The sequence below is a fragment of the Chaetodon trifascialis genome, chromosome 5 (genome assembly GCF_039877785.1).
Source record: "Chaetodon trifascialis isolate fChaTrf1 chromosome 5, fChaTrf1.hap1, whole genome shotgun sequence".
NCBI classification, from domain to species: domain Eukaryota; kingdom Metazoa; phylum Chordata; class Actinopteri; order Chaetodontiformes; family Chaetodontidae; genus Chaetodon; species Chaetodon trifascialis.
Window position 1 is genome coordinate 6,379,228 of NC_092060.1, and position 72,089 is coordinate 6,451,316.

Consider the following 72,089-nt stretch of genomic DNA (forward strand, 5'->3'; position numbering starts at 1 on the left):
AATATTATGCCTCTTGCGTCATTTAGCACTCTATAGTTATGGATGCCGGGATTGATCCCTGTTGATGTCATTGTGGACTTTAAGTTTTACCCAAGTTTAAAACAAATTTTAATTGATTTTCCAGAAAATCTGCAATATGTGTTTCCACCCACTGCTATTGTGTGAATATGTTGGGTGCATTGACATAAACAATTGGTGGCACTAATTCTCCTGTCAGTTGACAAACTATTTCAGGGGAAGAGGACACAACAAGATTAAAACAAAATTAAAAGAGCGGTAGTCCTCAAATGAATGAAAACTGTTCCCCTTAATATAACATGATGAGAACAATTTTGAAGACGTGACAGAATGGATGTGCTTTGTTGTTTATTGATTATTAAGGATAGCTACAGTCTCCTTATCGATGCACAGATATAAGTTGTTTTCATTTGCTTCATTACATTACATTTATTTGGCTGACGCTTTTATCCAAAGCAGCTTAGAATAAGTTGAACCATGCGGATACAACCCAAAATTGCAAGAATCATAGCTATCATAAGTACATCACCTTCATCTAATAAACTGAACTGGTTCATGTGCTACATTTAGAAACAATAGGAGATAGGGAAAGGCTTTTTTTTAAGTCTTTCATCTCTCTTATTCTTCATGTACATCATGATCAATTTGACATCTGTTTTCATCGCACTTTGTCACATTTTGCTTCTATTGATGCACCAACACTTCACTTCACTGTGAAGAAGAGCAGAATCTGGAAACCATCACTAGTGCTCTAACCACACACACAAGCTGATGGATCCAGGCCCATGCAACAAACTATTTACAAATGTACAATATTTACAAACTCTTCAGCCAGCAAAACAGTTGGGCACTGTTTTTCACTACTGTATGCTTAGACTGAAGGCACTACCTAGAGCCTCACTGGCCTTCCAAGGCACCAAGGCCCGTGACCACAAGGGTGAAGTAGCCACTCAAGGAAGCCTGTCAGATGCAAGGCCACTGTCAGCCAGGCCAACTGTCGGGGAACCACAGACAACCAACCACTGAGTAGCATACAAAAGTGACCTCTCAAAGGGACACATTCTGTCAGTAGAATCATGTGAAACTAGACAGAGTCAAATAAGTAGCCCCTGAAGATGGCTGCCGGCAAACCTCTCCAGACTCTACGCTCTATCATTTCCAACTAGTACGGCATTGAAGTATTCTGCCTCGCAACTTCTTCAACTCATCAACTATTCCACCCCGTCATGCATCACGACCAGCAAAAACTTCGGACTGCTATGACAGCCCAGATACATCAGGGTGATGCAATTTACATTTCTGTTACACGAATTTGCTGATAAACAGTTAGTTGTGATATTTTATCAAGAATCGTAGCAATGCACCAACACAGCCAAAGTTCCATACAAGAGAAGCGCTGCATGTAAACTAATTGTCTAAACTTTTTCCAACATGTCCCCCTTTCAGAGGAAAAAAAAGTTCACTCCACCATGATAGCATCAGCAAAATCATATTTATTCTCTGTGCATATATCTTATTTATTCAACTTAGTTTCACGTCATAGTTTTACCCTGTTCAACCACACCCAACGAGGAGGGCCTGACTCCCAGTTTTTGAACCACTGCACCCATGAAGCATCATCACGCCACATAGCCCTGATGTCCAAAACAGCAATAAAGTTAATTTCAGTTCATACACCTAATTATATACCACTACCCTCCTGTGTATAGCCTTATTAGAATTAACCAGAAAAGAGGACAAAACTCAGACTATTAATAGGCCGACAGATAAAGTCTATTAACACTATGGAGGGCGCAAAAGACATTATTAAGCTACATAAATTAAATAACCTGATACTTTTAATCGAAACAACAGCAGAATCTAAAATCAAATAAAAGTAGGAATAAAATAAGTCTGACTTTGTAACAGCAACCAAGTGTTGAATGTATGTGTGTCCACTCAATGACCCAGTGGTTAACTGTGGTTTTATTATTGTTATTGTTGAGGTGAGAGGCTAACACTGTTAAAGGTGAGCAGAAAACACCAGCAAGGATCTTCTGGATTCTTCTGGTGGCCATGGTAACCATAGACAATCCCGCTGAATCTAAAAACAGGCTGCAAAACACTGCAGCTGACTGCAGAGCATGAACGCAAGAGGAAGGTGACGAAAGGAAGCTGACTCATACTAAGACTCACTTGCAGTTGGAGGATGCACCATATCATACTGGCAAATAAACAGCAGAGCCCGAGGGACAATGAGCAACCACCACACAAACCAGACATAAAATTGATCTCAACCTGTCAAATACCAATGATGTGTCATGCTCCCATAGTGTCTCATAGAGACACACAGGGTACCATTCAGCATCTGTATGAGACACCTGCCAGAAGGCCTAACACATGGTTAGCATTATGTGACTGACACAGTTTGATTAGATTTAGCCATCAAAAGCACTTGCTTTACATGTGGACTTTGCTACTCTTTAAACTGCATAACCTTTCTCTGAGTGTATAATATTGCCGCAAATGGGTTTGTATTGCCGTTAGTTGAAAGACTGGTGCGTATTATACAGACACTTAGGGGTACCTTGTGTGTCTGTATGAGACAACAAGGGGTGCTACAGAACGTTGGTATCTGGTGACCTGGGAATGAGAAAAGTCTGTTAATTTTGTTACATGCTTAAACTTATAACTGTAGCTAAGAGCTGTATTGCTTTGGTGAAATTATTTTACGCTAAAGTGTCAGAATTTATTGAGACCAGAGAAACAGAAGGATATTAAGGTGTGTATTATAGAAGACTTTCTCAGGAATGTGAGAAAAGGAAGGGAGAGCAGTGTGTGTGTGTGTGTGTGTGTGTGTGTGTGTGTGTGTTAGTCAGAAGCCTTTGACTCAATTTAGCAACAGCCTAATATTCAGATTCTGCACAAAAAAACGCAAATGTAATACAGAAACAGAAATAAAGCACACCAGCATGAAACAATCAGGTTAAAAAGAAACCTCTACACAGTCATTCCCCTATACTCTGTGTCTGTAGCAAGCAGAGCTGCCTCTATCACATCTGTTATGTTTTGAAATAAATTATAGAACCTGATAATCTGATAACCAATCCGTATACACAACAAACAAATCTAAGCTGTTAGAGAACAAACCAAAGTCTTAATCAAGGCCTTTGGGCACAAAGACGGCGCAAGTGTAAATCAAAAAGGCTTCTGTTTTGTCTGCCAGACTCATACAGGCAGACCGAAGTTCTCCTGAGAGTGATTATAAGCTCGAGTGTCAAACTGGGAGACATCTACAGGCCCAACAAAACTCTCTTGTTGCAGAGTTTACACTTATCTTGCCCTCCTTCATCCATCAGTTAGGACTCTGCCGTGGGATGAAAACCTCATTTCTCCAAAACGTCAGCTGTCCCCAAATTGAAAAAGAACTCAAACTTTTGTTATTATGTCTGCTGCTGCTGCTGCTGTTAGTTCATCCCACTTCATGTTTTCAGGGTCATTTCAAAACATAGACCTGAACTACATCTGATCTGATGATCTGATTTAATTGCATTTGCCAAGCTGCTCAATATATAACCATGACATCTGAACAGTTCAGTGTACAGCTATGTTAGCTGCTCTGCAAGGCTGCATTTACACACAGTGATGCTTTAAGCTAAACGTAAAGGTCAGCATGCAAACATGCTCATAATGACATTACTAACATGCTTAGCATTGTCATAGTATAATGTCGCCATGTTTACCATCTTAGCTTAGCATACACATTTGCTGATTAGCACAAAACAAAGTATAATTTAGGGTGATGGAATACCATTATTTTTTTTAGTACAACCCTGATTGTACTGTAAAATAACAGAACGCAATCATTTGCAAACAAACAAACAAACATTTACAGACAACATTTTACCTGAGCCCATGTAATATCATGTGTTCACAAAGAGGTGATCCTCGTGAACAACTGAGCCTTTCGAGGATGCCCCTTTCATAGCCAATCATGATTCTATCACCTGTTACTAAGGAACCTGCTTAGCTGTGGAGTGTTCCACATCTTTCCCAGTCTTTAGTTGCTCCTGTCCCAACTTGTTTGAAACGTGTTGCATCAATTTCAGAATAAGCTGATATTTACAAAAATCAATGAACTTGATGAGGTGAAACCTTACATATATTGCATTAAGGGCTCAGTGAATGGCTGGACTCCAAAAGTAGGACACAGATTCAGATGGATTGGATTAAGAAAAGTGTCACAAAAGAGCAAATTGATCACTGGGGAGATGATCAGTGCAGATCTTGGAAGGAGTGTACAAGACAGGTGAGGTGAGTCAGCAGGATTACAGGTGGTGGAACAGCGCTGGACACACTTGGCAGGTAGACACACAGGGGAGATGATCCTGAGACACAAGGAGAGCACAGTTTAGTCACTTGGAAAGGCAAGGTAAAAACTTGAGCTGAGAACAAAGGCACCAGGCGAGCTCAATGGCTAAGACATGCTATCAGGCTGGTGAGTACAACAATCTGGCAAAGACTGGTGAGGAGAACCAGGTATTTATGCTGTGGCTGGTGACTGGTGACACACACGCACAAACAAGGATGAATGGAACTCACAAGACAAAGGGACGAAGGGAAGGGGAGGAGGAGGCAGAGGCATCTTAACATATTGTTTCAACTGAGTATTTTTCCTTACAGTATCATTTGTTCAAACATTTACTGGAGCCTCTTGTTAGACATACTATCTTCTCAGTATTGTCTACTAACCATGATCTTTCCCTTAGCCTAGCTGTGTCGTGTTAGCTATCTAAACGCACCTTCACCATAGAGTTGGCAGGACAGTTTTGGAAGGCAGCCACAATTAACCTATTTTTTGTTGGTATAATGACTTGATAGGGTCATACCAAAAAGGAGGCTGTGTGTTTTCATAAGGACTTGTTACCAAAGAGTAAAAAGAAGACTTCCACACTGTGGATCTGCTGTCACAAATCAGGTGACGAAAACATACCACATTCAACAGTTGCAGATGTGGTGGGTGTCTAGCTGTACTTTTAATGAAATAAAGAGAAGTTAGACGTCATGTGATGGAAATATAACATAAGGTGAGACAGGACAAACACCTGCGCAAAGAGTCAATTCATAGCAAATGCTGAACTGTATAAATTGCTCTACTGAAATATGCCAATAGAAATAATTAAATCTAAAAACCCTCTTTGTGAATTTCCAGCCATGCTGATGATAGGATGACAGGTAGTTTAAGTTATACTACTTAATTTTGATATTTTGCTTAAACTCCAAATTCATTCTGATGAAGGCATTGTGTGTTGTGTTTTTTCTCTGTAGGCTATTTGTCATTTCCCAATACTGTTCCTACTGCTGTGTGATCTAATAGAAGTAAATGGCTGCCTATAACTGTTGTCAACATGCCCTCAAACAAAGTATTTAACCCCCAGCTTGTGTGGGAAATGCTCAGGGACCAACACAGTGTGAGAGCTCCTGCTGTGAATGTGTGTATACAGTGATGCATGCTGTAGATTGTATTCTTGAAAATGACAAGTTGGACAAGAGATTTTCATTGTGTTTCTAGTATTTATATCTTCTAAATATTTGACTGCATGAGGAGACCACTTTAGAACTTTCATGAAATCAAAAACTTCAAAAGCAGAAGAAATATAAGAATTGCGTTATAGTTTAAACTTTCATAGCGACATATTTTTTATGCAGTAAGATTTTACTGCCCCGTGGGAAAAGAATGAACACGATACCAATGACTCAACAATTACTGTGCCAAGTGTTTCCAAAAGTCATTTTCTAGCCCGTACTCTGCTCAGAAACAAATCCTCCGCATCCTAAATGACCTGCGAATACATCAAAATGATGTGACAATCCTTAAATAAGGTTCCTAAATCTGGATACATTACAAAACTACTAACTCAGCCTCAAACTGTTTGCAGTGTGTTGCTGAAAAAGAGCAAGAATAATCCAAAAACATTCCCCCTGCTAAACAATTCCCCTGCTAGACCCAAGTGCCAACTGTCCCATTACAAGAGAAGAAATATTGATCCAAACTGTTTGCGCGCTTGCATTGTACCAAACAGTGGACAGCTTGTGTCCTACTTAGAAAGACACAATGTGAATGAACAATCAGGTGTAACCTTTCATTTCTTCTAAATGTCAGCCTGCTCATGATCTGAGGTCCACTGCTTACAATAAGAAACTGAGTTTGCAATGATGCAACAAGAGAGGTTAATTGTTCATTATATTTTTTTTTAAATGAATCAGTCTGTGATGATACTGAGTAAACAGAGTAAAGTGTGAAGTGATAACACAGATGGGATGAAAAGAACGGAGAGGACAAGTGATCAGAATGCACCTTTAAACCAGGGTGGCTAGGTAGTAATGAAACATGGAGGTTTTTGGAACAAACTGTTTCCAAGCCTTCACCCTCCCACATAATGAATAGCTCCCCTATGATGCACAAGGACAAAACTTCAACGCAAGTTGAGGCAAAATAAGAATAACCTGGGCTGACAATGACTCAGCCAAAGTAGTGACCAAGGGACATTGAAAAAACAAGTCCTGACCAAACCCTGCCACCTAATACACACAGAGACGACACACATATAACCACCAAACACACACACTTTGCATCTCTTAAGTCTAGCCCAGGGCTTTATCCCATATTTTAATGCTCTGAAAAGGTCAGTCCATCACAAACTTACTTGATGGAGTAATGAGACCATGTATAAATACCTGAAACACCCTCGCTGTCTGAGCTGCTTGCAGACTCTCAATGATGTTGTTTTGTTCGCCAAATGAATAACTGCTGACATTTCGAGGGATTACAATAGTCTGATTACATTTTCTGACATGAATAATAATATTAGAGATTAGGGTATTCAAATTGCATTTAGTGCAAATAGTCAGTTTAATTTCATACTTAGACAACCAAACAATCTCAAATATGTGAGGTTACGTGTGTATCTGTTCGATATGTAGTTGGCCTAAGATTGAAGAGAAAATGGTACATTTTTTGTTCTATAAACCGCTTTGATTCAAAGTTTGGCTTTGAATTTGGCTCAGCTGTGATTTAATACAGACAGCCAAATTCAACATAGTTTTATATTTTGTCTTGTTCATTCATCACAGCGGAGGTTTTTACTGCCACACTGGATCGGATATGTGTGTCCAGACATTACCAACCTATCTAAAGAGGTTGCTGCGGTAACGACAGAGGCATCAGACTGCTGTTCTTTGTGTCGCGCTCCATACCGCTCTGCTTGTAGCAGCATGGGTCCTGCCCAGCCGCTCCGATGCACTTCCATCACTTTCACATTGTCGCTGCGTGTTGTGTTGACACACTTTGAAGAGCATCTGGACTGAGACACATCTGTAGAAATCTGACTAGAATCACATTTCAAACCACCTCCACTGTGGCTTGTGCAGTTTTCTGCTGTCCAGGCTTTCTGAAATCAATCTGGACACAATCAGGATATTTTACTGTTTTCTTTGATGAAGAAATCATTTAAGCTGTAACCTTTCAATGCACATTATTTACTGTTAATATAATTACATCACTCAGATGATGTTGTCCTGCTTTGACAGCAGGCATTAGGCACTAAGAGACGTCTCTAGCATATCAGGCCACTGTTTATTACATGACTTGTCTCTTTGTGGAGATTCTTGCAGCCTTTCCCTTGTGTAAATTCAACATGTGTCATGCCCAACCTGGAGACAATATGTGTGATCTGTCGTCACTGTAGTTTGTTAGTCGCTTAACACTCCAGGTGGCACTAGTTGACATTTTCTATGTTTTTGTCATTGTCTCTTTTTGAGAGAGAGTGCATGATTTGTTATTTTGACTCACAAAAACATTTTAAAAGCTGGAGGCTAATCATTTAATAGTCACATTGTAATGTCAATGTTATGTAATCTTTTTTGACACATAATAAAGGGCTCAGTGCTGTTTTGTGTCACAGTACCTTTCAGTTTCTTACCTGCTGTCATTTCCTCTGAGCAGTCAGTACTTCTTCACCCTCAATCCCCAGCCACGCCCACCTGCCCACTCACCTGATCCTCACCTGACTGTCAGTCCAGTATTTAAGCTGCTCTCCCACACTCACTCATTGCCAGAGTGTTCTTTCCATCACGCAAGACTCTCCAGCGTTCTTCATCGGCCTGATCCCTTGCTACCGGACCTGCCTGCCCTTGACTTCACTTGATCTCCTGTTCTCTGTTAAACACCTCAGTCTTCTGTACCTGACCAGGTGTTTTGCCCTGCACTTCCTGGATCTCTGGCTGTTTGACTGTTGAATGTTTGGTTCACCAACATTTCCTGTGGCTCTCAATAGGTCTGAACAGAACACTGATCTCGCCGTATCTAGTACTTTGAGAGACAATAGTTCCGAACGGGACATTGATCTGTACTACAGCTTATCCGTCTCTGTCACACCTGAGATCGAAGTCAGTGAAAGCGACTTCTGTGTACAGGCGGTGTTGCAATTGGGTCTTAAATCAACACTTTGCATTGATGAGGGTTCAGATGTGTGACCATCCTTCACACAATATGTGAATGTTATAGTCTTCTTGCAGAGAGTAAAATAAATGAAGGGAAACAGTCCTCTGACATTCCAACATTCATTACACATGGTAGAGAGTTTTTTTTAGATTTTCTTTTCAGGAAGAGGTTGGCTGAGAGGAGATACACCAAGGCAGCGTAGCTAGCTAGTAGAAGAGATGTAAGTCAAACACAGACACATGCATGCAAACTTTAAAGTCACAGGAAGACAGAAAGTGCCAGCTGTAGCCATATTTTCCAATATGCATCAGCTAATGTTTAATCATCACTGACGGAAAGACAGAAGCAGGGAAATTCTCAGATCATGCACTAAGCCTTTCAGCCTTGCAGCATCAGTGTGTTGGAGGTGTGATTTGCTGTTCAAAAAGGATAAATTAACTGTGTGTCTTTGATTAGAGCAGGTTGAGTGGGAATGAAGCGATGGCCTGAGGGAGGAACGATGCAGAAAGACTTACAACAATACCTGATATAACCCTGACTGGCTGGGCTCATGCAACACAGGGGTGAGGGAGGGCACATGCAGACACTCTTTCTTCCCCTCTCTCCATATCTTTGCACATAAGGCTGCACAGCAGAACACAAACTTCTCTTCCTCTGTCTCTCTGCTTTTTCATCGCACACACACCAATGCACACAGTCTCTCTCGCTCACTTTCATCCTATGTCTCTCTCTCTCACCCTTCCATGTGCTCACACACCTGCAATGACTGCAGAAGCTCCTGCAGAAATGGGTTGCATGCTATTGTTTTCTTCCTCCTTTCTTATTTATTTTTTTCCTTAATTAAGAGACTGTGGGACTCATAATACGGGAAAGGCCACTGACCCAGTTTCCTGGCAGCGGGCTCGCTTCCTGCAGCACCATTACAAAAGCACACAAAGGGGAGAAAATGCTGTTTGATGATCACAGTTTAATGACAAACAAGGTGCTCGCTGTATAAGCTGATCCAATGTGGAATAAAAAAGCTCTATGTGCTCCACCAAAGCCAACGCTCACTGAGTGGTTTGTGCATTTTCTCACTCAAGTGCTGTGACATTATGTGTAAGTTTGGCTTAGAGCTGTGGGTGTGTGTGTGTGGTGGGGAGGTGTAGATGCAGGGAGGTGTGGGGGCAGCATTTACTGCTGAGCATTGTAGAGGTGTGTCTAAATGCTGCATTCATTGCACTGGGAGTAATCATCTGCGTGGCAGCGGTCAAACGCAGCTACCTGACGGCAAGCGCAGATGCATTAAAGCTCATTTCGTTCTCTACAGTCCTCCGTTGCTCCTGGGCTGCTTTTAGTATATGTTTATCTGGGATCAGTTTCGTCTGCCAAGAAATGTGAGATCACAAACCATCCAACAATGACTGTGACCCAAAATGATTAACATTGTATTTGAGATAGGGATACAATGCGGAAATTCAAAGAAATGTAATTTGTGTCCAACATCACAGCTTCATTGTGATGATATTGCCTGTCTTTTGTTTTCGACAGAACTGCCAGCAGAGCTGCCAACTCACACTTACTGTGCCTGAGATCCACAGAATGCCTTTTCCCACACTATGTTTTCGTCTTTGCTTCGTCAGATGTCCGATGTAGTTTTTCTTTCTTTTTTCCCAAGTTCAGATGGGCTGAGACACTGAGCGTAACAAGGTTATGGCAGCACTTTTGTCAGATTGTCCGTGGTCGCATCATCATCTGTTTGAACCGAAAGCAACAACAAATCATTGCAATGCACATTCTGCTGGAGCAGCCAATCACAATGATTTTGTGGGTCAGCAACTAATCCACTGAGCATGAGTAGAGCAATGCTTGGGTTTAATCATTTATTTGTGAAACATTATTACTGTGTAGATTATTGCGTGTTTACGCCATTTTGGTAAAGATTATGAACCACACTGAAGCACCGAACCAAAGACCTGAAACCAAAAGATAGGCAATATAATCATGGGAAAGCTTTGATTTTGCATGCAAATAACATTTATTGGCTTTTCACATTGTTGGTCTACTCCCAGATCTGTTCCACAAATAAGAGAACCCCCTTCAAAATCCATGTGCATCTGTAATATAAGTTCCCAGCTCTAAACCATAACACTTCTCAACAATATGTCATGTGGTTCTTGCCATTTGTCTCGAAAAATATTGTTTGTCTAGAATTTTTGGTATTTGCTGCCTTTGACAAACAACATGTTCTCCAAGCCTCAGACCATCACGGGTTAAAGTTACAAGCTCACAGAATGAGACCTGTCTAGAGAGGGGCTATTGAAAAGAGCGCAGTAAGGTAGAAACAGTTACACTGTTTTATCATATCCACACTGCTGTGCTGTTAAACTTAATGGGAGCTGCGCTCCTCTGGTGTGGCTTGGAGAAATCATCACCTCGTAATCTGAGTATGTGCCATCTTTCCTTAAAATTAATTCTTTTCCCTTTTGACATGAATGCAGCATGTCTATTGGAAGTCAGATAATAACGGAAAGGTCAGGTCTTGATTGGCTGGCCATACAGTATCTTGAGCAGCAGATAAAAACTGAACTGTGTCTCAGTCTCACGTCAGTCATAATGGACAGACATGGATCAGCTCTTTTCATAGCACTGTGAATAATGTGATCACCTAAAGGACAGGATGTGTCGGTGAAAACCTTAAATTTCAGGTGTTTCTAACTCTTGTTGAAGGATTACACAGTGTTTGACACCTGAAACTCTCCACTGGACAAATTTGAAAAGGTCAAGCTAAGACTATGGCTCTTTACTGTGTTTGAAAAGTTGACATTTGAGATGCACAAGGCTTTCACCTAATAGGTGACATTAAAAAAAGAAAAAAGAAAAAGTCAAACTGCTATAAACCTGTGCATTGATGAACAGTAACAGGATTGTGTGGCATTGTAAAAAGGTATTTTTCTGATGAAGATAGACTAGACTGAAGGGTAATCAATCAAAATAAACAGATACAGATGCAGAGGACTTTGTGTTAGCTGCAGTAAAACTGCCATAGACTTGTTATAGCTATTATAGTCCATAGCAATAACAAAAATAACAGTCTGAAGCTGCACTAACCCTTCATTTATTGTTGTCGGTAGGGATCAGTATAGAGCAAAATATGAAAACTCTGAAGTTTGTCCTGAGGCTGGTACTAAAGGCCAGGATGTCATTAAAATAGGTTTATCCTCTCGGGTATTTGAAAGTTATCTGCACATTTAATGGCATTTTGCTTACTACATAATGAAAAATCTTTTATGCAAAGCTAACATTTTAGCATGTGGGAGAAAATGCAAGAAACAAAAGCATCAGTATTAATCATCTGGGAGCCATGAAAATGCAATTTGGCCAGCAGTTGCTGAGATATCTTGTCCGTCTGCATGCAGGGCAAAAGCTCAAAACCCAGTGGATTCATTAAGACTCAGGGGAGGTAGAACAACTTGTAAACCCCATCTGTACATAAATTGGGGAAAACAATGGCAAACAATTGCCTCTTTTCACATCCAGCAGAGACTGAGCAATATTCGCATTCATTTGATGCCATTTTTGTGTCCACCTGGCCAGTGTAAGTCTAATATTCTCTCTCTCGTAGCTTTGGTCTCCACCATCTGGCTCTTTAGCTGCTTAATGTTTGCCTCTGTTCACCAGTTGTCTGAGTCACGCTGGTGATGAGCAGTTTACTGTGGGTTACTAGAGCTTTATCCTGCTGGAAAGGAATTTTTAATGACAGCAGTGAGACTTACCCAAACAGTAAATATAGAAAAGAAAGTAAAATCAGAATAATGAGCTACACGTGAGCTACAAGAACTACACAGATCTGCGGTGAAAGCAGCATTTGCTGACATTTCTCTCTGGATTTGTCAGTACGAGTGACACCTTTTACATTACACAGTCAGTCCATATGACAGTTCATGTGAAAATATTGATTGGTGCAGCTTGAAAAGAAAATGAAATCAAGTCATTTTAAATATCACCTGTAGTTTTTGAAAAAAAAAAAAAAACGTTGAAAACCTACCACAGGAAGTCTATAAATAATAAAAATCTGAATAAGAAGACTGATTTCTTCTGTCATTTGATGAGTCAGCAATTGTGACAAATGAGAAAAGTATGGGTGCAGTGGATAGTGAACAGTAGCGTGTGTGTTTCCTGCCATGCTGTGGCTGCAGGTGTAGAAACTGACTATACAGCCCGTCTCCTTTCAGCAACATCAATACACCATAACGTAAATGCTGCCACTATAAATTGTGTGTTGGTTTGATTCAATGGGCATTCCTATCTCGTAAAACTTACTGCGGTCTACTTTTCCCTTCTTATGAAGTCACAGAGTGGTTTATTGCAACACAAGCAGTCACAAAGTTTGGAATAAAATACAAGTTTTTCTATATGTTTTTTTTTTTTTTTTTTACTGAGTTGCAATAAGTAAAGCAGCACTTACAGTGCATGCTAGGAATACAAACTAGGGAGCTTAGCGCACACACGCACACGCACACGCACACACACACACACACACACACACACACACACACACACACACACACACACACACACCACTGCTTACCTGGATCACTGCCAGATCTTGGAGCAGTGAAGAAAAGTATGCTCCCTGCATAGTTTTTTTTTCACAGCAGCTGCCTTAAAATCAAGATAAACAGCAGATAGATGGATAGATTTGATTTAAGGCTTTGGGTCATGCAGGGATCTTGGAGGTATTGCGGTCTTCTTTTCAGCTCGCTGACCATTTATAGTCCAGTATGCTGGCAGGATTAAACAACCACACAACTGCCAGGACTCTCATCAGTTCTGCAACACTGGTTCCCACCCCAGTCTCAGAAAACTAAGAAGGAAAAAAAAAAAAAAAAGCTAGTTTTGTTTCATTGACTCTGATATTATGAACACCCCCAAGATAGCAATGGTGTTTTTAATGCTTTCTAATTGCCTTGATGTGCATTTTAATTGCTTAGAACTGTGCAAAACAATGTCTAGAGACCAGCTGCTTAATAATTAAAGTCCTTGATACTGCTGGCATCCACCCTGCAGGCTCCATTGTGTGGCCTTGCAGTCCACTGTTGGCCAACTTCATGATTATCATACCTAACATAATTACAATCTGCACTGTATTTCATTTATTCAGGTGAAGTTGACTGGACTGCATGCTCTTTATCAGCAATGTTCTTACCTCAGAAACATGTAGGCACACACATTTACATTTACTGGATGTTGAATAGTGCAGCTACACTCCCCAAACATGCCCTGCTACAGGGTTCACATCGAGCCAGGCTGGGTGATATAACATGAAAATAATATCCAGATTTCTTGCTTCTGAATGTTTGTTACAACAATCACAATAATGGTTCGAATTTGTTTGGATTATTTCAGTTATGCTATTTGACATACTTAGACATTGATTAGCAGAAAAACAGCTTCCCACTGAGGATCACAAATTTCTTATTTATTTATTTATTTATTTATGTTGACTTAACTGTGAGTGCTGGTCATATTGAACCACTCTCCGATCAAAATCTCCTCCTGTCTCACATCTGGGTTTGGCAGCTGTGCAGTTTGAGGACACTGTGAGATGAGATGGAGACGTGCCTCGCTGGAAATCACACCCTTGGAGATATGAAACTTGCCTAACTTGATAAAATTTTCTGCCTTTGCTCATATTTCTCCTGTCAGACTCAGAAGATACACTCTTCTTCAACATCATGATGATTCAAGCAGAAAATCACAGGTTTGATTCTTTCATGAAATATTAAATATGCTAATGCTCGATCATTGGCAAAATATAGAGATACCTCTGCATTTACAACCTACTAATCCTAATAGAACAAAGAGTTTCAATTCTAAAAACAATGCATGCTGGGAAGTCTGCAAATATGCTGATCATGTTTATTTAGAAATTTAATTGCAGCACATTCATTCAACACATCCTTTCAAGTCAGAAGACTTCTAGTCAGAAGAACTCGACTTGTGAAATGGCCTAAAAACGGAAAATTAGTCAAACGTATTTATGTTAAACTAATGAGGAATGATTTGTTGGTTCCATTAAACTCCTGTCTGATGTTTTACTGCGCAGATGTGGAGATGCCAAGAACGTCATTTGGCATGAGGATTTGAATATGACTGGTGAATATATTAATAATGCACCAAGTGATAGTTGAATCATACTGTAAGATTGCTGTTTTGCTCTGGCTTTCTAACATTTAGGTCTTGCTCAGCTTACAACCAGTTTCTGAATTCTGGGTTCAGCATATGAGCCTGTGCAGTTTCTACTGGGAGGACTTCACAGCGACTTCTGTGTAGGCTGATGAGATCAATTGGGGGGGGGGGGGGGGGGGGATTTTTATCATATACAAGCAGTTCTCCAGCGTTATTATGGCACATTGCACCACTCCCATCTGTAGCCACAACCCTGGTTGTCTCACCTGTGGCTAATGTCCCCCTGACTACACCGACTGTACGACAGCACTCCAACAATGCAATCTATCTCATTCCTCTCCCTTCATTGCTTCTCCAAATACCATAACCTGTGACAGCCTGTGGAGAGAGTGAATATGGACCTTTATACGGACACTTATGCACACTTACATCGACATTTACAGAGACAAAGACACGACTGATGACCACAGACATGGCACCTGAGTGTAGACCTTTTCTTGTAATCTGGAGAGAGCAAGGACGTGGTCCTCCTGTCTGTCATTTTCTACACACACACATACACACACACACACACACACACACACACACACACCCAGTGGCATGTCTGACAGCCTTTGACATCCCTCAGAACACATGAATATGAACCTCTTCCCTGTCAGCTTATTATTACCTTCATCCCTATTATTGCCTGCAGACTGCTCTGCCTATTCAGGAACATGGGGGATAGTGGAAACACACATCCACGCTTACGTATGCATATGGGGAAATATAATCCGCACACACAGAGACACACACAGTCATCTCCCAGGTGAATGGCTGACATTGGTGGCTAAGGCTCCCTGTGGCTTCCTGACCTTTACTGGCTGTCAGAGGCACAGACCACAGCTGTAATCAAGACCGGGACACTTCCTCCTTGTCTTTCAGTCACATGCAGGCGTTTCATGATTCAGTGTCTCCATTCACAGCTTCACAATGTCGTCTCTGTCCTTTTATCTTCATTCTTTTGTCCTCTTTTGATTCTCTGTCTTATGCACACCTCATTTATCTGTCCATCCTGTATCACTGTCACATAGACTGGACGAGATGTATTACACAAGAAAATCTATCATCTAACAGAATCAGTGCAGCTGCTGTGCAGTCTTGCTAATAGGCAGATACAAAATATCATCAAAGTAATAGTCTTTTCAATTTCCATGTTTGTGTACAGGAAGAAAAAGGGTATGATAAGATGCTTTTACTAAGATTTAATTTGTTGCAGCAACAACACTTTAAGATGAAAGCTTGACTACTCCAGAATCATTCAGCTGGAATTCATTTTAAGTCACAGCTGAATAGGTTGGACTAAAGCCAATAAAAATCGGTTGAAACTGACTGTATTAAATCTAATTAAACTTGTCTCTAGAGCTAAAGAGAGCAACACATTTGTCACACCGCAAACAAGGTATGTTAGTTTCAATCTACAAACTGCTGTTCTCAGATCACAGAATGAAAATGAAAACAAATTTAAAGATAAACTTTTACACTCTTTAATACTAAAACTTAAGATTGCTAGGTAGTTGTAAGAAGTCATGGTGGTTACATTGGGTTGCAGTGGTGGGAAGTTTTTATAGCATAAAAAAGGAAAAGTATGAAAAGCCTGATTCTGTCTTCAGTCTGGGTAATTTTGCAGAACTCTTTAATGGTATCATTAATCTTACTTGTGAGTGTTTTACTGGTGATGCCTTTGATTGATACTTTAATCATTCCTCTGTGTTTTACTGCTCCTGGTTATTTAGCTTTTTTTTTTTTTTTTTCCTAATTTTATGACGGATCAGGTCTTGTTGACACACTAGTTAGTGGGTCTCAGTGAGTCTATTTAGTCATTGGTATTCATATGTAAGTATACTATCAACGTCATACTTTGTTCCAAGATAGTGTATTTTTAAGGATACGCCAGAAATATTGTTCTTCCATTAATTGGAAGAGTCCCAAGAGAAAAGGTCAAACTGAGGAGCTGAGATGTCTTGACTTTTAGTCCTGACAACAGGTCAAGCTCCAAAACACTGGGCGCTGCACTGCACTACACCATAATGCAACTTGAAAGCAAATCTTTAAAAATGCATTTGCACAGTTTGTGGCACAACCCTCCGATTAAAAATTTGTAGTCTCCTCAGACAGAAGACGACATCAGTAGGGTTATTGTTTTCAGACTTTAGAAAGCCCCCTCTAGAGCTGCAGAGGATGTTGTACAACAGACTGAGTAGCACTCCTGACACACAGACTGACTCATACTCATTCACATGTAAAATTAGTACCCCTTTAAATGTTCTATATAAGAGATTTTTCAGCCACTAGATGAGTCTGTCCCCACTCCTTTGTGTGTAACAGCTCTGGTAACCTGGGACTCAGGTGCAGACAAACACTCAGGAGACGGAGTGAGGTTCAAATAAAAATCACTGTCTTTTCTAGTGTCCAACAAAAACAAAATTATCCTAACCCTATCCAAAAAGGCTAACAAAAACAGACAGGGAAAAGGCAAAATCCTTTCAATAAAAATGAATAGGCAAGGAGAAAGTTAGTTCATGGGGAAACAAAGACAATCGGGCAAAGACATGAGGAGCTGGTGGGTATATATACACAGGGAAGGTCATAGGGTAATCAAGGGCAGGTGAGTGAGTGGCCACAGGTGTGGTTGATGAAAGGCGGGAAAACACAGGAAACTGAAACGACACAAGAGGTTAACATACAAAATAAAACCAGAATGTTACATTGTGTTCTCAGCAAGGTGCTGTGAAACAGGGAAAGCTGAAGATCTCCTTTTATGAAGAATGTCAAGCGATGAGCTACGTACACTGCATAAGCAACAGGATGTAAATCTTGGATATTATTTTCTTGGTTGGAATGTTGATTTTTACAGCATAGAGTTATTTTTTTTAACATTTGTAACATATTCAGCTTTGCAAGTACCTGTTCCTTCAGTCTACCAAGTGACCTTAACTATGTAACTATAGGTATCCTGCTAATGCTCGAAACCTAAAACATCAAGTAAAATATGCTGAAGGTGGATAAATTTCAATGGTTTCTTCCAATGGTTTGGAACATGATTAGCAAACCACTATGACCACAAAATATTTTCGCTCCCAGTTTCACAGGGAGCGACCTCACATGTGCTAACACATACGCTCGTCCCCCCAGCTACCAAAATAAAGAACAGAGAGCCTCGTCCTTATTTTCAGTCTTTGATATTTGCATCATCTTAAGACTTTGATGAAAAGTTTGTAAATTATGTAAATCGTTCTTTGTATCCTTTTTATATTCTTCTTCAGATATGTTTCATCCTTTTGTCATCATATATGAACCTGTGCCTTTAAGAACATGGAACAACCGTTTTAGGATTAAGCATGGAGAAAATCCAACAACATGAAATAAGAACATGGAGGACTTCAAAATAATTATGCACTGAACATTATGCATAAATTACAGTAGCAGCATCCGGAGAGCTGGCTATATATGGAATAGTACAGAATATCAACTAACAGAATAATTGATATTGTCTTGGGAAGGAAAGGGAACTTCAATATGAGTTAATCCCACTGCATATGGTGCCACATTATTACCACGTGACTCCAGAGAATTGGCTCTTTATCTGGTATTCGACTGCCAAGAACTGAAGGCTTACATTTAATTCTATAAATAATTTCCACCTCCTGCACGGGGAATATGATGAAGGAAATTTACAATGAAGAGTTTAACTCCGAATTAACTCTATACATATGGATGTCTTGGAAGTTGAAATATACTGTAGGGACCTGTGAGCTTGTGCCAGTGCTAGTGACTTCAGAAACACGATAAAAGATGAGTCCAGATATATGTATATTTTATGGAAATTTCCACTGAATTTTACTGTGGTGATTACACAATTTATCCTTTAGGGCATAGGAAACCATACATCTAACACCAAGCAACTCATTGTAGAATCCCCAGATTATCATGATCTAATTGGAGATTTAACATCCTAGGCTAATGAATATTTTGGAGCCAAATCAGTTGCATACTGGGGATGTAACAGGATTTCTACAGGAAGAACTCCCAGCATTCCCTGTCCTATTCTTTTGGTTTTCAGTTGGGGATTTATTGGTAGAAAACACTGCATTCCTCTGATTCCACAATCACATCGGAGTGACAGTGCGACCGTCTTCCCAAAATGATATGTGCCCTCAAATGTAATGGAATCTGATTTTTTTCCCCCTCCACACAATAGGAAATGCCACATGGAGAATTCCCAAGCTAGAGGACCTTTTGCTTCCTGCCAAAAATACTCCCTGCCTATATTGGATAATTTCCGCGGGATGTCATGCCACTGAATTCCCAGACCTCCTCGCTATTATTGGGGGTTTGAATGCTGGACGGATCGGAAGGAAACGCTCCATCAAGTGTGACCCACTTAGCTGCTGGAGAGGCACCAAAGGACCACCATGGCAATTATTTAAACCTCCGCTTTATTATTCATAATTAGCAGAAGCTGTACAGTGTGTGTGTGTGTGTGTGTGCCTATGTCTGATAAAGCTCTCTAAATAATATGGCACTGGAAAAATAATAAAGAATGGAGAAGCAAATGTGTGTGCATATCTTTGTGTGATAATGAGGTGTGTGTGTGTGTGTGTGTGTGTGTGTGTGTGTGTGTGTGTGTGTGTGTGTGTGTGTGTGTGCGAGCGCGCACAAGCACGTGTGCATGTGTTTTTGTAAAGGTGCCTGCTGTGCTTATGATATTGTGTGTACACGTGCATGTGTGTGTGTGTGTTAGTGCGTGTGCATGCATTCATGTGTGTGAACGTATGTAGGTATGTGTGTGTGTGTCTGTGTGTGTTACTGTGCTGTGTGTGCGAATTAATGTGTGTATACGCATGTATGGTGGTGTAGGTGTAGTCACTGCGGGTTTTCATGTGTAGTGTATGTTCGTGCATGAATGTGAGCAAGCTACCACACCTCTGTGCATGATTGTGTGTGTGTCACCATGCTGCTTGTGTATGCATTAATATGTGTGTATGCATGCACAGTGGTGTTGTGCAAAATGTGTGTGTTTGTCATCTATAGCATGTGAAGTTGTGTAAATTACCATATCTCTATGCATGTTTGTGCATGTGGATGTTATGTTGCGTCCAGTATGCATGACTATGTATGTGCAGGTTGTGTGCCTTTTCACATATAATGCATGTGTATGCGTGAATATGTGGAAGCTCCCATACCTCTGCGCATGCTTTATTGTGAGTGTGCATGTTTGTCTGTGTGTGTGTTGCCGTTGTACTTGTATCCACATAAATATGTGTGTGTGTGTGCCTGCATGGTGGAATCTGTGTTATAAGTGTGTGTTTGGATCTTCAGCACCTGTGCTTTTGTGAATGTGCGTAAGCTGCCATACCTCGTTGCATGTTTGCGTGTTGGTGTGTGTGGGTAATGAGACCCTCTTCACCGGATGCCACTCCAGTGCAGAAGGCAGCAGCAGAGTCTCAGTGGAGTTAACATCCAGACTTCCTCTTATTATTTCCTCTGTTGTCTCAGGTCTCAGTAATTAGTGGTTGCTTTAATGAGGCTAATATCACAACTCCAACCCACAGTTCACCACTCTAAATGATAAGAGGCTGATAAGTGTGTATGTGTGATGGAGAACGAGTGTCAAGGCGATGAGAGGTTGTTGTACGCATATCCTTGATCATCAAGTACTGCGTAATTGAGTTTACTGTTATGAGCACGTGTGAAAAAGAGAGAACGAGAAAGGAAGTGGGAATGTGCGTGCGTGTGTTTGGGTTTGTGTGTGTGTGTGTGTGGGGGGGGGGGGGGTTGTATCTATCTGGTTGGTTGACTTCTGTTCCAGTCTGTGATTACCAAGGTTTCCCAGAATGCGTTGCAGATGAGAGTTTCATGTGTGGGTGGTGAGAGCAATAGCAACAACTACGTGTTAAGTGGCAATATTTAGAGTGAAAGCTAAAGGTTTTACAGCTGAGAAACAGTGAGAGTGGTCTCATGCACTGCAGCAGCCTCTGCTCTGTGCTCGTCTTTTTATGTGCATTTTTATTTTCATATAGATGTAGACTGAGAAGTATGAAGGCCTGAATAACTTACTAATTCCCCAGAGCAGATACACCTGATGTAAGCAAACTACCCAAAAGAAGCTGAAACATTACACTTTTTTTTTTACCTTTTTTGGTTCCTCAGAGTTGAAAACTTGCTGTCAGCCCACTGATATACTCCGGTCTTTATCTGTCACATAGGCAAGTAACTGCCCAAGCAACCCTATACACTTACCTTTTTCTGTTTCAACGCTTTATGTGTGTATTAATGATGCATACTGATATGCATTTGTGTTTTCTTGTAGAAGCCAAGAAATAATTGGGGAGTTAAGACCACAAAGAATTCAACAACTTCCTCTTCTTCTTTTTTTAAACCACTATTTAACTTCAGTTATACCTATCAAAATTAGCCAGACTGCCTACTCTTCAGGTCTTTGTAGATCTGTACCATTTCAGGAGGGGGCATTCATTTACTCTCCTACTGTGGGTTGTAAGTTAATGCTCTGGTTTGCCAGTTAACAAAAAGTGTGAGTTTGTATGACAATGAGACTTTGAGCAATAAGCTCTGTAAGGTCAGCAGTCCACAGCAGAGTTAACCCACATCAGCCCAGATCAATTCCAGCCCACTAGGATTTCTTCAGAATCTCCTTATTTCCACTCCACAACTGGTTGGAGGTATGCGGTCAAACAAAAATAAAGCAAGGGTGTATATTCACTATAAACACAGTGTTTTAAGTTTGAATCCAGTTAGGCCCTTCTTTATTACCATAGCAGCTGATAAAAACAGGTTGCTCAGAGAAGACAGATTCATTCATCTTATGAATAGGTAGGAATCAGCAATTAAATGCCATTATACATCAGTGTTACTGGGGTTTGATTAGTTATGTGATTTTCTTTTGCATAAATGCAGTTGATGATTCATATTTTGTTTTCAGAGACTTGTTTTAAAGTCTGCATAAGTGAAAAAAAAGAAAAGAAACTGCTCTAAAATTACCTCTGTGATTCCTGACTGGAAGACTGAAAGCAAACCTCTGCTCTGCTTTCTTAAAGACTGCGCTGAAATGGCATTGACTCAACATTGTGTCAAACATTTAACAACAATTATCTTTTAAAGTGACAAACCTAAATCATAAAAATAAAGCATTTTGTAGTTTTTTTTAGTCTTTTAATTGTTACAGGGTGGTGCAGGATTTGCTTTTGATTCCACAAAAACAAGAGAGAGCTTGCATGTGCAAGAGAAGGCAAGGAAGAGTGTGTGTCTTTGAGTATTTCTGAAATGATGAAAAGTGACTTCCAGATGGGTTGTAGTTGTAGCAGTCAGAATACACATGTTGGCAGCGCCTCATTGACACCCTGCTGGGAGAAGGTCAGCGCCCCACTGTTCCTAAGCACCGCAGCTGTGTCTGGAGGGAGATATGTCCTCATCAAATGCGCTTGATATTTGGGACGCAACCGTTCTGAGCCTGCCTGCTGAGACTAACCACAGTGAAACAGAACAAATGAAGTTACTTTTCAGTTTCTGTTCAGGTTTACTTTTTTAGCTTGTGGCCTCTCTCTCACTGTGGCCTCTCTACATTTGTTTCACTTATTTTTAACTGCATCTTGTGATGTGCTATATTGCTCCATAGTCTTATTTTCCATTGTTCCAGCAACAAAGACTATTAAGGATACGAGCCATGTCCTCCAGAAAAACGTCCTCTAATGGGGGCACAGTTAATAGTGGTTCTGATGGACCTGAGTTACAGCCCCTGTGGAGCACTTGAGTGTGATAACACCTTCATATGTCTGTCTGAGTTATAGTTAGGACAGTAACGTAACCAAAAGACAGTTAGTTACAATATGCCAAAAAACCTCTGTGCACACCTTTCACCTTAGATTTGATTTTTGTTCTGATAAAGTATCAGATTAAACACAATTTAACCTTTAATATTGCAGTTAAGACACAAAGCAATCCAGCAGGTCAACAATGTAATAAATCCTTGAAAACGTAAAGTTCAAATTTGGTGTTAAAGGAAAAATGACAATACCTGCTTAGCACTGTTGCTTCATGTGGAGTTTATGTGTTCTCTGCCTGTCTGTATGGTTTCTTGCCACATGCCAAAAAACATGCAGGTTTGGTGAACTGGATACTGCAGTTGACAACACATTTGTCTGTCCACAAATGTGTTGCCTTGTGGGGACCTGTCGCGAGTCTGTGTCACCTCTTGTCTGTTGGATCCTGAGATAAGATCCAGCCCCTGTGAGTCAGCAGAGGATAAACAAATCCCTGAATCTGTCCTGAGGAAGCAGTCTAGTCAAGACACTTGGCATTTGGGGTCTAAAGAGTTTTACAAACAATCATGGACACGGGGCCCTGTGACGCTGTGGGGGCTGCAGCAGAAACTATAAATGCTATCCAAGGAGATTAAAAGAGTTCTAAATTTTACACATGACGATCTGTTTACTCGAGGAGTGCAACTTCCTTCTTCTTTTGTGGCTCTCTTAAGTCTGAGAAATCCTCAGAATGTCATCAGAGGTATCTCTGCTTGGGACTGACAATTCAACATCTTAACAGAAAGTCTGGGTGATGTGGTGAAGGCACATCACCCAGGAAAAGGAAAGGTTTCACAAATTGTGCTTTCGAGTTGCATTGGAGGAAGTGTAGGATCCAATGATTTCTGGAGCTCAAACTCAACTTGCGACTACATTTCAGGATATCTCTGCCTGCCTTAATTATCACCAGTCCACCAACTTTATTGAGCTGTAAAACTAAACTTCTGGAGTAGCCCTTTTAACGTCTTAACCAAAAAATAAAATAAAAAATTCTAAATGATAACAGTGAACTCCACGCTCTTGTGGACCTAAATGATGGGGGTTGTCATCGTGAAGTTCAGCCATTTTTTTTTTTTCTGCTCCAGCTTTGTCAAGACAAAACTGCTTACTCACTGCAGTGCAGGAAAAGTTTTATATATAACTGCACTTCTGCAGCTTTCTGCTCTTGGAGAAACCATACCCATCATCTGAATTAGACCACATCACAACTGGCAATGCAAAGCATGCAAATGCAAAATAGCCAGAAATGAGGTTAAACATATGCAGGCTGTTCATTAATAAACAGGGTATGGAGCTATTTTCTTTTACATCCCAGCTTGTGATTTAGGCTAAAATGGGTGCTATTGTTTTTTCCATAGAAACCTTGCCTAGTGCAACTTTTAAAGCATAATGTCGCTGCCAGTTTTTCTCACCCGCTCCTCCCTTCTTCCCCTCCTCTTCCCTCCACCCCTCAGCACCACCGGGCTCCGCTGGCTGCTCTCAAAACAAATGCCCCTCTAACTCTCCCAAAGTTACACGGAATAAATTGGAAAAATACTTTTTGACATGTTGAGTAATGCATCAAATCGTATTCTCTTTCCCCAGCAGCCTGACTATTCTATTTCATCTGCAAGCCTTCTTCAGGCAAATGGATTGCTTCCATAATGCTCTCTTTATCAGGCTGACTGAGTAAGTGCTGCTGTTCGCTGTAAGCAGGGGAAGACCAACATGCACACTCACATATTCTCTCTTTCTCTGTCGAACACTCACAGAGACAAATGTGCAGGCTCATTCTTACACACACACAATGTGCAGGCTCATTCTTACACACACACCTACACGCACACACACACTGATAGCACAAGCTATACTCTCCATATGTCCTTGGTGAGGAGGCTCAGCTATTAGAAGTTGATCACAGGGCTGGAGGATAACATGACACACAAAGCCTTTAAGCCCATTTGAATGTTCATAGGGTCTCTGTCAGAGGAGAGATGGTGTGTGTCCATGTGGGAAGTGTGTTTTTACGGAACACGCATGAGTATGAATGACAGTACATGTGGTGTGTGCGTGCGTGTGTGTGAGAGAGGGAGAATCAGCATGCCACCCTTGTCTGAGTCAACATGAGCATGCTTTGGTGCTGAGTTTGAGGCTTAGACTTGATATGTTTTGTGTTTTGTGTGTGTGTGTGTGTGTGTGTGTGTGTGTGTGTGTGTGTGTGTGTGTGTGTGTGTGTGTGTGTGTGTGTGCGTGTGTGTTGTTTGGGTGTGTCAGAAGCACTGTGTGATATATCATTCAGCAGCTTAGCTGTCTAGTGCAGGAGCCTGTTCACCAAGGACGTCTAAGACAAATACTGTAATATGCAGTGTTTGTGGATGGATGTGTGTGGCAGTGTGCATATGTGCGTGTGTGTGTGTGTGCGTGCATGTGTGTGTATTTTGGAAACAAAAAGCGCCACTTAAGTAATGCATCTTACTTCACAGGTGAGAACAGGTCATAGCAAGGTGTGTATTCAAAATGTGTACTGAATCAATTATTATTTCTTTGATGCAACATCATGATTTTAATTAATTGTTTACAAAGATGGAGGTAATTACTGAACTTACAATTACTGTCAGTTTTTTGTGCTTCTGCAGGATTTTTATTCCTTAATTTGTATTTAATTTTGAAGAGAGGGAAATGTATTTCTGCCAACAGTGTTTTACTGTCACCACTGTTGGCTGTCTCTGTTTAATGCACTGTCCATGTTAATCTTTGGTCCTGCAACAGTTACATTTCTCCCTGGGAATAATGTGGTTTAATTGAATCTATTGAAAAGGTTCAAACAAAGATTACGAACCAAAGAGCCACGCCTTTTGTTCTGGAAAGCTTTTGCTCAACTGAGCCATATCCCAAGACAAACATCTTCATCCATGGAAATAGTCCTCAGGTATTACTTGCCAATCTCGAGTCTCATTAAAATTCTAAAGTAAGAGCTGAAGTGTTTCTCAGCACCAAGTCCCATTGTCATTAGCCAAATGTGTGAAGCATGCCCTTGAAAATGAATCTTACTATAACATTAAACAGTTAGCTTTCCTTGTCAATAGTAGAAACTGATAATGTGATGTAATAATGTAAAAGTTTGGGCAATGTAAAAACTTCACAGAAAGTAGAAAATACAGTAAGAAGACAATGGGTTCACAGCCATGTTACAGACTTACTCAGGCTGTACATACTGAAGGTGCAGTGGTGCTTTGGTGGTGCCCCTACATCCCAGCTACATTTCCTGCTCTCTTTGAAAGCAAGTGAATGAGTCGACGCAACAGAAATGCATTTCTATTCACTGGAAACAAGACTGAGAAATTCCTGAGCAGAGGAGTTGATTTGAAAGTGATGGCATCTCAAGTTCACCGCACTTTATGTCGAAGAACACAGTTGATGGAGGTGGAGTACTTACCTTTACGAGGCAGCGTGATTCTCAATATCTCACGAACTGAGAGTGGTGAGCTTGTGGTCAAACCATAGTGGATTGGACCATTCGGTGTCCAATGAGGAACTACTGGCTTCAGCTGTGTCGACAGCGAGAGAAGCGACTATTCATTTGAAACAACAATGCATGGCGGCTCCTAAAGAGGTTCGTGTAGATGCGGCCATAGCATCAGTTATCAGAACTGGATAGTATGAAGTCAGCTTCAGATTGACTGGTCCATCTAATCACATATACCATATAATCAACTCCTGCCCTCCAAAGAAATCAACAAACATTCACCATGAGTAGAGATAATGAATGTTCTCAAATTATTATGTCAGTAGATTGAATTAAAGGCATATTTATCAAAGACAACAGAGACCATTCAGTTCTACTTATTTAGCTTTTCCGCTATTGTAATTTTCCAAGCATTCCCGAGATTAGATTTCTGAGCACAGTAAACGTTCACATTGACATGCATACGTAAATACACACACTCATACCCACATGCAAACAGACACACACATTGTCATCTAATAGAACACTTTGTTCATGTTGTCTTGAATTTTATGATTATGCAGTTCCCATTTATTTCTTTTACCAGCATTACAGCATGACATTTCCTGTGCTGAATATTTTTAGACCCCTGTTGATTTCTTAATTTGGTTCTTGGGTTCACAGTCTCTGACATACTTGGTTCGCATTGTATGAAATTAATCGGCTAAAGCTCTCCTGAACAAAATGATTAGAAATGGGACTCGCTGCAAATGGGATACACGACTGCTTTATTTTCGAGGCAGAGATCCAACAGTGAACGGTCTCTTTGACATCCCATTTTTGTAATAATTCCGGTTTTGAAAGCTTATGTCTACAGGGAACGATTGTTCAGACAATGAATTATTCATCTGACAAGGTTTCCTGCATGTTTTAGGATAAATTGTATGTTTCACTTCATGTGACGCGCTTGCATAAACACTCCAATCAACTATGAAAGCGAGTTTTCTTGAGATACAGAAAAAGACTGACAACAAGATAAGGACTCAGCAGAGAGGAAAGACATCTTTATAGTGTGGCCAGGAGAAAATATTAATACTGAGCTCTAAACTTCATCAGCTGTGTTTGTGTCGTGTCATTGATCTTCGCGTTTAAACATTCTGTCCCTGGTCTTTGCAGACTCAACCAATTCTGATCTGTAATCCGCACTTCCCTCTGCTTGATCTTCCCTGTGAGCCTGTTACACCAATTCAGAGCCAGCCAGTGACTCAGTTATCAGCGCTGATTGTGTGTGTGCAAGTGACAGATAGCAGATGTTGATATACTGTTGCTGTTTTTTTTGTGTGTTGTTGTTTCTCTGTTTGGTACGATCAGTCATAATCTTTAAAATGTGAAGAATCTGAAACAGTTTCACAGTGTGACAGTGATCACTCGAAGTGATGAACCTACAGACAATTATCACTAGAATCTGAAGCTCCCTTCAGCTTTGCGGAGCTTCATAGTGAGTTTCAGCCCAGTATCAAGGCAGAGTGTGAAACAGTGAAATGGAATCTATAGGTTCATGGACATGGACAAGCTGTTTTTGTGTGTGCTTGTACGTGTGTCACTCAGCACGACTTTCAAACTGATGCAGACACATGGAGTATAAAGAATGAAAAAGAACATTGTGAGGTGGCCGAGGTGGCCGGGGTCGATGGGTCAAACGTAGAACTCTCAGCCTTGGGTTCCTTTCCCATGTGAAACTGCAACCATCACCTGAAACGTTTCTCAGTCAGCTTTATTTTGAAAGTCTAAGGGACGCTGCATATTAGCTATTGCTATCTTGACCGCAAAATGAGTACGAGGTGGACATGGTGCAGGCATGAAAGATACCTGCAACTGAAGTGCATTAGTGTGAAGATCGTGCTGTGTAGTGTCAGAGAAAAATGTCAATTTTGTGTGCATGAACATGAATCCTGCCGATTAAATTTTGTGATTATTTCACAGACTGCCATGAAACTTTTTTGTGAGTCTTCTGTTGTTCTGTGTCTCTGTGTACACTCAAGCATGAGACATTAAGGTCCACTTGCTAGTTGTTGTGCAGAGCATTCAGTCTCGTGGTAAGGCCCTCATAAGTAGCTGGTGTTTGTTAAGATTCCTTCACATGACAGAGTATGAAACTTTATGTGATGTACAAACAATTGATATCTCTCTGCTGTCTCCATCTGCCCAGAAACTTCTGGTTAATGAAGAAAATTCATGCTTCACACAATCTTTCCTTAACTTCCATCCATTGGCAAAAGCTAACAATACACAGGAAGCAGGACATCAACTTCCGCAGACACGATGTCAAAGCCCTGCTCTTGTCCACCTAGTGAGACTCATCCTAGCAGTAATTATATTTCCTTCAAATTGTACTTTCAAAGCAAATTAATAGAATATGCAGATATTTTGTAGGAGACAGGGTTGGTCTTCGCACATGCTCAGGTGTTCATGAGCTTACAGTACTGTGTGTTCAGACTAATTACTCGCATGAGTTTGACCACGGGATTGTGTTTATTCAGCCACCATACAGTAGATTAGTTATAAGATAATTAGCGTTGGCAGACACCAACTGTGTCTGAGGGTGTGTGTGTGTGTGTGTGTGTGTGTGTGTGTGTGTGTGTGTGTGTGTGTGTGTGTGTGTGTGTGTGTGTGTGTGTGTGTGCGTACAAGCTTCAGCCTCTGACTGAACCCAACTCTCACCAGAGACTCACCTCATCTTCTTTCCCTCTCTTCTCTCTGTACGTTCATGAAGTAAATTACATTTCTCCTCCACTCAGCAGTCAACATGGACAGAGAGACTAATTACAAACACCCAGCAGTGCAGGTCAGCGCCTAGGTGGCTCGCTGCTGCAGACAGGCTGAGAAGATGAATCCACTTTTTAATCCCAAAAGTTTCAAAAAAATAAACTTTGAGCTGTCCTCCCCACTGGTAGACATCTCCAGATCAGAGCGGAATCCGGTGTGACTGCTGGTGTTTATTCCTCTCCACCAGAGCTCCACGGTGCAGCAGCTCTGTCCCTCTGCTCCGCCTGGTCTTCTCCAAGCAACATTCTGCAAAGGCCCGCGACACGTGTGAAGTTTTCTTGCTCAAGCTAAATATTTTGTACTCGCGTCTACACAAATGGTGCGAATTTTGCGTATTCATGTAACGCTATTTACATTGCCCGGCACAAATAGACACAAATTCAAAGTCTTTGTATTGATTTTGTATGTAATGGCACTGTGCGAAAAATTCACTTATTTGGTCTGAACACGCCATTACACCCTTTAATCTCTTCGGTAGTGCGTGTGTGTGCTGTGTATGTGTGTGTCAGAGACTAATAAAGTCTCCTCTGACGCTTTGTTTTCTCTCAATTCATTTGTGCAACAAACAACAAGCTAAATGCCAGGCGCATTCATCTCCTAATAAGCCGACACTAACACAGGGATTTTCATGAGGGAGGAAATAATTGCCTGTTCAAGTGCTTTTTCATAAGTTCCACGTCTAATTTGGCAACTCATGAAGTGTGTCATGGAGGAAGAGAGAGGAGAGAGGATCACAGCTTTTGCCTCCAGTCTACACTTCACCCAGAAAAGCCTTCTTCTTCTTCTGCATTTCCCACATTTTTTTCTGCTTTGCTTTGTCTTTTCCGCCCTGAATCAAGTATTTCAAAACTTGCCTTCAATCAGATGTTTTTACCTCAGAGGCCCCTTTCCTCTCCTCTCCCACCCACACCCTTATTTCCTCCACTGACATCCCTTTCAACAGCAACACAAGTCTTTCTTCTTTGACTTTCCAGTTCGCCAGCACGGTGTTAGTGCCTCTTTTTTATGCTTAGTCGACAGCGGAACAAGCCTTGTATCGTAAGGAGTTGGCGCCAAGGAGCGTCAGCGCGTCGTCTAAACTGTTGCAGATAAAGTATTATACAGCTGCGGCGGATGAGAAGAAAAAAAAAGCTGCAAAGCACATCATCTTCACTTGATCATCCCTCTAAATCCCCCTGGTGCAGTGGCAGCAGGCAGGCATGCAGGGGAATTTTGAGAGGTCAGGACATAAAAAAGGCAAAGAAAAGAGAAGTGTCAGAGGGATAAGGCAGAGAGGAGAGGAGAGGAAATGAAACCAAGAGAGAGGGAGAGGAAGAACAGGGATATGAAAGAGACAAGAGCAGTGGTAGAGTGCCAGGATGATAACACCAGGAGAAAACTGATGCAGAGGGTAACAATCCGGTTTATTTGTGCTTTGTCGACGATGATAGACAGCCAGAGCAGCAATCTGAAATCACCGTGAAGGCAGGCGTGGCATGAACATGATGGCAGGGGGTTGAACACATTACAAGTGGAGGATGCTTTGTGTACATGATGAACAGAAATGCTTGGAGAAGCCTTCAACAGCCGGCTGCGATACATATTAACCCGACATTAGCACTGACGGCAAGTGCTTAAGCGCTGATGGCTTTATCACATGACATATGCTATAGCTGTAATGGTGCCATGGATTGAATGTGGTACAGGGGAAACATAGAGTTCACATACAGAACAGCATTATTTAGTGAGAGCCTGACATGGATGCATAGACAGAGGCTGTATTTAAGCTAAAGCAGAAATGTAATGCAGAGGGATCACGAGGGGAGTGTGCTAATAGAGGAAGCAGCAGATACCTACACACAGAATAGGACTCCTTACAGAAGCTTTATATTGGTATTGTTTGGGTTTTTGACAGGTGTTCAGGGTTAAACGACTACTGCTGTCAGAACAGAGTAGAAACAAATAGAAAACCTTACAGAAGTATGTATCTACAACTTCATCATTTAAAGGAAAATTGTTGTTTTTCTTTTACCATGCACTCTCCAAGGTGATTGCTAACAGCTGGACATCTAGTGACATCACAAAAAAAATTAAGTCAGGCAAGGCAAGACAAGATATCACACCATGAGACAGATTGGAAACAAAGCAACTTAGCCTTTATTTGGAGGTAAAACTGTATGAGTGAACCTTAAATGTCAGTAATAATCCCTCATTGAACCGGAAACCTGTGTCTGTACTATTCACATTATATGTCAAAGGGGAACGAAGCTGTTCTGTATACTATAATGGAGGTTTAGAACTTTACCATTTGGATTTGGGCTCACATTTAGACCACTGAATGTCAATGTCCACCGATGGATAAACATCTATATATATATATATATATATATATATATATATATTGCTGGGTAGATTGCCAACAGGAACTGTTACAAGCTAATTTAGTACTTTAAATGGTGTTAATTTCCCAAAATGAAAAACAAATACAGGCTAAAAAAACAGGGCTCAAGTGGTCGCCCACAGCTGACTCTGTGAATGCTCAGTTACATTATAATTCCTGTTTAGATCCTCCAAGGTGGGTGAGGGTGAGGTGGGTGAGTAGTTGTATCGATTTTGTTTGACTTTGAAAATCCCGAGGGTAACCAATCAAATAAAAGACATGCAGTAAATACCTTCTTTTACGAAAGTCAAGCTGATCTGATTTTGAGCATGTTTGACATTTGTGTGAATCTAGCTTGTGGGAGAGGCAGCTGGAGGGGACAGGATAAAGGTAGTATGACCAAAACCCACAAGTCAAATGTAAAAGAGAGAGAGAGAGAGAGAGAGAGACAGACAGACAGACAGACAGAGAGAGAGACAGACAGAGAGAGACAGACAGACAGACAGACAGACAGACAGACAGACAGACAGACAGACAGACAGACAGACAGACAGAGACAGACAGACAGAGAGAGAGACAGACAGACAGAGAGAGAGAGAGAGCAAACGTCTGTGTTCATCTTTGAATAGGGGGCGGGGGAACTGGATTACAACATGCTTGCTTATTTTGACAGTGTTTGCAGTACAGTGTTCCTGGATTTGCATGGTTGTCATAGATGTGTAGATGTTAAGGCTTTTCATTATTCTAACCACTTGCAGGAATTCCAGCCAACTGGACCTTGAGAACCTCAGGCTCAAAAAGCTGTAAGACAAATTTTCTTTTAAGGTTGGCTTGTTGACAGCAGTGGTTGTTCCCTCAGGGAAAAGTACTGAAAAGCCTTGAAGGCATGTTTGCGCAGCCCCTCAGCCCTTCATTGCTTGGTGTTGCCATATAGAAACATACCCTTTCTTTGCATTTTCCTGACATTTAAAAATAAACAGTGATTGGCCTTTCCATAGAAGATGGGGCATTGTTTTAACTAGTTATGTTCTTGTATGAGGTCACATTTGTGTCAATTTGAATATAACGGATGGTGCAACAGCAACAAAGCATGTGAAGAAAATTTGAGAAAAGTAATCTCTCCTTTTCCACTTTTTATTCATTGAGGAATTAGAGTCAGGTCCAATAGAGGAACAGGCTAAAAACCTAAAATGACAAAAATGGAAATCAATCCCTCCAGTTCCCACATGGAAAACCATCCTACCCAATATGGCCCATAAGCTAATCAATCAATATCTCAAAAAGCTTTTACATATGTATTTTCAAAAAATCATTTTAATATTTTCCAGTGAAAAAAAAAATATTTAAATCTATTTGAGAAACTTTGAATTTCGGTGGTTCTGGAGGCTCATCAGAACGCTCGTGTTGCACTCACGCTTAGCACGAATTGAAGAAGAAGAAACGTACTTTATTAATCACATCACACAGGTGTTAGTTGCACTACACGCCATGCTTTCCGTGAAATTAGTTTTTTTCCGCATTTGACCCATCCTCAATCTGTCGATCCTCCGCGGCAGACCAGGAGCGGTGGGCTGCCAGCTGCCAGGCAACGCTGACGCCCGCGCCCAGGGACCAGCACTTCTCCGTCACCATTGGTCAGGTGGTGATCTTCTTGCATGTTTTTAGTGGGGGTTATTACGAAGGAAACCCCGGGTGAACACGGGGAGAACATGCAAACTCCACACAGAAAGGCCCCTTTTTCCTCGAGCACAGACACTGAAGGCATGGTGGAGGACACGCCACCAGCACCCACAGCGGGATTCGAACCAGGGACCTTCTAGCTGTGAGGCGACAGTATTACCACTTGTGCCACCGTGCTACCCAAATGAATGTGGTGCAGATCAAAATCATGAAAACAACTAAAGGGTTTCCTTGGAAAGAAACATAGTTTTGTCTCACAAAATCAAATCATGGTCCAATACAATTTTTTTTTGGAACTTTGAACGGGATGTTATGGTCGTCTTAGGCAAGGCTCAGTCAGTTCTCATGTGGCATTCACTGTTCCTGATCCAAACATTTCCAGGCTTATAAAACAAATGACTGTTTTTTTGTTTTGTTTGTTTTGTTTTTTTTTAAAGTGAAAGGCCAGCCAGTGCGCCTAAGTTTTTGGGGACAAAACTTGCATTGATGAAAAAAGGCTAATCTTGAGCATCATTCCAGCTCCAATACATGTTAAACTGGATGAGCTGTAAGGACAAATGCACTTGGATAAAGTCAACGCTATCGATGGAGTTTGGGTGCCCAACAAGCAGCTTTCACAAGACCATGTTATGATATATGATAACATGTTATGACCTGTGTGTGCTACCCTAATGAAAGATTTGCATCGCCCTTGATATCGAGTAGTCAAGGAGTCCACAGTGTATCTTAAAGTCCCTTCCTGTGAGGTTTTAGCAATACTTGTCTACCCTTCTGTAAGTGCAGCATAACACACCTGATTCTCTTACCAAACTTCCTTTGATAGTTAAATAGATAGAGAAATAAATGTAACATGTAATAAATCTCACAGGAATAAACTGCTGAATTGGACAACTCAGTCAGAACTGATGGCATGCATGGATCAACACTATGCATATATTACCTCAGGGTTTTAAACACCCAAGATCTCTCCTGTGTAATCATTTTGCAGCAATTTTTCCAATTTTTATTGAGAGTGTTATAAGTTATGAATGTTATTAATGCCCACCATTACATATGGGAAGTGAACCAATGGCTTCCAAAAGTCTAATTTATGCAGGCTAAATCAGGTTATTTTTCAGAAAGGGATTAAAATGCTGGGTTTCAACTAAATAAATTTATCCAGAGACCTTGCTTTAAAGTAGATATCAAACTGGACCTTTTCCACCCTGATTAAGGTAATCTTGAGAGTCTATGTCATGCTCCCTCTGAATGTTTTTGTTTTGTTTTGGGGGAGGGGGTCAACCTGATTAAATTCATCATCTACTTTTAACAATCGAACATCAAAATGTAGTTTTCCAAAAAGTGGTTCTCATTAAAATACAACACAATTAAATGTCAGAGGTAGAAATAGATTCATCTCTTTTAATGGAAATCATAAAAATGTATATTTCTAGGTAATCCGCTGCTGGTCCATTTAACTGATCTGCTATCTGAGGCAGAGCTGCAGTCCTACATGCTTCTCTGCGCCTCCATTAGAGCAGTTACCCACCCAACACTCCATAGAGACTGTGTCTGCCCCCCGACCACGTAAACTAAGTAAACCAAAAGTACAGAGAAGAGGAGTTAAACATAAGAATCTAATTAAAATTAGAACAACCTCTGCAATAGTACAACAAGATAGGAGAATTAAATGTGGACTCCTTAACATCAGATCTCTGTCCTCTAAAGCTGTTCTAGTAAATGAGTTAATATCAGACCATAATGTTGATTTATTTTGTCTGACTGAAACCTGGCTGTGTCCTGAAGAGTATGTGAGCCTAAATGAAGCTACTCCTCCGAGCCATATTAATACCCACATTCCTCAAGGCAGCGGCAGAGGAGGTGGAGTTGCAGCCATTTTTGACTCAAGCCTTTTGATTAACCTTAAACCTAAACTCGACTATAACTCATTTGAAAGCCTTGTTCTCACTCTTTCTCATGAGAAATGGAAAACAGTGCAGCCACTTTTATTTGTTGTAGTATACCGCTCTCCTGGTCCTTACTCCGAATTTATAGCTGAGTTCTCGGAGTTTCTATCAAGTTTAGTTCTTGAAGCAGATAAAGTAATTATTGTAGGTGACTTTAATGTACATGTCGACGTTGATAATGACAGCCTTAGCACTGTGTTTATCTCAGTATTAGACTCAGTTGGCTTCCGCCAGAATGTACATGAACCGACTCACTGTTTTAACCACACCCTCGACCTTGTTCTGACATATGGCATTGAAATCGAAGACTTAATCGTCTCCTCACAGAATCCTCTTTTATCAGACCATCATTTAATAACTTTCGAATTCATATTACCAGACTACCAGCCAGTAGGCAAAAATTCTTATACCAGACTCCTGTCTGATAGTGCTGTAGCTAAATTTAAGGATATGATCCCATCAGTATTTAATTCAATGCCATGTCTCAATACAACAGAGGAGTCTTATGCTAACGTTAGTCCCTCCCAGATTGACTTCCTGGTTGATAGTGCTACAGGATCGTTGCGTATGACACTTGACTCTGTTGCTCCCCTAAAAAAGAAGAAAATTAAACAGAGGAGGTTAGCTCCATGGTATACTCCTCAAACCCGCAAATTAAAGCAAACTTCATGGAAAATAGAAAGAAAATGGCGTTCTACCAATTTGGAAGAATTTCGGTCCGCCTGGCAAGACAGTCTTAAAATATACAGGAAAGCCCTCCGCAGTGCCAGGGCAGCCTATTACTCTGCACTAATAGAGGAAAATAAGAACAATCCCAGGTTTCTCTTCAGCACTGTAGCCAGGCTGACAGAGAGCCATAATTCTGTTGAACCATGTATTCCTTTAGCTCTGAACAGTAATGACTTCATGAGCTTCTTTAATGATAAAATTCTAACTATTAGAGACAGAATTCATCGACTCCTGCTGTTAACAGGTACTGTTTTGTCTTCAAACGCAGAAATCGTAGAAACTGTTACTCAGTCTGTCGCAGTTTTAGACTGTTTTACTCCTGTTGACCTTCATCAACTAATATCAATAATTTCATCATCAAAATCATCTACCTGTATTTTAGATCCTATCCCGACTAAGCTGTTTAAAGAAGTATTACCTCTAATTGACTCTTCAGTTTTAGACATGATCAATCTCTCTTTATCAACAGGCTACGTACCACAGTCCTTTAAAGTAGCTGTGATAAAACCGCTACTGAAAAAGCCTACTCTTGATCCAGGGGTTTTAGCCAACTATAGACCGATATCCAACCTTCCCTTTCTCTCAAAAACTCTTGAGAAAGCAGTTGCCAATCAGCTGTGCGACTTTCTAAACAATAATAGTTTATTCGAGGATTTCCAGTCAGGATTTAGAGTGCATCATAGCACAGAGACAGCACTGGTTAAAGTTACAAATGACCTTCTAATTGCATCTGATAAAGGATTTGTCTCTGTACTAGTCTTACTGGATCTTAGTGCTGCATTTGACACCATTGACCATGGCATCCTATTGCAGACACTGGAACATTTCATTGGCATTAAGGGAACTGCGCTAAGCTGGTTTAAATCCTACTTGTCAGATCGCTCTCAGTTTGTACGCGTTAATGACGACTCCTCTGTGCTCACTAAAGTCAGCTATGGAGTTCCGCAGGGTTCTGTGCTTGGACCAATTCTATTCACCTTATATATGCTTCCTTTAGGTAAGATTATCAGGAAGCACTCAATAAATTTTCATTGCTATGCAGATGATACCCAGCTATATTTATCAATGAAACCGGAAGAAACCAGTCAGTTAACTAGACTACAAGCATGTCTTCATGACATAAAGACCTGGATGACCTGCAATTTTCTGATGCTAAACTCGGACAAAACTGAAGTTATAGTAGTAGGCCCTAAACATCTTAGAAAGTCACTTTCTGATGACATAGCAGTTATGGATGGCATTGCGCTGGCCTCCAGCACCACTGTAAAGAATCTGGGAGTTATCTTTGACCAAGACATGTCCTTTCACTCCCATGTAAAACAAATTTCAAGGACTGCCTTTTTTCACCTACGTAATATCGCAAAAATCAGGCATATTTTGTCTCAAAATGATGCAGAAAAATTAGTCCATGCATTCGTAACTTCCAGGCTGGATTATTGCAATTCTTTACTATCAGGCTGCCCAAATTCGTTGCTGAATATTCTCCAGTTGCTCCAGAACGCTGCAGCACGTGTTCTGACAAAAACCAGGAAGCGAGATCATATTTCTCCAATACTCGCCACTTTGCACTGGCTCCCTGTAAAGTTTAGAATAGAATTTAAAATTCTCCTCCTTACTTACAAAGCCATAAATGGCCAGGCACCTTCTTATCTTAAAGAGCTCATAGTACCTTATTGCCCTACTCGAACACTGCGTTCCCAGAATGCAGGTCTACTTATGGTTCCTAAAGTCTCAAAAAGCAGAACAGGAGTCAGAGCATTTAGCTATCAAGCTCCTCTCCTGTGGAACCATCTTCCAGTCTTTGTCCGGGAGGCAGACACTGTCTCTACATTTAAGAGTAGGCTTAAAACTTTCCTTTTTGATAAAGCTTATAGTTAGGGCTGGCTCAGGCTTGTCCTGGACCAGCCCGTAGTTATGCTGCTATAGGATTAGACTGTCGGGGGACATCCAAAGATACACCGAGCTCCTCCGTCCTTCTGTCCCTCTCCATCCGCACGCTCTCATGTCCTACCACGGCGTGTTACTAACTTAGCTCCTTCCCCGGAGTCTCTGTGCTTTGTCGTCTTGCAGGTTCCCATGGACAGTGGCTGAATCTGGATTGTGGATTTCAGCTGCATCTCCTGCCTTGGCCCTGCCTGACATCCACTGCAACTGCTACTGCTGTTATTACATCCACTGTCACTGTTACTGTGACTGCATGTCTGTCTCTCTGTCTCTGTCTCTCTCTCTCTCTCTCTCTCTCTCTCTCTCTCTGACTGCATTTCTGTCTGTCTGTCTGTCTGTCTGTCTGTCTGTCTGTCTGTCTGTCTGTCTCACTCTCCCTCTCTTGCTCTTCCTCTCTCACCCAACCGGTCGAGGCAGATGGCCGCCCACCCAGAGTCTGGTTCTGCTCGAGGTTTCTGCCTGTTAAAAGGAAGTTTTTCCTCGCCACTGTCGCCAAGTGCTTGCTCATGGGAGAATTGTTGGTTTCTTTGTAGATAAAAGAGCTTGGTCTGTACCAGCTCTATATGGAAAGTGTCCTGAGACAACTTCTGTTGTGATTTGGCGCTATACAGATAAAATTGAATTGAATTGAATTGAAATTGAATATCTGCTGTGTGTACTGTATCTAAAGTAAAACAGTGAGCATGTGTGTCTTTCTGACCAGTGCTTATTATTTGTATCTGTATCTGTTCAGCCAACAAAATGTTCTGTCTTTGTATCTGTATTCGCACAAAAACTAAGTCTTATGAATTGTCTGATTATTGTATCACAGTGACAAAAGTAACTCAAACTGTAACTCACCAATGCAAAATATCCACCAGACAAAATAAAAAAATATATATATATCATTGTCCATAGCTCATTTGTTCTTCAGTATGACAAAGCAAGGCAAGATGATATGTACAGCACCTTTTAGCAACACAATATAACAAGATGGGAAATAAACACAAGACAATGTAAAAAAAGACACAACTAGAATTTAAAAAGAGCATCACAATAAGCTAATATACAATGGCAGAATAATACAACAAAAAGCAGTGGCAAACAACAAAGAAAGAAATGCCAATGTTGTTGCCATGTTGCCCCAGTCAAAGAACATTTCTGTAAGGACAGAAATTTCACACAGCTCACTATCAGAAGTATCAAAACACCTTTCAACCATTTTCCAATGAGACTCTACACTTCACTGAGCTGATCATATGTAGCCTGCGTCATTAGGTGTTCGACGAAAGCATTTCTGCCGCCATTTACTACATCAATTCTCCAGCAAGCAACACCTTTTCTACCTCAAATAATCATCGAAATTACTTTGGGATATTGAGCAAAATGTATTGACTTTCACTTTATCTATTTCTTCTCAAATTTGACTCTTCACATTTTGAATAAAACACTTGAGAAGAAGGGCTGTTACGGAGAGCAGGAGAGCACAGGGTGGTGTGGCAGAGGTGGTGTGAGGACAGCGGATAATGCTACTTCTATACACACACAAACACGTGAGCGAGCAAACACACACACACACACACACACACACACACACACACACACACACACACACACACACACACACACACACACACACACACAGCAGATGACAGAGCTATCTATTTGGACCAGAACAAGGTCATGTACTGACCGCTGGCCCTATTCCATCTAACTCATTTTTTCACCCCCTGTTCCTTCGTGCCTCTTAAAGAAATACACAAAGCTTTTGCATAAAGGCGCTGTTTGATCTACTGCTGGGCAACAAGAGGCCAGTTTGGCATAATATAAGACATCCACAGTAATGTCATTCATGTTTGAATTTTGCCTCTAGCCATCCATTTGCAATTACAAAGTAAGTCTACTGACATGCTAAAATAGCCTGTTGTAGCTGTACTCCAACATATTGGGTGTTATGCTGCAAAATGTGGCATAAAATGTGTTGCTGAAATATCTGTTCTCTGCTCACTTTTCATTGGCGCAGCGCTGAGCTTACAGTTCAGCTGGCTGTGTGATGTGATTATGTAAGGATAAGCACACATCAGCTTCAGTTTCAGGCAGAGTGAACATTTCCTTTTCCTTACATGTAACACATACACAGTTCTTATGGGGATAGAAAGGTAAAGACAGGTTACGACAGAATATGTTTTGTTTTTTCTGTTTGTTTTTTTTTTTCACTGTAACGTTATTGACGCTTGGTATCATAGATGGAGTTGATTAAAATGAAATGACTACCAATGGAAAACATAATCTTTAAAATGGAGATGGAAAAGAAAAAAGTTTGCTATCAGAATAATGAAACATGGGCTAAGCCACAACCTTGCCTACAGCTGCCCAACTGTTCATACTGAGGTCCATGAAAAGTGCTTGAGGGTGAAATTATAACTCCTGGTGATGGATAAATATGGCTTCTTTTCTGCAACTTAAGGGTTCAAGGTCTATTCAGAGGTAGTAAATCTGTGCAATCATATGTAGAAACATTAAACTTCTTCTAGGAAAAAAGGTTGAATGGTGTCTTTATGCTGTACAAGGTGTTAATAATTCAATAACGCTGGGGTTGGCCAATAAATGAGTAAAGCCACAATTGATGTCTCACCACCACTGTTATTTAAGTAAAAAGGAGAGTGGTTATTAAAGAATTACCCTGACAATCCATACCACTGGGGCCAATTGTGGCTATTCAGTCAAGAAGACAACCCCACACTCCCCACCAAGACATAATGGCCCACTATTTCACACCATTCTGTGTGACTGAGGGATCAGTTATATAAGCATTTATACCAGTAATCAACAATATGAACTGAGGTTTTGTCAACTCCTACTTTGTTGGGGTTACACATTTTTGTGAACTTTGGTGAAGTGAGAATTTGGGCTATTGATCTTTTACCTACAGTGCTGACATGAGGGAATGGCCAGACTGTGGAAGATGCTATCATATTAGCTGGGTGGCATAAGACTCAGAATTAGCCAGTACATCACCAAGCTTCCACCACCACAAATTTTGTAAGGATGAGCAAAAAAAAAATGTCACCGTGCCACATTCTGGTGTGACCAAGCACTCAGGCCAGATCCCAAAGTTTAGGTCACACCAGCTGAACACAAGCACGACAACACCCTCACACATGAAGTCACAAGCAGTGCAAAGCTTCAAGCAAAATGTCAACAACTTCAAAGTGCAAACCATTTAAATGTCTTTGCCAAGGGCCTGTGGCAACACCTCTGCGGTTCAAACTCTTAACACTAGAATGACGATGAACATGAATGCATACAGACCTCAATTATATGTGTCCAGGTTTAATTAATATCTGGAAACCTTATCTGGACAAGGAAAAAAAAACACACAGTGAAATGCAATCAGACGATGATCAGATCAGCCACACCACATTTGGAGGTGGATCTCAATCAGGTGTAAATGATGTCTGAACTCAGTACAGTTGGGTGGGTTAGCATGCAAGACTAGGGTCACGTCATCAGTGTAGGTTATTGAGCTAGCTCTAGCACTGGCAAGCTTCTTTTTTTACTGGCTCTGATTACCTTCTTACAGTATAAGTACAGAGAGTCCATCAAAAAGTTGTCTATGAGTACCTTCAGCTGTCACCTGAGCCTTGCATTGCACATCCGAAGGGTCCCTCAAGAGTATCCTTCATCATTTGCCTGACCTGCGAAGTGCTGTGTTTCATGAAAGGTTCACCAGAGCCACTTATTTAATTTGCATATTGAGATATGAACATAATGGGAGCAGAATGGCGATAACAAAAATGCTTATTACATGCAGCGGCCACATCATCAGTCACTATCCACATACAGTAGTACCCAGATCTAAGTCATGTGTTAATGCAGGTGTGAATGGTATCAATGGTTTTGTGGTAAACTGCACAGCTCTAGCTCTCTGACTAATTAAACTAACTAAAACCTCCTCCTCAGTTTTATCTACTAGCAATACCGACCAGTGGTTTCCAGCACTCCTCCCTTCACAAGTCCCAGTGAACAGTTGTTACACACATTTTAGATGACCAGTTTTGTTTTTGTTTTCATTTTAATTTTCATTTACTGTTTTTCTGTGCAGCTACAGTCCCACCTGCGTCTAATTGGTCCAATTAAACCATCCAACAGTTTTGAACAATGCTGTGTTCGAATAAAACATTTACTGAATCACAACTGGTTTACACATTTAATGTGTGCTCATATTGACTGCAAAGTGAATTTTCACCTCACATAATTGATGCACATTTGACTGCAGGATAGGTTGTGCGTGAATAATGTTCATTGGTATGATAATGCGACTGTGGTTTAGGAGGTAGAGTGGATTGTTCACTAATCACCAGGTTTGTGGTTCGATCCCCACAGAATCCCCATGTGAAAGTATCCTTGCAACACCTGCAACACAGTCATCTAATGTTTTACTCTCATTTTTAGCATGTTTTTACCAGAAAACATGCATTGTCTCTGCATTGACTTCATTCGTATTGATTTTGCGAAATAAAATTTGCTGTGCGTTCAGTCTGCAAACACGTTGTGTCAAAATGCATTTGAGACAACATTTGAGACAATGTAGAATTCTGATATCAACTCTGCTCACATGTTTAGCATGAGGCAAAGATGACCTTGTCCATAACCTCCAACCTGTCGTAGCCATAGATCTTTCTAACAGCTGTAAAGAGCTTAAACTAGGCTACAGAGCTAGACACCACACCTGCAGACAGTTTTTAGCAACACAACACTCTCAGACGGAGCAGCTCAGGATGGGGAGCCACAGTGTGCTGTGGACATGCATTATGTTGAGTACTCTGATTACTCTGAGAATCACCAAATAACCATCTGCCTTGGAGCTTTACAGTCACTTTTTCACTTTTTACTTTTCCTCCATCCCTGTTTCTTCTGACTTATTTCTCACATCTTTCTCATATATCCTTCATCTTCTCTTTACGGACTCCTTCCTTCCTCATTTTTCTTTCTTTTCCCTTTCCATCTTGCATCACCTCTTTTTCTGTGCCTTTTCTCCTTTTTGTCTCACCCTCCCTCTCCTCCTTCTTCCTCCTCAGGTAAGCCATCAGCTTCCTGACTCTTTATTTTTTGCTGTGGGGGTACGACAGCCCTTTGAACCTTTCCTTCCCAAATCCCTCACTCGCATTCTCTCAGTCTTTTGCCATTTCTCTACCTTTCTCACTTCAGTTCTCTCTCTCTCACACACACACTTTTTTCTCTCTGACCTGGTTCTGTTGGATCCTGCTGGAAGGCCTGATGTTCACGCTAGCACAGCTCGGCACATACACGAACAGACACACACTTAAATTTGGAAAAAGAGAGAACAACAACATACAAAGCTCATCCAAAAGTCTGATAATGTAGTCATTTCCTTTTCCCCTTCCTGCTACAGCCTTTTCAGATGCACACATTTTAAGATTAAGATTAAGATACATACTTTATTAACCACCACACAACATTCCATGCATCGGTGAACACAGCAACACACACAACATGCACATGCCATGCTTTTTGGTGAAATAATTCCTCTGCGTTTGACCCATCCTGGTAAGTCCTTCCTCCACAGCAGACCAGGAGCGGTGGGCTGCCAGCTGACAGTGGCGCCCAGGGACCCAGTTTCTCTTTGTCACCATGGAGGATACCCCAGGTGAACATGGGGAGAACATGCAGACTCCACACAGAGAGGCCCCTTTCCTCAAATATGCATATCTAATCTAAAAACATATGCAAATACACATGTACCCAAACAGTCATAAGCTTATGGGATTACACTCTGTCTCTTTGGGTTTATTTTGAATGTCCACAGTGATGTTGCAGGTATTATAAATTTGTTTTGTTACAAGTCAAAGATATACTGTAGGCCTCATGCCGCTGTCATTTGAGGTTAATTGTACCACAGGCTCACAGGAACAGTGCATGGCCATGGGCCACAGTAAATCCCTGGACACAATCCTTCCAACTGGAGCAGCAATGAAATCTTTGTATTATATAAAGTTTAAGTTTGTGCCAGCCATGACCAAATGACAGATGAATCTGAATGAATGGGGCTCCATCTTCAACCATGATATTCAGTATTTATACATTCATATTGTACCCTTACTGTCATAATTTTTTATGACTGAAACAATTTAAATGTTTAATGTGTGTAAACTGTTTAATCGTACGTGCATACATAGTTGAATTTAATTAACTGCCCTGCCACAATATTGTGTATAAGTTTTATTTTACCCCTTAAGATACAGCAACAACAACAGTATAACAATAGCAAGTGGGGCAACAAGCAGAAAAAGAAAAAAGAGGATATATGATCAAATACTATCAAAAAAGAATATATATATATATATATATATATATATATATATATATAACATCAACTTCAGAGTAGCATGTAAAGATCAACAGTTTATTTTAAAATAAGAACATGAGGCTTGAGCTGAAAGTCCATTAACTGATCAGTAATCAGCAGAAAAGTCCACAACATTTTGCTTATAACAATATCAATTTGGATATCTGATCAACTGACAGCTGACAGTTATGGGAAAAAAAAACAAAAAAAAACATGCTGCCCTGCCCTATTATTTCAAATTTAGTTTCTGACTTTTGGACAGACAAACCAACCATATATATATATATATATATATATATATATATATGTGTGTGTGTGTGTGTGTGTGTGTGTGTGTACGATGCTAGCCACCTGGTTATGACACTCCATGTATACCTTCCCTGCCAGCATCTGACACCCCGCTGTTATGTGCTGGATTGTCTATATATATGTGTGTGTGTGTGTGTGTGTGTGTGTGTGTGTGTGTGTGTGTGTGTTATGTGCTGGATTGTCTATATAGGGGAGACAGGGGACAGTTGTAACACAGGGATAGTTGTAACACTCTCAGTTTGACCAATCAGGAAGGAGCTGTGGTGATGTCATCAATATAGCCCATGCCCACTTCCAAAGTGAGCTCACAGGTGAAGCCACATGTCCGTAGGGTAAAAGCTCTCTGTTTTGGAGAAGAAAAACTATTTTTCAGGTAAGAAAGTAAAAATTTTCACCATGAATATTTTTTGCATAGTGTCCATTGTGTTGCAGATACAGTTGTTTCACTTACATAAGTGTCATTAGTAGTTTCTCTAGTTTAATTTGATGTGTTACATTAGTGCTAGCTTTGAAGCTAAATGCTAAAAATGGTTAGCTCTTTAATGGCTGCCTGGGTTGGGGATGGTTGTACCAGAAAAAATGATCAACACAGCCAGCGATGCATGGATGAGGATGAATCCTGCTAAAACCATGACCATCTACAACATTCAGAGTCTGGTTAACACTGCGTTCCTACTTGCTGCGACACCAAACAACATACAAGCTGGATTTCGATGTACAGGAATATGGCCTTTTAACCCAGAAATTTTTCAAGACAGGGGCCGTTTCTCAATATGCGTTCTTCTCTGTACTTGTGTTCTTGTGTACTTGAGAAACGTCATCACTCTGAGTCCAAGTACTGTTCCAATTCTCAAGTCCGCATCTCGACAAGTACACTCAAATACCCGGATGTGTTCTTGCCCCTCCCACTTTATCGAGGATGCATTGGATGGTGACTTGTGCGGACTTGGGGCAACCTGGTATCCCAGGATGCATTTCGTCGCAACGATGCCGGAGGAGAGGACTCACAACTATAAGTTACAAGTTTGGAAATACTGCTGTTTTAGTAGTACGGAATGTGGTTTTAAGATTATTTTATGTGAGAAAGTGGATGTTAAAACTTAAAATCTGTGGTCGATTCATCACGATAGCGCGTAGTTTAAAATTTGCTCCAAAGTTTTTGGAGATGTGTCGTCCTGCTAACGTCATCAAGTATGCTGCTGTCCCAATTGCAGAATGACAGTCCTGCGTCCTCCCGTCCTGGAGAGACTGTACTCCCAAGTCGAACTTGCTAAGTCCGAACTGCCAAGTTCGTAAGTCCGAACTTGGCGTACTTGCTATTGAGAAACGGCCTGTGACTTTGCGCCTTCGCAGGTCACAGACAGGCCTGATCCATCTACCATACCCTCCACCTCAGCTCACCAACCATATATATATATAATCTTCTCGCCCCGGATCACCTTTGGAGGTGTCTTCCACCTTGATCCTGGGACCCCCCCAGACCGTACTCGGCACAGATGTTCCTGTGTACGATGCTAGCCACCTGGTTATGACGCTCCATGTATGCCTTCCCTACCAGCATCTGACACCCCACTGTTATGTGCTGGATTGTCTCAGGGGCATCTTTGCACAGCCTGCACCTGGGGTCTTGTCTGCTGTGGTAGATCCCAGCCTCTTTTGACCTTGTGTTCAAGGTTTGCTCTTGTGCGGCCATGATCAGTGCCTCTGTGCTGTCTTTCAGTCCAGCCTTTTCCAGCCACTGGTATGTTTTCGCTATGTCAGCCACTTCCTCAAGCTGTTGATGGTACATGCCATGCAGGGGCTTGTCTATCCATGCCAACCCTTCTGGCTCCTCCTTACTGGGCTTCTGCTGCCTGAAGCATTCACTCAGCAGGTCATCATTGGGGGCCATCTTCCTGATGTACTCCCAGAGGCTTGCTGTTTCCTCCTGGATAGTGGCTCTCACGCTCACTAGTCCGCAGCCTCCTGTCTTCTGCTTAGTGTATTGCCTCAGGACGCTGGACTTAGGGTGGAACCCTTCATGCATCATAAGGAGCTTCCTTGTCTTGATATCAGTGGCTTCCATTTCTTCCAGTGGCCAGGATATTATACCAGCAGGGTATCTGATTACTGGCAGGGCGTAGGTGTTTATTGCCTGGATCTTGTTCTTGCCATTCAGCTGACTCTTCAGGACCTGCCTCACCCTCTGAAGGTATTTGGCTGTGGCTAATCTCTGTGTTGCCCCCTCATGATTGCCATTTGCCTGTGGGATCCCTAAGTATTTGCAGCTGTCCTGAACATCTGCTATGTTGCCTTCAGGTAGTTCAACCCCCTCAGTAGCGATAATCTTCCCTCTTCTGCACACCATCCATCCTCACTTATCCAGTCCAAATGACACCCCAATGTCATTGCTGTATATCCTGGTGAGGTGAGTGAGGGAGTCAATGTCATGCTCACTCTTGGCATACAGCTTAATGTCATCCATGTAGAGGAGGTGGCTGATTGTTGTCCCACTTCAGAATTGGTATCCAAAGCCACTCTTGGTGATGATCTGGCTGAGGGAGTTTAGGCCTATGCAGAACAGCAGGGGGGGCAGTGCATCTCCTTGGTATATACCACATTTGATGCTCACTTCTGCAATTGGCTGTGAGTTGGCTTCAAAAGTTGTCTTCCACAACCCCATCAAGTTCTTGATGAAGGCTCTAAGTGTCCTGTTGATCTTATACATGTCTAGGCACTCATGTATCCATGAGGCAGGTTATAGGCTGGTAGTTGGATGGGCCCTTCTATGGGTCCTTCATGATGAGGACTGTACGGCCTTGGATCAGCCACTCTGGGTGGGTTCCCAATCATAGCTGCTGATTCATCTGTGCTGTCAGTCGTTCATGGAGTGTGGTTAGCTTTTTGAGCCAGGCGTGGATCATGTCAGGCCCAGGTGCTGTCCAGCTTTTCATCTTAGACACTCTTTCTTGGATGTCTTCAGTGGTAATTTCTACCGGTTCCTGTTCTGGGAGGCTACTGTGGTCTGTTCAGTTTGAGCAACCACTGGGCATTGGTGTTATGCGATGCCTCCTTCTACCAGATACTCTATCTGGGTCTTCTTACTACCCTGCCATTGAGAGTAGACCTTAGCTGGGTTGTTGGAGAACAGTTTATTTATTCTCCTGGTCTCGGCTTCTCTGCTGTATCTCTTAAGGCGGATAGCCAGAGCTGTGAGCCTCTGCTTGGCAGAGCTTCATCTATGGACAGCTTGTTGTATCTCCGTGGCACTTCCTTTCTGATCTTTACACCTTTCTGTAGCTCAGTTAGCAAGCTAACCCCCCTCCTTCTTGCTCTCCAGTCTCCTCTTCCATGGAGGGTTCCCCTGCTCCTTCCAGCTACTGCTGTTCATCTTGTAGCCTAGCATGCGCAGGATGACTGTTGCCGCTGCATACATCAGCTAATTGGTCTCGGTGATGGTTTCTGTGGATATAGTCATCAGTGCCATGTTCACGTGTTCCAGTAGAGATTCATCTGGTACTTTGTCTCTTAGCCTTGGCAGGTAGGTAGTTGTGTTTCCCCAGGATTCTGTTATCTGTTCTCTCAGGTCAGCTGCCCTTGTGTTCAGGGTGCTTCTTGGGCCTTGGTACCCAATCTCATTATTCGGGGATGCAGATGTCATCCCTGTACTGACCTGTAGCCCTGGGTCCCCCTTGCCGTATTATCTTTGTACCATGGATGAGGCACATTGTACCTCATCAATCTCTAATTGCAACAGTAGGTTGTTCTTACAGATATTAGAGCACTGGGTCACAAGTTTCTGTGCAGTCTTACCACCCAGAGATAAGGAGCTAATAACTGAAGCGTGGGTGCAGTCTTACATTTATAAGTTGAACAATGAAGGGTCACAGACAACTGCTCCTTTGGAGGCCAACACCAATCAACAATCAATAATGCTTCAATCAATAAACACCCACTGTCCAACTGCAACTACACAACAAGCAGCTCTAAGCACAAACAACCACTGTAACAAGCATAATAACAGCAAGTGTGTGGTGTCGATGACTCTCTGTGTGTGTGTGTGTGTGTGTGTGTGTGTGTGTGTGTGTGTGTGAGAGAGAGAGAGAGAGAGAGAGAGAGAGAGAGAGAGAGAGACAGAGACAGAGACCAACTTTATTGTCATTCAGTAAACAGCAGGTGTACACTGAACGAAATTTATATTGCAGCAGGCTCAGCACAGGGTAGAAAATAGTTAAAAAATATATATGTGTGTGTGTGTGTGTGTGTGTGTGTGTGTGTGTGTGTGTGTGTGTGTGTGTGTGTGTGTGTCTACAGTATATGTATATATATATATGAAGAGCATGTAGTGAAAATATTTACAATTATCAGAAAGAATGTCAAAATAAATGGCAGAATAATTTTGTATATACAGTGTATAAATTAACAGTATGTAAAATAAACAGATTGTACAATAAACAGTAGAATATAGGTTGAGTTAAAAAATAGCAGCAGGGATGTGCAGTAAGTGAAAAAAACAGTGAAAAAACAAGAGGCACAAATATACAATAAAGTAATTTTAAAGTGCATTTGAGAAGAATGACCTGAGGTGACAGCAGTGATTCAAAAGATACTCAATTAGAGATTCAGCAGTCTGATGGCCTGTGGGAAAAAGCTGTTGCAAAACCTGGTGGTCTTGCACCAAATGCTGCAGAACCTCTTTCCAGAGGCCAGCAGGGAGAACAGACCATGGCGGGGATATGAAGAGTCCCTGATGATGTCACCGGCACGGGACATGCAGCGTTTAGGTGCAATGTCCTGAGTGGAGGGAAGAGAAGTCCCAATGAGGGAGGAGAGAGAACCGACATGACCACAGGAGTGGCTATGTCATGAGTTCAAGTGCGGTACCACAAGAGTTAAACAAAGAAATAAGAAGCAAGAGGGAGGACTTGACAGGTGTGTCTCTGACTTAGATATGACATGGAGCCAAGCTGAGTTATGCTTCCATGCTATCTGTGCATTTAAGGTGTGCATGCAAAGTCACAGCAGACGTGTGCATATGTAGGTTAGTAAAAGAGAGAGAGGGCAAGCCACTCAAAGCAAAGCAGAGGAGTTCCTAATTGAAAGTTGATTTAATGGACTGGAGGATAACTTTTACATCCCAGTCTACCTTGAAGATGAATGTGTCATCCATATCTTCCGTCTGCAGGCAAGGTCAGATTGCTGGTTGAATGACAATCTTTCTCAGGATCCAAGCATGTTCAGGGAGCACGAAGCAGTCAGTTACTCATCCAGCGAGTTGGGGGAATGTTGTCTAGGCTTGTTAAAGTACAGCTTGATGTCACAGTGGAAAGGAGGACACAGTGGGAGACCTTGATTCTTGGATGCTTGGTGATGTCATGGCCATGTTGTATACTTGTGTGGGCTTCTCCTTCTTGACCCACGTGGTGACATCCCAACACAAGTATTGTGACAGATGACTCAGGAAAAAACACACAGTACATACAGGGATTGCCTTCAAAAGCTTTCTACACCAGAATAGTCCTGTTTGGGTAATGTAAACTGCAAAGAAGTTTGTTGAATAAGCAGAATTTAATAAGATATGAGGCCTCAGGATTCATTAATCAAATTGCACAGGTTTTAAGTAATGCTGTAATAATGAAACACATTTGAGCTGAACAGTAAAAACATTCAAACAAAGGGAAAAAAAACAGCTTTTTAACACAAATGCTTCAAAGCTCCATAGCTAACTACTAGTAAGTTGCCTCTCTGACCCAGATTTAGAGCCCTCTTTTAACCTGTTTAACTCTCTTTGTCCTGTCTCTCTCTCACTTCACTTGGAATGCCCCATTTAATGAATAACACCGCATAACTCCATTAGTCAACATTAATTTAATTTCTGTCCAAACCACAAAACAGGGTCACAGAGTGTGTTACATATTTTCATTACGAGTCTGTGTCTGTGGACGTCCTTGTGCGAGTGTGAAAGGGAGAAAGAGAAATTATGCATGCACAAATAATCTATCACAGGTTACAAGGGGTTAATTAAGTGTTTAATGTAACAGACTGTGGCAGGATTAGATTTCTGGTGTTATTAATGCTGAGTGTGTGTGTGAAAGAGAGCGCTGTACTGTATTGAAGACCCTCTTGACATGTGGTGACCCAACTAAATTGAAGCCATTTTAAATTGATATTTAGCCCTGAGAGAAAAGAAACTGTTGTCATGAAGAAAACCATTGCTCCACTTTACTGCTAACGTGTGTGTGTGTGTGTGTGTGTGTGTGTGTGTGTGTGTGTAATTAGTATCAACTGGCATAGGACAAAGTAAACTCTGAACAGCGCTGCCTGTAGGTTAGTTGTATAAGTAACACAGGTGTATAAATAGTGCTGCTGGAGGACTGTGCAGATTGGACGAGACATTCAGTGATAGTGAAGCAGGCAGAAGTACTGATACGCTAACAGGTGATTAAGGGAGTCTCTACATCCAATTAATACTAGTGCATGTCTGTGCAGTGATAAACATCAGCAGAACAGCAATTTTAAAGTTTAAAACCACCACCTGTGGACCAAATAGTGCTTCTTTGAATCACTACAGTGAATGTACCCGATAAATCATTTTATTTTTTCATGTTCCACTGTTCAGTGGGGTGTAAAATATCTCTAGTTTGCTAAACTGAGATGTGTGATTAAGAGTGCAGATTTCTGCAAAAACCATCTTTCTCAGAAATTCACAGGCCATATTATAATTTTGATTATCAATTCATTGTCATGGATTTTCTCTCATCACAACAGCTTGAAATGTTGTTTAATTCTTTATTCAGCATAATCTTAATATGAGAGATTGAACCAGACCTTGAGACAATCATTGAAGACATTATGAAGGACTCTAAATCATAGTGTTCCATTGCAGATGCTTGTTTTAGAGGAGTCTGAGACAAAGTTTTCAGACGATTGTCTCTGGGGAGAAAAAAGTCTTCACATTCTTATATTTTACAGCTTAAGTCCACAGAGGATTTTACTCACAAATGTTGATCCATGGCAGTCTTGTCACTAGCAATCACAGCACAGATTAAAGGAGTTTACAGGTAACAGATTTGATATTTGCACAATCTATGTGTCACTTGACCCTGTAGACCCTGAACTTCATGACCTCAGAACCACCAAAAGCTGTTTTAAACAGCTCAGAAGTGAGTTGCTTCTTGGAAATGTATTAGATGTCTATTTATGAGTTGTGGACGTGTGAATTATTTTACAGACTGTCACTTTAGTTTATTTATGTTTCTTTTTATTTCCTTGCCCTGGCTGCAGCACAGATGAAAAGGGTGGCAGCATAATGCCCAGAGCCAAAACATTCAGTGCAATGTGCATGTGGAGTCACCCGGCAATGGTTTGAGATGTGTGTGTCTAAAACGTCTTTTTTTGTAAAGATAATCAGCCCGGCTCAAAGTCTGACTTCATCATACCCCATGGCCTCTTTTGATTTGAGCCAAAAACGACAAAAAGAGAGTTCAAAGTTGACTTCAGTTGGCAACGCAGCAGAGTTCACTGTGATGAGTTACATTTCCTCAAGTGTGGGGAAGAGATATTTGTAACTTCACATCTGGACATGCCTTGATGAAGTTGTTGGGGTAAAACACAGATCTCCAGCTGCTAATGAAAATCCAGTTTACACTGAGATTAGATGCTTTGAGTCACACTGTAATATCACACTGTGAGGACTTTTGGGGGATTTTCGTTAATTTTTGGCATTTCCTGGGGACAGAATTTTTCATTTATTTATTTATTTTTTTCAACATAAATATCACTGCCTTTTTGAAATAAAGAAATGTAGTGCACTACATTGCAAAAATTTTGCAATGGGACTGGCACAGCAGTGCTGTTTCAGAACAGCTGTTGCATGATGTCTCTTCGTAGGCCCAGTCTTGGCTTGGCTCCATTTTTGAAGAAAGGATGATGAATTAAAAAGGGTCAGAATGGCAGGAATACACTCTGTCAAGGGTCCCCACCAAGAATTACACACATAATCACCAACAGAATGACACTGTGTTAGCTTTTGACATGATTTTCCAAGTGGAGACGCAACAGAGAGAGTGATGATGCCAAACTCATCACCACTCTCATTACCACCTGAAGTACACTGACTAATGGGTACAATGTGCCTGGAAAGAAACCTCAACCTCAGCCAAAATCTCTGCACAACAATCCAGACATGAGGGAGGAATTTGGGTGAACTCACCTTTTAAAATGACATTATGTCAATTTTTGCCACTCACATTTAAAAGTGCACGAATCACCTTACACCAGGTTGTGAAGATTCAAGGACACAAGGAGAAACTCCCACACAGCCGTGAAAAGGTCTAATCAGGCAAACAAAGTAAAAAGACCAGTGTGAGTGTTCCATCAGTGCATGTGGGCTCAGCTCTAATGTTCACAATGAATGCTTTTACATTTTAATAAGCCTGTACTTTAGTTTAGTTTTTTTTTTTCATTGTTGTTGTTGTTATTAGCAACATTGAGCAGAGCTCTCAGCAGTGACTCAGCAGTGAGGTCAGCTAAGAAGCTTCGAAATTGAAGTGAAAATAATCATTTTGTCTTCACCTCAGAGAGATGTGACGAAAACCGGAGTTATGTGATGCAATGCATTATCAAAATGTGTTTGGACTTTGAAAGTCGTCTGCGGTGTCCCCTGCCTGGAGGCGATAATAGATGACTTCTTCCTCCATGTGTCTCTGACTGACTGCAATGGCTCCTGTATTGATTGACAAGGTTTTTTTTTTTCTTCTACTTTTTTTTCAAGGGCCCTCTCAGTTGAATGATAGCTGCAGCTGCTTCTCTCATCGACCTGACACTGTTTCAAGGTTTTTCCACAAATCCCCAACGTGCGCTCCACACCATCCATCCTGATGACCAAAGCCGTAGGAGTTGATATATAGGAGCATTATTGTCTTCAGTAGGAGACCAGGATTGACATGAGAGGATCAGTGTGGATCACAAGCACTGTGGGTAACAATGTGCCCCATGGACAACAAAAGTTTGACACAAAGGACAGAGATGGACAAATTTCTACACCAACTGCTTGTTTAACTACCACAGTCAGTGTGTAAACATCCTTGTCTGTACAGTGACTCTACAATAATACATGACACTAACTTCACACTTATACCACAGGTTCCCCTGCAGAACAGGTGATTTGATCAGATTTCAGGGTCTCTTGCTGCATTCATTTCAATATTAATGAGGATCACGTGACAAGTGAGGAATGGCGTGCTAGTCACTGTTGCAATCACAGACCTTAATGCGCTTAAACTCTGCCTCTGCCTAAACAAACAAACACCATAAATGGTGCCAACTGTATCTAAATACTCCAGTAAGGCATACTGCTGCGTGGATGTCAGGAGAAACAACCCATCGAGAGACAAGACAAAGAAAACGTGACACTGAGTGCCCAGCCACCAAACAAATTATGGGTGAGGAAGAACCGCCGGCTTGGGCCCAACAGCTTTTGATCCAGATCAGAACAGCATTAAAACCTCATTTGAATCCAGATTTGACGAACTCAGTGACTCTATCAAAGGGCTGAAAAAAGACACCAAAGCAGTGCTGAACAGGATGAACAATGCTGAGACACGAATAGGAGAACTGCAGGATCAATGCAATACTGCTAAGAAAGTTATTACAGAACTCACCAAGGACGTGGATTATATAAAAAAAAAACAAGACGACAATGTTGGAAACCCACAGTAAAAGAAATAATCTAATCCTGATGGGCTTAGAAGAAGGTTGTTACTTCTTGTACTTCTTCTAAGAATTGTTACTATTGATGGAAACAAATACATCTTCAAAAGACCAGAGGATGCGGCCACAGAACTAAAACGGCACCTTCCAAATATTTTTGGATAATGCGAGGCACTACAGATGCGCACTGGCAGACTGATGTGAGTTATTTATGTTTCTTATCTTAATAGGCCACTGATTATTTTTGGACTATTTAGAAATTTTGAAATGGAACAGTCAATGTGACGACAAAACAAAGTGGCGCAATTAATATGTTTTATGTTATCATAGGCTATTGGCTGTCCAATATATCTATCTTGTTTCCTCAGTCGGCTGGTTACAGAATAATATTATTTAAGTTCCAGGTACAATTAGTGTAATATTAATTGCCAACGGCGCCTAAATCGGTGGGCTAGTTAAGATGCCACTTGTAGAGCCTCGGCTAAATTCAGAGCTGAATAACCTACCAGCTTAAAAAGGTCTGAGTATTGCAGATAATGGCACGCCAACTTTTTTTTCCCTCTCTCTTTTGCTCACGGATAAAGGGGCGGATATGGCAGCTGTCTCTTGTTTGTTTTGTGTTTATTTGCCTTGTGGCAACTTATATGTTATTTGTTTGTTATGTTTTATTCCCTATTCCCACTCTTTGGTACAGAAAATAAATTAGTTATAAATAAGTTTCTACAGTAGTGAATATAGTTGGTTTCAACACATGGGCCCTAGTACAATAAAACTGATATCTTGGAACATTAATGGAGTTTTAAACAAAGTCAAATGTTATAAGATCATCTTACATTTAAAATCTTCGGAATGTGATGTGGCAATGCTTCAAGAGGTGCATCTTAAAGAAGCTGAAATTCCAAAATTAAAACAGAGATGGGTTGGTCAAATATTTTCAGCCTCAGGTAATGGAGCAGCCAGGGGTGTCAGCATTTTGATAGCAAAAAGAACATCATTCAGATTAATAGAACAAATAGCTGACAAAGATGGGAGATAAATTATAATTTCAGGTTTTTTACAGAATCAAAAATGTACCCTTATTAACATTTACGCACCCAACACTGGACAAGCCATGTTTTTATCATCCTTGAACCTACTTTTATCTAAGTTTGCTGGAGAACCTAAAAAAAAGCCTAAAAGACACATTGGCGTTGACTGATATCTGGCGACTATCTAAGTCCCTTTCTCGTGAATACACATTTTATTCCAAGGTGCATAATTCATACTCGCGAATAGATTATTTGCTCATATCCAAAGGTTTAGTGGAGAATGTATTAGACTCACAGATCCATAGTATTATTATATCTGACCATGCACCTATATCAGTTACTTTTATCCCCTTGGTGAACCTACATAAAACAAAACAATGGAGATTTAATAATTCACTTTTGAAAGACGAAGAATTTATCACAGAAATAAGAGGAAAAATGTCGGAATTTTTTGACATCAATATAAATTCTGGCCCTTCAACCCCAATAGTGTGGGAAGCCTTCAAAGTCACATGCAGAGGGTGGATTATAAGCTACTCCACTGCAAAAAAGACAACAATGTTAAATAAAAAAGGACTCTAATAACTGAACTCAAGATTTTAGAGACCCAACATATGCATGACCCCAAAAATTACAGATTGAGGAATTCACTATTACTGATGAGATCCGATCTGCAAGCTATTTTACATGAAGAAACATCATTTGCTTTGTTACAGCTACGCAAGACATATTTTGAAGCTGGAGACAAGTCTGGGAAAATGCTTGCACTTCGACTTAAACAAATGGAAAATAAACACTCTATTCCTGCAGTATACAATTGTGATGGGTCTATGGTTTGTGATCAGAAACAAATTAATTCAGCCTTTCAAGAGTTTTACTCTAATTTATATAAATCTGAATATCATGCTAATGAGGAGGACATGAAGTACATAGTACATAGCACATAGCTTTGCCCACTTAAAAGATTGAAGATAGGGAGAAACTGGAGACATGTGTTCTGGAAACAGAGGTACAATCTGCTTTTAAAGTGCTCTCATCTCGAAAAACCCCAGGTGAAGATGGCTACAGTATAGAGTTTTATAAAAGTTTCCAGGACACACTAACTCCATTTCTCACTACGCTCTACAATGATGTTATCTCTAAACAGTCAATGCCAATGACTATGTGATCTGCTATAATTTCTTTAATCCCAAAACCAGGAAAAGATCATACGCAAATGAGTCATTTCCGACCATTGGGCCTCTTAAATAATGATTATAAGCTATTTGCCAAGATTCTTGCAACACACCTGGAAAAGGTTGATAGAATACAGTGGCCTTTTTTATTTCATGCATTAACCAAATTTGGTTTTGGCCCAATATGCATGCAGTGGATTAAGACAATGTATTACCAACCAACTGCTCGGGATAAAACAAATGGTGTGATATCTCATCCCTTTCAACTCTTCAGATCCACAAGACAGGGCTGCCCAGTCTCACCAGCCATTTTTATTTTAGCACTAGAGCCACTGGCCTGTGCCATATGAGCAAATAAATATATAACGGGTATTAATTTGAGTGAATATGATTTTAAATCAAACCTTTATGCTGATGACATTTTATTAACATTATCTAACCCAACATACTCAATACCACATCTGTTAAAACTTATAGAAAAATTTGGTCAACTATCAGGATATAAAATTAATTGCAATAAGAGTGAGGCTATTCCTCTTAATCACCATACCTTTGCAGTACATCTTGGCTCTGCACCCTTTGTGTGGAAACCCCAAGGTATGAAGTATCTTGGAATAAACATCAGATTCCCAATCAGTAAGATATTTGATTTAAATGGCCCTAGTATGTTGAAAGTAATTAAAGATGATATAAAGAGATGGACGGTCCTGCCTTTATCGCTGTGGGGAAGAGCAGAGGTAATAAAGATGAACCTCCTGCCCAGATTTTCCTTTCTCATATGAGCCATACCATTTAAGTTTCCCCAGCAATGGTTCAAGGAAATTGACAAATTATTTTCAAGATTTTTATGGCGTGATAAAAAGCCTAGAAAATTATAAAATTAAAAAATTATACACAGGGCGTATATTACACCATATTAAAAAAAAAAAAAAAGATCCAAATGTTTCTGAACTGTGCTGGTGTGGCTGTGGTAGGCTTGGTACTCTTGTGCACTTACTGTGGTCCTGCGGTTAAACATTTGTGGACTGAAGTAATAAATGTTCTAAAGACTATATTGAATATTATTGTTGCGTTAGCCTTCCTCTGTGTAAAGAGGACAATACTTATGAACTGGAAATCCCGTAAACCAGACTGCTATAATATACAGAACTGGTTAAAGGACTTCCTGGATTTACTTTCAATGGAGAGTGCAGCCTCAACACTCAAAGACTATGACACTGGACTAGGTGCCCCATGGACTTTTATTAGCCAATACATGAGTAACAGAATAATAATCTGACTGCCTCAGAATCTTTACCCTAAAATGTTAATCTGAGCAAAGACTCATCAGTCAATATAAGTTGTTGTTGCTTGAAGACACACAGTTCATACTAATGCAGCTCATGGGCTCATGTACATAGGGGGATATTGGACGAGAATGTTTGTTTTGAAAGTTAATGTGTTTGATTGGCTTTATTAATGATCTCATTAGCCAGACCCTTTTTGTTAAGCACATCAGGGTGACAATGTAGTGTCCAAATACATACAATACAAAAGAGGGTTGCATTTAATGTTCACTCAGTCAGCTGTCTGATAATACATGAAACGTTTTCAGCCACCTAGCCTTCATCTGTGTGGACAAATGCAGGGACACAGTCCCTTCTTAAGGGTGTCAGGTAAGATACCAGGTGGATGGAATCACTAATCACATTCTATGTATTGACAGGCGAACTTGACCATCAATCACTGCGACTCCAGCAAAATGTAAATGTATTAACCTCTAAGTGAGACATTGCAATGCTTATCAATCAGTCAGACATTTCAAATAACAAACATCAAAAACACATTAAATGTACTGTATCTCTGTGGTAACATATGTTTCAGGATCTAACGATGGATCATTACCTCTTCCAAAAGACATATAGTCCAAGACTCATATATAATATCATTTTGCAGTGACGTTCCAGGCGTTTTAGGAAAAATACATCAAACATAGTTCTTGAAAAAAGTTTTGTGTGTGTGTGTGTGTGTGTGTGTCTGTGTGTCATTTCCCAACTTGCCATACTTTCTTCCAATATATTGTTAGTTTTGTGTCAATGTTCACTGAAATGTCGTGCTACCGGTGAAGTTTTGTCTGCTCGTAATACTACCTCAGTGCTCATTAATCTGAATTTTTAACTTTCGAGTTGTTTGACCTACATAGTATTTATTGCATTGACAGACTAGGAGATAAATCACATGGGGAGTGTTGCAGGTAATTAGGGATCTGATTTTCAACTCATTTCCTGTGTGTGTGTGTGTGTGTGTGTGTGTGTGTGTGTGTGTGTGTGTGTGTGTTTTACAGGGCTACATGGCTAGTACCACAGTACCAAATGATCTGAGTTCAGTGTTTCTCACGTCCCTGCAAAACACAGATGAGATGCTCCGAGGAATCAAGACATGAACCATGCGTTCATCTTCCTCTTAAATATTCCAATTTTTCTCTAGTGCATCAGTGTCTTTATCACAGTGTCCATCCTTGGTTCACTTGCTGTTTCAGTAAAGTAAGTTGCTTTGTTTTTGTTTTTTCCTTTTTTTTTAAGACCAAATGCACATTGCCATAAGTGCATCTATTCAGCATCTGTACTGGTTCCATGGCTACTGACACAAAACAAAAATTTAGCTTTTGTTTTGTAACCATGACCATGATTTCATTAAATGATTTCATTTAATGAAATCATGTTGAAGTTATACTATTGATTCACTTAGCAACATAAAACATTGAACTTAAGCTACTCCTCAGTTTAAGACTGTTCTCATTCCAAAACATTCAACACATCGGGCCTGTTTAACTGAATTAACTTAAAATATCAGTATATTGACTTTAACCAAGTGCATTTCTTCAGTGATCTTGGTCGCCAGTCTTATAAGCACCCTATCAGCAGAAATAACCTGAAGAAAAATGTGTGTTGAGTGGTCTGACCTCAGCATTGAATAGCAGCATTTTCAATGCTCAGGTACACAAACACAAGCCTGTACACAATCATGCGAATAATTTGTTCAGGATTTCATTGAGATGTAAATGCTGCCTGTAACTCACAATGCGACAGCAGCTTTTTTCTAAGAATGCCGCAGTACACAGCTTTCCCACTTTTTAACTTGACCTGAAGGCATAGTACCTCACCTGGGCTCATTGCTTCCACTCTTCTCTTCTTTTCTGACAAACTAAGTTCAATTATTTGTGTCTCAATGTCCATACTGAAGTGTTTTGCTTGTTACACATATGGCAACCTTGAAAATAGAACAGGGTGATAATGCAGCACTTTATACTGAATTTGTTATATAAAAAGCTAAATTCCATTTAGTGCACCTTTTGTATATTTGTAATTCACCTTATGAATTGCATTTTTATTCACTGACATATATAAACAGTATATAGCCTATGTGAGCAAAGTTATGTATTGCTGTGTGTGACACTCAAAGGTACAGGCAGATACAGAACAGTCAAGGTCATTCTGTCTGGTTTGGTTAACAGAACTTGTCCATACTCAAACTCTCTCTCTCTCTCTGTCACATACACACACACACACACACACACACACACACACACACACACACACACACACACACACACACACACTCACACACACACACACACACACACACACACACACACACACACACACACACACACACACACAAAGTTACAAAGTCCACGCCAAAGGGACTTATTCTCTAAAACAGAAAACATGCTCCTGCACTGCCTGAAACAACCGTTCTCCATCTAGGTGATCGTCCCGCCCACCTTGCTGTCTGCCGTTATTATACAAAGGTTTACATTAACATTATGAGCCAGAGTCTCTGTTGTTGGATTCAAGAACCACCACAAGTCTGCATTGGAAATCACAGAAATGTCCCCATAAAGACTGGAAAACTCTTGTTCTACCTCGCACTGCTTTGAGGACCAGTACAAAGCTAAGAGAAAACCAGCTCTGTTGTTGGCTGCAAGAACCAACACAACAGTTTTCATCTACTCCCCCTATCTCACTAGGATGTCAAGACCCAGTGGATTAACTTTATTTTTAATGGAACTGGCTGTTATCAGTGCAAGTTAGAGGATGGATCGATACCGGCCGTCCATGACCTGACTTCAAACTTGGAAGCTGTAAGTTTTGCCATGTTTTATATTGTTCTACTGTTTCTTGGTTTGCTTGTTGGTGCTAGCATGTTGCACAGCTAATCTACTCCCACAGACTGGGAGCAATGTTAGACTAATGAAATACAGACTGATAGTCAAGAGGAACTATGTGAGTCTAGGCCTCACTTGAAGCCAACTAATTAACGAGAATATTTGTTTTGATGCTGGTAGCTGTTTTTTTCTGCTGTGTTTCTTTTTGTGAGGTTATACTGCAGTGCTACCACAGCCAGCATACTGTGGCTACTCCCACGGACTCAGAGCCATGTCAGACTAATAATATAATACTGAGTGACAGTCCAGAGAAACTGTGAACCTTAAACTTCCTTTGAAGCCGACAAAATAACGAGAGTCCTAGATCTGATGCCACTAACTTTTTTTTGGTGCTTTTTTGTGTTTATCCTGCAGCACTAGCTCAGCCAGTGTTAGCTCTGTTGCTTTATGTAGCTGTTCTGCATCTTGATGGTATGTGTGTTGCTGCAAGATCCTGTTCACAGAATATAGATAATCCATCTGCAGCTTCTGCAATTTGCACACCATGACTGTCATTGTCTGAGAACCTCATGATTTTGAAACACATTCTCAGTTCATAATGAAAACCCCAGCAAGTGCTGGTGCTCAGTGCTCCCGTGCTTTGGGGTCAAGAGCTTGCAATTTGTCACTCTCTGATTGAGTTTGTGCCATCCCAGAAATCATAATGTGGTGGGAGATAAAAGAAATTGCACAACAAAAATAAATTACAACTGACACGACCAAGAATCTGATATGCATGGACTTCTGTATTTGCCATAATGCAGAAAGTAAACTAAACAGAAAATTTTGCTTTTCATGTAACAAATCCACTAAGTCAGTGCAACATTATCACCCTGTTCTATCTGTAAGGTTGCCACTGCACTTTGACCAGCTGGTGCGCAATCCTAAATGTGCGTGTCCATACATAAAGAGAAGGCGCACTCAGCAATGTACCCATTAATAAGTTCACTCAGTCATCCAGCCTTCATCGGTGTGTACAAATGCAGGGACACAATCCCAATTTAAGGATGCCAGGTAGGTTAAGAGATGAATGAAATCATAACAGCACAGCTATGGTGGTGGCTTGGGTTAAGGTTAGTTTTCGGCATTGCAGATTATTCAGTATATATGGTACACTGTACCTCCTGATTAATGGAGCAACCTATTCTGTGAGCAAAAGATTAAGTGAGTTCAGTGTTAAAAAGGATGAAATATAGGGTGGAGGCATCTGTATTAAAGCTTCCTAGATCCATAAAAACCAATGCTGTTCCTGCCTTACAGTCAAAGATGGCCAGCTGACCTTTCAGTAAAGATGGCAGTGGTGAGTGCTGGATCACCGGTTATAAACTTTAGGGCTGAGTGGTGGACAGCATCCAGTGATTTCGAAGGCGACTTTCCTAGATATAAAACATCCCTATAATCCAAAACAGATACAAAAATTGATCCAACAATTCTTTTTCTCTGCTGAATAAGGAACCAATTCTTATTTCTGTACAGAAAACCAAGTATTGTTTCACAATTGATGTGCTGATTTGATGCTCATTTGAAGTTAAGATTATTGTCCAGCCAGAAGGCATTTACGCTGAGTCACTCCCTCAACAGAACAGTATAAAGCAACACAAACCAGTCAATGTTTTAAAAAAACAAAACAAAAAAAAGTACCTTCAATATCTCTCCATCTCAATCCCTCTGCTTTGTCTCTGTCTGCACACTGAGGCAGTGAGAAGCTGTTCTTAGAGATGGTAGTCTGTTTCTGTCTGGTTTTCTTTGTCAGTTTCTCTCTGTGTCTAAGTTTCAGCCGTCCCCCTACCTCTCTTTGAGATTCCCACATCTCTGCTGGGACCCTCTCCTCCTGGCGGGTGTTGATGTGCTTTTCATACTTCAGAAAAAATAAAGACATCTGATGACTGTGTTTGTTAGAAGTTTCCCTCTAGGGCCATGAGTTCTGCTGAAAACTAAAGAATGGATTGCCAACTTTAAAATGACTATTTTTGTGGCCTTAAAAAAGCATTCCCTTGAGTTTTCTGACTCATATGTGAATGTTGACTACATACATTATTTATACACATTCAATTGTCATCAACATAGGCCTCTTTCACTCATATTTCTTCAAACAGGATCATTTTAAGTATTTATTACTGTTGCTGTGGGGACTGGTGTTTAAATTGGGTTTCACTTCAATGTTAGACCACATGCTGAGTTTAATCTCTTGAGGTCCACATTTTAAATAAATAGCTTTAAGACAGTTCATGTTTTGTGGGGATCTGCAGTTTCCCCTCCTTTTTTCCATTTGTGTCTTGTGTTTCCCCTGTCCCTCTGTCTCCTGTCTGTCTCTCCTCTGTCTCTCTTGTACGTATGTTTCACTGCACAGTGTGGCTAACAGGTTGGGCTCGGCCTCCTCCTCTTCACAGCGTACAAGCACCAGCTCTCCACCCAGTATTCGTTGAAAAGCCCGTTCATCCACGACTGAGACTCCTGAAAATGGAAACTCCTCACAATATCTTCACAATCTTGTAATGATGGGATCAGCAAGAAAATGCCAACAATGCATCGGGGTTGTGACTCAGTCTTGCACAAGCTTTCCTAGTCGTAAACTTGTTCTTATGGAGGAACTGTTAATAGGCAACTTATCCAGCACCCCACAAAAGTCTGTGTTGTCGTGTGGATGATGATGGAACAAAGTAATTATTTTGGATGGATGTTAAGTACAATTTTCTACACAGTTGAATGTTTATTCTGGATGACTGGAATACTTCTTACTTCAGCCAACCTTTCCTTTTGTTCCCGCTTGCTTGTCCATTGTGTGTCATTCCCTTTCAGGATATCAACTGCAACAGATTTCACTTATTTGTGATGGAAACTTAAAGCATTGCAGTAACAGTTGCACAATCATTTTGTTGGTGTATTGATTTTTATTAGGGAGAATGATGTTCTTATTCTGCACCCTGAATGCCTCATCTTGCGCTATGTAGCTTGGGCTACACCACCATTACTGATTTTGGCGAAACTGGATCATATTTCATAGAGAGAATATTTTCTTGGATGTCCTCTAGCTGCTCTTCCTTAACTATTGGTGATTTATAGGATTTCCTGGTGGATAGATAGCTTTACTTGTTGCTAAAGTAACCACTGACTGCTTCTAAATGGAACTGCTGTTAGCTAGTTGGCTCAGTTAGCCATACAGCTAGCTAATTCTGTCAGGACCAGACTGGGAGCTCAGAGTACTGGGGAGTTGTAGTGGCTTACACTGCAAGCACAGGAGCTTTGGAACACCAGGAAGAGGAGGTTTTCAGAATGCGCTTCAGACATGAGCAAGCAAGCAATGGAAGCAGCCTCATCAGCCTTGACAGAGGTGAAGAGACAGATGAGGGTGTTAACAGACGAAACTCAGAAGAAGGTAAGAGTGACCAAACAAGCAGGCTGGAGGAGCAAATCTCAGACTGACCTCTGACATTTGCTGGCAAGAGCTTCACGTAACACTAGGCTGCAAGACAGATACTCAGCTAACACGTATTCATAACAAATACACATGTACAGCCGTCTATATTTACAACAGTTATGTTCAAGTTAATTGCACCAAGAAACTGTTGGGTGCCGAATTGCAAGAAAATGCAAATTCTTGTTTAACGTCGCTTTTAAGAAAGGATCAAAATTGATGATGGTGGGACCCTGTCTGGCACCTACATTATCCACTCTACCGATGCAGTTCACTTGATGCAGTTTATCAGACATCACACTGCTCCAAATAACTGGGGGAGTTCCCCTTTAAGGAAAAAAAAAACCAACAAATACAAGAACACATGTGCACAACAGTGAAAACAGCGAAAAAATATTGTAAGAACTGTGCATCAAATCCAAAAATGTTACAATAATGAAAAAGTGTAAAGGAGGAAAGTACACACAGAAGGGAAATGTGCTCTGAAAACAGTTGCAAATGCCAAAATGCATATGTAAGGAAAATAAATACATAAATGAAAAAGGAAATTTCATGAAGAGGAACTGGAAAATGAATGTTTTCTGTGTTCCTTCAGATGCTTCGTTTTTTTTGGGGGGGGGGGGGGGTTGACTCAAGCAGAGGTATACTCTCTCTGTTTCCTAGTTTTTGTATATGATTTTATTGGATGTGGCTGGACAATTAGGTCATTTGCTCATACATGAAACTTTTATCAACTTTATTTGTATAGCACCTTTCATACAAGAATTGAACTCAAAGTGCTTTACAACAATGAAATCACCAAAAAAGACAGAATGAACATAAAACCGGGAGAGAAAATGAATGCTGCGTTGTCATCGGACACTAAGCAAAGACGCTGATTGGGTTTTGTGGTGGATCATGCAAGCGAAACTTCCAATGTGCTGGAACAGTGACTCCATTCAGATGACTCCCTACTGAACTTTGAAAATCACTGCTATTACAATCCCCATATGCTCATTACCATGCGACTACATACAAGGTCTGAGATCATACAGTTTTTTTAATTTGGTGAAATCAAAGGAAGGTAGGCGGGAGACAGAAGAAAGACAAAGCCAGAGAGGGAAAGAATAAAGAGTGATGATGCAGTACAACAGAGTGAGTGAGTGAGGCAGATGTTAAATTATTCTCTTTTGATTTACAATAATAAAATCATTTGATCAGTGAAATACGTCCCCATTTTCTCCCCCTACGGACACTGTACCACCAGATATCCCCCTCTTCTCTGAGTTCCAAGGCTGAGAGCCCAGGCAAGGGAGGCAGAATTAAGAATAAAACAATATTTGCTCCAAAGTTAACACTTCTCAGCTCTCACGAGTGAAGTGTTTTGTTTTTTTTTATTTGGTTTGACTTTGCTTGGTTTGTCTACAAGAATATGTGTCTGTTCTTCAGAGCCACCTGGGTGAGATTAAAGTGCAGGGATTTTTCTGTATGTCATTCAAAACAAACTACACTGCCAAAGCATATTTAAGTCCATGACATTAGATAAAGATCATATCAAGAATTTGCCAGGTTTGTTTAAATCCACACTTCAAACACTTCTCCTTCTCTTTTTCCATGTAGTGTTCTTCTTACAGTTTGTTTTTACAATCCACAGTTAATCCAGCATCTCGCAGAGAAATGCCAATCTGAATCTGAATGTCGTATCATTTAGAAATGCAGTCCTAAATGTGGTTCATGCTTGATTTGTGGCAATATGATCTCAGAATTCATGTGACTTTGACATACTGTGCAACCGTGTCATGGCTGCTGCTGGGACAAAGACAGAGGGAGGGAGGCTGTGATGGAGGTGAGGCGTTTAATACAGAGACAGTTTAGACTATAAGTGTTTAGAAAGTGAATATTTTAAAATCTTGCTTCAATGCAAACAGAAAACAGAGAAACAGTACAGATCTCCACGAGATTTGCTTAAAGTATATATATATATATATATATATATATATATATATATATATATATATATATATATATATATATATATATATATATATATAAGAAATGCAGCCTCTGTATTTCAAATGCGAAATCTTTAGAGCAGCTCAGTGCATTGCCAGTTAGCTACCATTAAATCTCTATCCTGTGTTGTAAGATTTAAATAATGAGTGAAGCTATCTACACTGTACCAGCTGTGTGTAAAATACGCAGGAGTTTGGAGGCAGAAACACAAGTATACATAATCCATTAAAACATGGACTGTGCTTTTGGCTCTGAAATTTGCACATATCAGTTATTCTGGACTCATTTTTATCATTTATCTATGACCCCTGGCCGTTATTCGATCTCAGTTAGGCTCGTGTGTGTTCTGCCTCACCAGGAGGTGACTGTACGGGATCAGACCTTTTGGATCTCTTGAGGGCAAAAATCTCCAGTGCTTGATACTCTGCTCTGATACCAGCCTAGTTCAAGAACTCATCTGAGCATCAGAAATGTCAATGGTCTACCTCAGTGAAAAGGACTCTATGATGAGAGGATTAACTTTGATTATCAAAACGTGAAATAATTATATGTAAAACCCACTCAGCCGTACTGACCTCAGCATTGATCTGTTTTCATGGTTGCATGGATGTGAGCGTATGCTGCATTTAAACATTAGTTTAAAGTTGTGAGTCTCTGTGAGTTTCTGCAAATCTGCCTGAAGGTGAGCTTATTCACCTTTTGCCCTACGCGGTTACACATCTTTCTAGACTTCAGGGCAGAGTTTAAATAAATAAATGATCACTCATTCAAATTAAGAATATGTTTGATTTCTCAAGCATCTGCTGTGAAACCAAACTGTCTTTAGAAAAGCTAAAATCTTTAGCTCAGTAAAAAGTAGATTTAATGTTTTTTCGTTTTGTTTTCTTTGCTGACCAGTTTTATTTGAGGCATCAGAAAAGTCTCAAGTACAAAAGCAGGTCATTGACTAAGAAAGGGAAGAGAGGAGGGTGGCCCCTTATTCAGACAGAGAGAGTGAGGGAGCTTGGGAGAAGGCGAGCAGTTGGCTTTCTAAAAAAAGGCACAGCTGAATGAACGAACAGCAGCGGAGAAAGTGCAAGAGAAAGAAAATGGAAAGAGAGACAGAATAAGAGAAAGGGAGAAAGAGAGGCTCTTTTTAATAGAGCTTTATGAAAAGCTTTGTGAATGGCCTCTGTCTGTCTTTCCCACACAGGTCATCACAGTAAAGTCCTCTCCACTTGAAAAGAAGTGGTGCTGAATAGACTTGAGGTCCACTTCAGTCTGACGAAGAAACATTCCTGCTTTTACTGAAAGAGGGCTGGAGACTCGATTTCAAGAGAGCCAAAGAGAAGAAAGAAAGAAAGAAAAAAAGGGAAAAATGAGTGAGACAAATAGTGATTAGGGGAAAGATGAAGACAGAGGGAGGAAAAAGGAAAAACAAGTCAGAAAATCAGAAAAGTGAAGAAAAGAAAAATGAAGGACATGAAAGCTATGTAATTCCATTTCTTCGACAAGGGATTTTTGTGACTGCAGCTGGCCTAAGCCTGTTATGGGAAAGAGATTCAATAGTAAACTTTATAGTGTAGCTGCAGTTGGAAGATAGCAGAAAGGTTGAGTGGTTACACAGACCAAAGAGCAGCACTTTGAATATGAATGTGGCTGCATAAATCAGTGCCCAGTCAAATAAAAATGGTCTTTAAAGTCCCACACATACACAGCCTCACTCGCTCTTTCAAACAGTTCAAAACAGCACATTCTCCCAATCATGCAACGCCGCACACAAATGAGCGCGCGTTCGCAAACATGCAAATGTATTCATGCGTGCAGGCTCACACACATACAGTACAGCTCAGCCTAAATGCTCATACATAAAATGACTCCAATATAAAAAGCTTTTTAAAATCAATGCAGTCTGACTCTGCAGCCATCAAATGTAAAGAATTATGAATGAATCGCTCGACATGAAAGCTTTCCTAGTTCTTTAAATGTGGCGTTCGACAACACATAATGATGGGGAACATCCCGTTTTTGACATCTAGGGACACTTTTAAAGAATATGAAAGAGCGTCCTGGCTGAGAGCAGTGTGTGAAAGCCTTTTGATGAGTAAGAGCCTTGTGTTTGACCTGATGGAGAATGCTTTTGGAGCTCATTAATGATGGGAAATTGTGGTAGCATGGTGTGCAAGGCTTTTTGTGACCTCTTTTACTTTCTCCTCTAACTTCTTGGCTGTGGATGACATATCAAGAGGACCTGACAAAGATCCATTCATATTTAAATATTTCACCGCCAAACGCCCACCCTGACTTCTCTTTATCTTTTAGATGATGTGAATGGAAGCAGCCTTTTATTAAAAGGAAAAAAAAAAAATCTTTCATGATTTGAGCTTTTCATCTGGGAAGACATGTTAAAAGGGGACACAAAGTTCTCTTGAACCTTCAAAGCATGCAAAGAGAGAGAGCCAAGTATGAAATGAACACATAATGGAGGACGGGAATGAGATCTGTAATTTGGCTGGAAACATTTTCCTTTTTTTGGTCACTTCTGTGGCTTTCAGCTCTGGGAATGGCAATGATAGCTGACCCTGTGGGTGTGTCTGGTTCAACTTTTTAGAAGAAGGAGTGAAAGCATGAGCTAATCAAGGTCTCAATAAATGACACCCACTGACGGACCTAAAGTGAACTGCACTTCATCAAAATCGCTGACTCAAAGAGGCCTTTGTGGAAGAAGAGAAAGGCTCAGGTCACATGGTTAGGATGATTTTTTTTTTTTTTTCAATCCCTCCTCTAATATATAAAATGTATATTTGTTCAAAGGTTGAAGAAGTGTTTTGACAACAATAAAATAAGATGTTATTCATTTTCTAAATTGTATCTCATTATGGTCCAAGGAACTCAAATTGCAGGAATTTGAATCCTGCAGCAAATGGCTGATCCATCACAGTAAAGACTGAGCAGCGTTATGTTTGCTTGGCAAAGCTGTTCTAGTGTGAGCATGAGATTTTTGTAAAGTGTAACTGCTCCATTACCCAATATCCCTTCCTTCCATATTCCACCAAATCATCACTGAATTTTCAATGCATGAAGCTTCAGTGCAGGTGGTAACAACACCAGTGTTGCCTGTTGTACTTAATGTTTTGCGTATTATTAGATTTTCTGATTGCACACCTCATTATAGGGTAGGTTCACATTTTTTCTGTCTTAAAATAATAGTCATATGTCTACATCTGTCTTCTAAGATTAGTATTTTTATTGCTGAATCCAATATTTATCCATCATGTTTCAGTGCTGAGCTGTGGTAGAGGGATTGTAACACAAAGAGAAAATTTGGTACAAAAAATACTAACTTTGGAAGATATCCACAGGATTTGTCTAACTCCAACTGACTTCAGATTAACAACATATATTTTTGCTTATTGAGGATGATTTTCTCCCTCATCACTTACACTGGAAGCACATGAGGAAGAGCCCTCTTAACGTCTCAACAAGAGGAAGGATTGCAGCATTACATAACTGTACAAATGGTCACCTGACTGTCTCTCTTTTAAAATGTGTTTTACGATGACAGAATTACTGTCTTTGTGAATGGAGTCTGGTTGCTTTGGTGACAGCGGTATAACAGGTGTGTCTGGTTAAATAAAAGGTATCTTACTCTTTAACAAAAATGGGTCTTTTTAGGGATCCTTTCCATACTATTGTCAGACACTTACAATAACAACCTTAGGGTGTCAGTGGCAAAAACTAATACTTGTCGTGGATGAACGGTGACAGTGCGCAAACACCAGGAGGGATTATATTGCAGCCCGTTTTGCTGCAATGCGGTCACTTGATACTGGACCAGACAATCACTTGGACATAACAACAAAGGAAAATACTGTCTGTAATCAAATAATATTTGATGAGAATTTCTTTTGTTTGCCCAGGAATCTGAAATCTTCCAGGACCAGCACCAACTGGAAACTTCTATTTTGTTAAAGTAAATATACTTACATAAGTATGTTTCTTGTATTGGTTTGCCCTCTTATGGGCATAATGCACAAAAAAAGATACTCATATGGTTCAAACTTGTGTTTATTTTGTAGAAGGAAATAACGGAACATAATTTGGCGGCCCCACTATTTTTTAATGTGTGCTGTCGGGTGGCTATTGAATTCTTGTGTCTGACTGTCTTTGAATGCCTCACTTAAGAGTTTTTAAACTTACTTGTGCTTTACCAAGCAACCATGACTTAAACATTGATAATCACCTTTTACTGTGATGATTACTTTCTCAAGAAATCTGATATAGCATAAGTGACTGCAAGTTGTTTTTAAATTGTCCTCAGTTGAATGCATTAAAAACAAAACATATTCATTTCAAACTTTTGGCAAATATCAAAGCTTTGCTCTACAATCTATACTTGTGTATTTTGTGGGTTTAAAGGTTTAACCCTGGCTGGGGTCTTTCAGTGAGATCATGTGGGTGCTTCTGTTCCTCCCATATTCTTGTTATTTTGCGTTAATGTGTTTGTCTGTTTTCCATTTTTCACAATCATGCTATCATCAAATCCAACATCCAAGCATCCACAGGAACCACCTGGTGGTATTTGCTGTTGCCATTTAGGTGGTACTGCCAGCATCTACTGTACATACATGTACTGTAGGTATATGTATGGCACCCCCCAACTAATGAAAACACACTTCTGAATATTAGATTCCATTTCTGACATATTCTACCAATAGATCCCAGTAAACCTTCCACACTGATAGGTGAGTGTTAAGGTTATCAAAATACAGCACCCAAAATGCCTCAATCAAGCAGAGAGGACAGGGCAAGGATGGGGACAGGTGAGGGAAAGGTACCTGAGCACATACACAAGAGGCAAGACAAAAAGTCAAAAATGGAGTCTCTGTCATTACCATAAAGTAAAATAGACAAGAGCTGGAGCGTATGTGCTGTCGGGGCAGTTGAGTCTTGATTCAACGATTGAGTGATTGAGTTTAGCTGGGCATGGGGAGAGGAGACCAACCCCACTCCTCTGCAAGGACACACACTGGACAGACATGGGAGAGACAGACCGGAGACAGAGGGAGAGAGGAAACACCAGACACAAAGGGGATGTCCTCACACATAGTCCAATGTATGGCTATATATTTGACTCTCTAACTTGAGCAGCAGTATTAAATCTTGGCACACACATTGTGCAGTCTTCCTGACAGCACTGTAAATGACTTTAACTCTGTATCCTGCTCTTTTAACACCTGCACCATAGGTGGCCAGTGCATTGCAGCACACAATCCATGAACATGACACATTTTACTGTGGCTCACTTGCCACCATCAGACATTTTACAATGCCATATTTTTTCTTACAGTTTTCAAAAGCGCCTCCAGGAACTGTTCAAAAGCAGTTCAGAAAGCTTTCAATAATTTTGTTGGCATGTTGCCCAAACTTTATTTTTTGGACTGAATCTAAAGTAATGAGGTTACATCCTGTGAGGGGGTGGCCGACACACAACATGAAAAAGCCCTGTTTTCCCAAGTCCCAGGAAGCCAGACACAGATTGCTGAGACTCAACAATTAGATGGAGGTAAGAGCAACTCTAAAAAGGAACGTGTCACAATATAACAAAGTCAAAGTAACCAAATTCCAATGACTTTCCTTCCAAACTGAAATAAACAGGACAACAGACGCAGCAGCCCACCCCTACAAATTCCTGGATAACAAACACCATCAGCATGGCAGAGGTCTTCGGAAGGAGCCAATCACCTGCAGGTACTGGACTTTTAATGATTTTTTTTTTTTTTTTTATTTCAAAGTCTGACACTCAGTCTTCTGCTTGTACACTGCTTCACTTCCTTTAAAATGTTATATTTTACTTTATTTTATGCACTCAATGTACCCTATTTCTAAAATTTATTACTGTCGTTTTGTGATTTTTTTCTCCTCATGTTAAGTATCCTCTTTATTCTGCTTCATTAGTCATTATTCAATTTAATTTTTACTCTTGTAATGAAGTGGATTATTGTTATCTTATTTTATATCCCAGTTTTAATGTTCATTGTGTCTTTTTTATGTGAAGCACTTAGTGCATGTGATTTTGTTGTTGTAAAACACTGAGCTGCATTTCTTGTGTGACAGGTGCTTCCAAATAAAGTTATTATTATTATTATTATTATTATTATTATTAACGATTCTGGCCTGTGAAGAAATGTAGCTGATGACCTTTGTTCTCCAAGATCATCATATTTTTGAGTTATAAACTGGCATACAATTTAAATATTCAAGTACAAGTATCTCAAATTTGTACTTGAGTACAGTAGTTGGGTAAATGTACTTAGTTACTGTACATTCCACTGGTAGTAGACAGACTTGTATTAGATGTAGGAGATCTGCAGCCTTTGCAGCTCATTAATAAATAGAAAAACAGTGGAAGAAACAAGTTCTTAATTTTTTGAAGTAGTGACCTTCCAGAATTCAAATTGTGAACTGAAAATGAACTAGTTCATTTTAATCTGTGTGAAAGGATCTTTTTGTTTCATTTGTTTGTAC

The 72,089-nt window shown here is 40.5% G+C and overlaps 1 long non-coding RNA gene across 1 annotated transcript; it reads right to left on the reverse strand.

Moving 5' to 3' along the window:
- Positions 1-12,657: 12,657 nt before the first annotated feature.
- Positions 12,658-28,942, reverse strand: LOC139331785 (uncharacterized). The gene is made up of 3 exons (XR_011602197.1): positions 28,687-28,942; positions 13,035-13,346; positions 12,658-12,976 (listed from the first exon to the last, which is right to left on the reverse strand). It is a non-coding gene; the product is annotated as an uncharacterized lncRNA (long non-coding RNA).
- Between the last annotated feature and the right edge of the window lie 43,147 nt (positions 28,943-72,089).